Source organism: Phalacrocorax aristotelis, chromosome 2 (genome assembly GCF_949628215.1).
Source record: "Phalacrocorax aristotelis chromosome 2, bGulAri2.1, whole genome shotgun sequence".
Taxonomy (NCBI): domain Eukaryota; kingdom Metazoa; phylum Chordata; class Aves; order Suliformes; family Phalacrocoracidae; genus Phalacrocorax; species Phalacrocorax aristotelis.
In genome coordinates, this window is record NC_134277.1 from 94,048,310 (window position 1) to 94,120,398 (window position 72,089).

A 72,089-nucleotide genomic window follows, 5' to 3' on the forward strand; every position below is an offset into this window, starting at 1 on the left:
TCTCGTGACAGTTCTACAAAAGAAATCCTTTCAGCAATATCTGGAGTGTAAAAAAACATTAGGAAATTGGAAAGGTAATGAACACTGGCGGAGGCAAGGTTTCGGTGTTGTTCTGTCTGTAGTTTAGCACGGTTCAAACATTACTGTTTTCACTTATCAACTTGCCACTACTTCCCTTTCAAATTACCACTTCACCCCAGTAGCGTAACATGAGCACTGGTGCAGTTGTCCCTGACTGCTCCACCAAGTGATCTGACATTGCTGAACATACACACTTAGTAAGGTGATCACTGGACTGACAGGAAAGGATTATGTATCCAGGTATCTTGACATACCAAGGTAGAGAGCGGGCAGTAACCCACCATCTCTCAGCTGCAACTACAACAGGACATCTGACCCCAGCCTTGCAGAAAATAATGCAACTCTCCTCCCAGTAACTCCAGCCTCTGTGATCCGAAGCCTAGTTTCAGTGCAACACAGCTGTGTAATCTCAGTTCAGACTTCCGTGAAAAGCTTCTAAGTTGCAAGCAAGAGTGGTGAGAAGACAAATACAGTAGAGCCACACCAGGTAAGAAAGGTAAAATTGAAGACAGATACAAGAGTGCTGAGACAGAGGTGGTCAGTAGCTCAAGGATTCCAGAGGAAAAATAACACTAATGGTACAAAATGCTAAGGAAAAAAGCAGGAAATTGAAAAACTGTGCCTCAGCAGCAGAATAATGGAAGCCAATCTCCCCGTTTGATGACTGCCAGGCTAACCAGACTAGTCAGGTGGCTATTGGAGGGTGGCAAGCATATTAATAGTTATCCAGTATCTCATAATTACCTATTAGGTAATAATGAACTAATTACTTGTTGTATCAGATTATAATTATTACTCTGTATGCTTAAACTCTGAAGGTCTTTTTTGAACACAGTAAAACATTTTAAAGAAAGAAGGTAGAAAGTGTAATAATAAATTAGTTAGTTTTTATTTGTACCTATCCAGCTGTGATGCTTCCTAATGTAAACTGGGTTAAATATATCTGTATCGAGAACAATGAGGTTGAAAACTCAGTTTCATTACCATCAAAAACTAGCAGCTTTTGTATGTACAGCAGTAGCATTACTTGAGAATTTCTTTTATATTTTGGACTGCTGGAAATACACTCAGTTTTTCAATTACAATATACATGAGCATTCATGATAAGGCAAGAGGCTATATACTTGGAGAATTGTAACAAAAGTCATTAATTCAAAAGGGTCTTTTCACATCTGAAGTTGTCACATCTTTCAGACATACCATAAGAGGGGAAAAAAACAAAATCACCAAAACAACCCACACACACTTGGCCACCTTCTCTGATATTTTTTATATTCCATAAACATATTCTACTGGACAAAAACTTTACCAAATATTACCAATATTTCTTATTCAGGAATTTGGGAGGTGCCGAGAACTGTAATGCTTAGGCCAGAAGCTATTGTCAGTCATTCAAAGCAAGACAAATCCATTTCAGTAAGCAGAAAATCAAGGGAAAATGCAGATTTGTAGAGCTCTTGCTAAATCTATTTAATTAGGATTGCTCAAGACAGAAAGCTGCACCATATACACATTGTGCAATTCAATTACTTGGCTCCGTATCCCCCCCTGCCCCCCCCCCCCCCCCCCCCCTTAAGGCCTTGCTATCTTGTTATTAAAAGCTCTCAGCATCCACAGAAATCAGACTCCATCACTTTTGGGGCGACAGGTCCTCTGGTACCTTCTTTTCATCCTTCCTCCTCCCCTTGCTGCCCCTTGGATGTTTAAATAATTGTGTGTTCTTCTTAACTCTTTGTTGACAGTGAGAGACAGAGAAAACCACAGGCAATGACCTTCATGCCAGGAAAAAGAATCAACTTGCAGTTATGAAAGACTAATAAAATACATACAGTATTTCTCCTTCCTTTTGTTCTACAATACTTCCCCTACTTAGAGACGCAAAACCTGCTTGCTCCAAGTGTAAATCTTAAAAGATACCAACAGGTCATTCTTTTGCATTTCAGATAAAGTATCATTAAGTACACTAAAAATATGAGGCCTGTATTCCTCCCCTCTTTTATTTCAGTGCTTTAAGTGTTTCTCAAGATAAAGCAATAAAGTTTTATTCTTTTTGCAATTTGTTTTTTGTCCACTGAGAGAAAATAAAACGTTTAAATATTTACCCCAAATTAGCTGTAATAACACAGTCTAAATAAAGACTGTTTCAGAGCAGTCTATTACAAATAAATCTATTTACAGTATTTTATGTGCTACACTGTTATTCTCAATTCTTCCCCTTGTCCAGAAACCAAGCTAACAATCTGTATAGATTTTTAACCTATGAAACTCTATTTGAAGGAGCACAGAGCTAACTTTGTTACAGTACCCAACCATAAAGTTCCAAATCAAGCCTAAATGGCTCATTGGATCTACAAAATAGCATGCAACAAACCAATGAGATAAGATCACCTCTAGCACATCTAATCACCTGGTCCAACTCAGATGAAAATGCTTTAAGAGCTGGTCTGATAAAGAAATAGCCTTCAGCAAGCATCTGGTGCACCAGCTCTACTCATATTTCCAAATGATCAAAGCTACTTTGCTTTTGGTAGCGAAAGTGATTTATAGGTTGTTTTCATCCAAGTTGTCAAACCTGAAAACATACTTGCACAACCTCCAAAAGGGTGTGGGACATTAATATAGTTATTAGGGATAGAGAATTAGATAAAAAGATATGTGGAGGAAGAAAGGGATGCCTCCACATCCCTTCCTCTACACAGACTCCAAATGAGTCACAACACATTTACATGTACGTCATGTTAAATATCAGGAATGGTAAATAATATTAAATTGCTGTTCCCACTCCCTTCCCAACAAGTTTTTCCAGCAACATATCTTTCCCTTTTACTTATCCAATTTGTACATACACACCCAATTCCCGAATTGCCATTAAAGACTTTTTATATCAACCTTAAGATGCTCCTCTGAGTCTCTCAAGTGTAAAAGTTCATACTTTCTGTTGCAAGCCTCCCAGGCATTATACAGTTCTTCCTTGCCTGCATGCATGCATCCATCCATCCTAAACCAATCCAAGTTTTTTATTCTTCATTACCTAGCAAGCTTCTTGCACCAAGGCAGAAATGCAACACTGTCCTTGCACACCAAGTGCTCCCCTGGTATGTTTTTTTCACATCTTCCGTGTAGACGGAGACTGTAGAGACTGGGACTTCCCCGGACAAGCTTGTCTTCCAAATCCCAGCTACCCGCAGCTGACTTGCATAACTGGCTCACCTAGACTTCTCTAAGGAAGAGACAAAGCATTGCTCTGCCAAAGATGCTGATGTCACTGCCAAGATGAATGCACAGTTTGGCTCCAACTGAACAGCTGGAAGACACCCTTTCCCAGCCAGACGTCACTCCAGCTGACACCCCCAACAACTCACAGCTTTTGGTGCTCATCTTCTATTCCCCTGGAGTCAGGCTGGCAAGATGAATTTGCTGCAAGCGGCATGTTTTTCCTGAAGAGTATAAGAGCCAAAAGCAACATGAACCAGAATAGAAGAACTAAGAGGCACAAGAAACTGGCTGGACAGTGGAAGAAACAGGAAGGCAAAAAACAGATTTGTCCTGAATGTCTCATGCTTTTTAAGGTTATAGGTCACATTTTCTTCCAACAGGTTACCTACAAATCGTTCTTGTTCTCTCCTACTGTGTTGAGTATTCTCCAAGAGAGCAAGGAGTATGTGCTCATGTGCGCATATACACACAAGGAGTATTTCAGAATAAAAACTGAAACATGAAGTCTCTTTGCAACATGGCAGTTATCCTCACAGACTGATAGATTGCCTAGAAGTGCAGATGTTCTGTGCAAAGCCAATTCATGTAAAAGTTAAAGAGCTATGCAAAACCCAAAGGGACATGTCATAACATCACCCATAATAAACAGTCAGAAGCATAATTCATTAGTTGTAATGTTTTATGGAAGAAGCGACTGGGAAGATACTCAGGGAGCACTATGTATGGTAATGTAAGAATAAGTATTTCAGTGCAATGCTCAGTGTATGAAAAAAAATGTATGGGCTCAAAGTGACATTGCACAGGGCACTCTTGCATCCTTGTCATTTCAGGAAAATTTAGGTTTTTAAACAACATTCTGGGTTGAATCCCAAGTAGGTGAGCCTATGAACCACAACAAAACAGGAATATTTTGCATAAAAGGTTTCAAAATAGACATAGACAGCAATACAGACTTTACATGCTAATCTCAATATATTCATATATTGAGATTCATATATTCAATATATTCATCAAAGTCCAGAAGGGACGGAGTGTAACCTCAGCGAGTTTGCTGATGATACCAAGCTGGGAGGAGGGGCTGATACACCAGAAGGCTGTGCTGCCATCCAGTGAGACCTGGACAGGCTGCAGAGCTGGGCTGAGGGGAACCTCTTGAAATTCAACAAAAGCAAGTGCAAGGTCCTGCACCTGGGGAGGAACAACCCCATGCACCGGTACAGGTTGGGGGCTGAACTACTGGAAAGCAGCTCTGTTGAGAAGGACCTGGCAATGCTGGTGGACAGCAAGCTGACCCTGAGCCAGCACTGTGCCCTTGTGGCCAAGAAGACCAATGGTGTTCTGGGCTGCATTAAAAAGAGTGTGGCCAGCAGGTCGAGGGAGGTTATCCTTCCCCTCTACTCTGCCCTAGTGAGACCATATTTGGAGTACTGTGTCCAGTTCTGAGATCCCTAGTTTAAGAAGGACAGGGAACTGCTCGAGCAAGTCCAACAGAGACCTACCAAGATGATCAGGGGACTGGAGCATCTGCCTTATGTAGAAAGGCTGAGGGACGTGGGTTTGTTCAGCCTGGAGGTTGTGGAGTCTCCTCCCCTGGAGACATTCAAAACCACCCTGGATGCGTTCCTGTGCCCCCTGCTCTGGGTGTGCCTGCTCAAGCAGGGGGGTTGGACAAGATGATCTCCAGAGGCCCCTTCAAACTTCTACCATTCTGTGATTCTGTGATCTCATCATTTGCATTTCCAGGGTTTCTAAGGTCTCTTAATTTGTTTGCTTTTAAACTAAAAAATACCTCACTTTGCGAAACATTAATTTATCTATTCAGTGAATTCTCCTCCTGAATTGAGTGAAATTTCCTCTAGAGTTAGACATATACTTCCTGCAGATGTCTCTGGGAGCCATATGTATGCTTTAGTAAATATCATTGGGGGTTACCTGAAGTCTTGAGAAAAAGCAGTGGAGATCTAAATCTACAAATGCAGATTGTTGCTCTACCACAGAAGCAAAGGCGAAGTTTAACACTAAAAATCCAGTTTGTAGCCACACTGTGTTCTATTCTACAACCCCCTAGCCCTGCTGTCTCTTCTCCCAAGCATGTAAGACCACTCAAAAGCAGAATAGAAATGTCATGCATATCATTTTTGCAACCCGAACTTATGGATGCTGCTGTCATCCTTCTGACTTTTAATTTACTCTCTTGTGAAAACTTAGGAGACATAAATAGTCACTAAACTGCAAATACACATTTATGACATCATATAAAATCATTATGTGATTTGCCAACTTGAAACTTAGATACCAATTTGACCTGACTAGGTTTAAGGGCAATGCCATAAACCCACTAGTTCAGAATTCCCTTGCTGCCAGCATCAGCACAGGTACAAGGCAAAAGATTAAAAAAAAAACAAACCAGCAATAACAACAACAAAAAACCACCAAACCTGCTGAAGTTTCAGATTTTTTTTCCCCTGTAGTTGTTTTCATGAGCATATTACACCACAGATCTTATCAAAGATAAAACGGAACTCGGACCCCATGGATCTCTGAGAAGCTCTTTTGCTAAATCTTGAAATGTAGTGGTAACCCAAAGAAAAGCCTTAGTCATCACCACATGGTAATTTACACCCAGACAGCCTGAAATGTAATTGTGGTCAACACTCTAGTAAGAAACAAATATTCCATGCAATGGCTTATTGTTTAAGGAGCATTTACTATAATTCCTTAGGCACTGTACCGCATGAATCATCTATACATTTTATTTTGTCTCCTATAGAAGGCTGGTTCCTCCTAATAGAGAAGCCTTTTCTTTATTTTTATCCTAATTCATTTATGAACTCTTTATCTTTGTTTCTATTCACCTTCAGATTTTGTACATTTCTTGAAATATGAGCCATCTAATTTTGTTGAAATATTCATAGCTAAGGTAGCCATCCCAGTAATCTGTGACATGGGTGATCTACATGGAAAACAAGAAGAAACACGGAGAATGGAGAGTTCTGTCACCTAAGTCAACAGGGGATTAGCAGTGCCATTGAATCATTTTACAGTGTAGCTTAGATTAAATAGATCTACTTTGGGAATGTTAAATGCTCTTTTATTAAAGAGTACTGAGATATCTTTTGAAAAATATTACTTTCAAAGGGGAGTGGACTGGAAGGCTTACAATGAAAGAAGTTGTGAACATATCAGAAGGAAATTCTTCAGTTTTTAAATCATTCCTTGAAATACAATTAGGTTACTAGAGATTCTTTGGGGAGCTCTTCTGAGGATCTTTTTTTTCAAGTCGTTCCAGCATAAACATGGCATTATAAGTGGATTAGGTGAGTGTTCTTTTGCAGATAAATAAATAAGCATAACAATCTCCAGTTGCCCTTAGACAGAAGAAAAAAACCTGTTCCATATCGAGTTCGTACATACGCAGGAAGTGGTTACGTCCCATGGAGTTTGTGCCATCTACAGTGTCATTTACCCTAAACTCTAACTAAAAGACTATTCTGAAGGTTGTTTATTGTAGAAAGAGGTAGCGCAGCAGGTATGTGATTAACCAGGGCCATAGCATGAGAGATATCATAAACACCCCTTTAAGTAACATGCTGAAAATCTAAAGTTTCAGTGAAAACACAGTATATTGAATAAAGATCTTTGTATTTCATTCCTTTTCAATTAGAAACTACCAAGATTTCCAAGAACCCTTTCACAATGACACCAAAGGCAAATCTCATGTAACAGTCAATGAAAACAAGAACAAATGCAGTTATGCTATTTGTAGCTGGTATGCTAGGCCACACATTGATAACTTTCAACTGTTATCTAGATAAAACTTTGCTTTGTTTTCATGAGATTCAGGCTTCGGAAAACACCTTGTGAAACAGGTCCAATATGCATTAATATAACCAACAAGTAATACTAATCTCTAAACAAGAATGAAAGAGCCTTAAGTTATCAAATTCTATACCTTACGTATTTTATTTGACATTATAATTATTAAAGACTATGAATCAAATCTTATGTGACCACAGTCATAATGTTTACATGACACACAAATGGATGAAGGCCTGTGGAACACCTGGAAATAGGTTTCCTTTTGCAATTGAAGGGCAAACTCTTTAGAATAGATGTTGTGCATATGAATACTGGCAAGTAAAATAAGGTAAAAGTTACCACATGCATCAAAATATTTTGAACAGTTGTGGCATGACACTAATAAATATAACTTAATCTTTCATAGATTGCACTTTATAAATATTTAAGTTATAACTTCTGACAGGTTCAGAATAATGGTTCAGGAACAGGTTAACTGACAAATAACTCCAACTACTTTATAAGCCACTTGTGTTACCTTATGTATCTATCAAAGAAAGCAAACGAGATTTCACACATCTCAAATAAGGGGAGTGGGATGGTAGAATCAGACCATATAAATAGACATCTCCATTAATTCAATCCACTTTAAACAGTATGTAGTATGATAGGTGGTGGCCTTTTTTTTCTTTTCCCCATAACTGCATTAATTACAAGGTTTGAGCAAGACATTTGCTGTTACTGCTGAGGCATAACAATTGCCTTTAGTTTTGTGTTTGTATTTATCAAACATATCTTTTGATGTTCTAACATTATTGATGAATTCAAACCATGGGGTTAAATTTAAATTTAAATGATGTCCCAAAATGGTGTTCTTTGATATTGTCTGTGTCCTTTGTCAGGATTGATGCACATACTTCTACTTCTTTCTCATGTACTCTCTTGCTAGCTTGTAATAATTATTTTCTCCTTAGTGAATCTACTGAGGTAGCCTAATATAGCTAATCTTTTTTTTTCTACCCCTTTAAACTGAACAAGAATTTGAAGGGGGTGGGGAAACAAACCCCAAACTCCTCATCAGAGTTATCACTACAACTTCCCACCTACATCTGGCTTTTGCCTTGCCAGAAACTCTTGAAAGAATTACTTGTAGGCAGCTAAGGATGACCAAGTTAAGCCTTTTTGTAAGCTCCTTTACATAAAAGGCTTAACTTTTATTGGATAACATCCTGAAAACCATTTGGGAATTCTGTAAGCACAAATTCTGAAATCACACAGCTAAGAATATAACTAAAGATATTATAACTTCTCCTCAGGAGGCAAGTCACATTCACCTCACTTTTTTTTGTTTCCTTCTGAATCCTTCAACCCTAGGATAAACAAGTCAGTGCTACTGAAATCTGGAGTTACTTCTGCTTAAAACAAAGTTAAATGAGGCTGTTTCTGGCTGAACAAAAATATGCTCCACATAATAAAGTATTTCGATGCACTGAAAATCCTTGCTATACCTTAATTAAGAAATGCCAGACACCTGGGGCTACTGAGTATATGGGCATATATGCTTTACTGCTAAGTGTTGATTTCACACTCTAATCAATTTAACAGAATAATTTTAGTTGTTCCACAAAATAAGAACATATGACTTAAAACAAAAAGCTGACCTCAAGGCATTATCCTGTTTTAGATGTCTGAATAATTATAAATAACTGTGCCCTTTGCAATATTATCAAGTTTGCCAATAAATACAGTCATAGACAAAGGGGGAGGTACTACAGATTGCTAATGTTCAGGATTAAAGGAGTCCTGCTGTAACAAATGTATACCCATACTCCATGACTAACAAGCACAACAGAGTTAAAACTGCCCTGCATTGATTCTACCCTGAAGGTAAACAAACTACATTGCAATGCTGTAAATTCCTGCCTGGAAACAATTGCTGTCTGGAAGCCAAAGCCACTGTATTCTAGTGGCTAGAATTCAGCTTAGCTTGAAGAGACAAAGACTGAATACAAATTTCACAATATTGAGTATTGTGAAATACTGAGCATGGTCAGCCATGTACACCTTTGCTAATATGTAAAGAGGAGGAAGTGTGAAGGCTCATACAAAAATTTTCCATCCATTTTCAGATATACAATGTATGAAAAAATTCCAAAACCCCCCCAAAATATTTGTCAGTTGGAAATAAAATACCTGGACTTGGCCTGATATTTGTCCAGAAACATGGGTTTCCTGGAAATAGAACTGTGACTTTAGGCACAAATTAAAAAAATGCCTAAATGAGTCTACTTGTGGTTAACATTATATTATTATACGATATCAATGGTTTCTTCAGGGATGCACTAGTATCCAACCTCAGGCTAAATAAGACATCTATGCCCTCTTACACATGACTGATTTGGAAAGATATTTCATCCTGCTCTATGCCCAAAGTAGAGACCATTCCCATCCTCCTATGTTCATTGCTAGGTGTTCAAACCCATTGTTGGTTCCATGACTGCGTAATTTTTTAAAAAGTTTTTGGAGCATTTCTAATTTTTGTCTATCTTAATTATATACAGCATTTATCACTGATATATATGAATTGTAGAAGTGCTTATAGGTCTTTGAGACAATTGGGTACAAATGTACAGGTGAGAAACCACATGAAAATATCATTAAGGGGTTGTAGCAACTAGTCAAATATTTTAAGCGGTGGTACAATACAGGATCAAAACCAAAATCTTAACTTTCAACAGGAGTAAAATAAGAAGAAAAAGAAAAACTGTAAAAGAAATATAGGGAACAGCAAATAAAGAAAAAAGTAGATGGTATTGCATAAGTTCTTCAGAAGACATACAGAAACACTTATTTTTAGCAGGACCATAGTAAGTACTCAATTTAAGAATTTAAGATTTTTTTTTTAATGGGTAACTGGAAATTTTATCATGTTTTATCATGAGATTCTCAGAAGAATTCCCCCTTTCACTCCCCTAGACCTGAAAGACATTGAAATAAAACACTGAATAGAACAATTAAGTGGATTCTTGTTTGGTCATAACAGATCCCTAGTCAGTCTTCAGAATATGTAGAGACCTGCGAGTTATTAATAACTGCAAAAACTGGCTTTTAGAATAGGAACTTATAAGCAAAATCTGTGTGATGTGTTTATCAGACGTGGGTTCTCGCATAAACTGATAATTTTCTTAGAAAAGTGTAATGCTATTGTACTTAATTGATATAGTTGCTTTTATAGGCCATATATTAGTGTAAATCTCCATATCTATATCAACATTCTTATTCTTAAATCAGCAGATCTTAAATTAAGCTAATTTGTCAAGATGCTACAAACTCTTCCAGATCAAATTGCCCATGCAACAGCTTTAAGGCTATAACTGCAGTTGCAGAGTAATACCAGTCTATTTCCAAAGCAGACAAACATTAACATTTGTAAAGCAAAACCAGGTCCATGGAATTACTCAAGATAATATACTTACATCTCAACTCAATCACAATGTCACAATGAATCTGGTCAGGCCTACTGATGAGGTACGTAGGGTTTTCCTTCATTGCTGTAAGACTACTGTGAAGACAGACAAATTTATCTTTTCTTAGTAAATAAAAAACAGAGGATTCAGGATTTTCTGTGTGTGCTTTGCTCCCCATTTAGCTTTCCAAAATATAACTATATCTTTGGCTTACTTTGAAATGGGATTAAAAAAAAAACAAAAAAACAACCCAAAAAAAACAAATGTTTACACTGGAATAGTGTCTTAAAGAAAATTAGATTCGCACTACCAGTGATACCCTAGCAAAGATGTATTTTAATGACAGTAAGTTATGTTACGGTTATGGTACATTAAGTTACAATAATATTTAGATAAAGTTAATATATTTTCATTGGACATAATGCATAGATATTGTTGAATATCTGTATGAAACAGTTCTTCAGCTCAGGAACTATTCAGCAGATCAGAAAGTTTCAGCTAGGTACAGTTTTAGATAATGTACATACATGCTTGCTGAAAGAAACTAAATCACAAATGGTCAGTTCTTCCAAGGTATGTTTTTTCCTGTAAATTTCCTAAATTTTCTAAAAATGCCCATTAGTTTCCATTGTTTTGGTAAACCACTTAGTACAAAACCAAGTATTTTACAACACAAGTCTGAAAATAGAAAGTCAAACTTAGAATTTTAAATAATGCTGTGTCTGCATTACATGTAGATTTAAACAGCGTTAATAGAAGTTTGCAACCAAGCTTTTGTTTGAATATTGAAAGCAATTTGTATCAATAAACATGGAGGAATAAACAGGAAGCAATTAACTAGTTAAGCAGTGGGTTCTGTCAGAAAGAATAATACTGCAACAATAATCCCTTCAACATTTTGTTTAAATATTAAAAACAATAGCCACCCTAATGACTATAACTTTCCTCATTAGAGTAGAATAAATGTGGCTGCTGAATTCCCAAACTAGGAGCTCCACATGGGTTTTGGCAAGTAAAGCTTGACAGAGAGAATGCTAAGAGGCACATATTTGATGCTAATCAATACACATTTGCTTTCAAATTTCACCATTAAAGACAACTTAAAAGCCCAAGAAGTCTGAAATTAACATTACCAAAGGTCTAGAAGATAGAGAGGTTTAATTTACCTGTTACCATAACAATGTGAAAAAAAGACTCTCATTTAATGAGAGCAAAAAGAATTCTGCAATAAAAATTATCAATACAGAAGAAGAAAGTCTTCAAATGTTTAAATAATTCTCAGGTTCTGAGATCCCAAACAGTGGAGAAAATAATATTTTATTGATCAGAAAAATATCTGACACAAAAAAAATACTCTTCAGTCAAAGTGACTGATCCAAAGCCAAGTCACGTCACTGGCAGCTTTCCTCTATGGTTTTGGAGCAGACCAGAATGAGGCCAAACCCTTCATCTAGCAGCATCTATGGAGACCACCACCACACAAAGCTAACTGGACATAGAGGATGAAATGTAAGTACAAATGACGAATACTCTGTAGTTTAAAAAAATAAATGTTTCAACTTAAATAAAAAGTTTGCAACAATGTCCCTAGAACAGCCCTAGGCGGTTTTGCTTTAGGAAAAGAAAATAACAGCATATGCTGTAAAAATAGGAAAGACCAAAGGCTCACATTTCTGTGAATATATCTTGGTGAGGGAGGTGGCACAGCACAGTATGTATTTGTAGATTAGGTTATTAGAAGCATATGAAATATTTAGAAGCAATGAATTTAAATGCTATTTCTATATTAGGGCAAATTAAATGTAGAATTTTTGAGACAGTTTAATGAATTGGTATCTAGTTCTTTGTCATACTCATTTTTCAGAATACTTTTTCCTGATCTCCTCATAGTCTTAGATGTTATGCTGAATGAGCACTGTCCTGACCAAATAAATTAGCTATAAAATTTAGTTATGATTCACAGGTATCAATTATCCCTGGGCTCAAACCCAGCAGCAAGCTGTATTTTATCATACTGCACAAAATCTCTGCAGTGCCAGGAAATCATATGCTTATTATATTAATGATGAACCATTAAGATGCATATTCACACCAACTAACATTTTATGTGAGGTGCCTAACTTGGCCAAGATACCTGTGTAGTATCCTAAGATTCATTCACTCATCATTGTAGAAGTAATCTGACTGAGGTGCCCTGGACAGGCTGATTTCCACTACCAACAGGGAGAGCCAGGACACAGGTTTAGTTGGTTTGTGTTGGGTAGAGCAAATGACTCCCTGTCACTAGTCCAGATCTGATGCTACATTTATATAGTGAAGCACAGAAGTGTGAATGAGGCCTGCATATCAGAAACTGTAAGTGAAATCCACCTCGCTCAGCCAGAACAAAGCCTTCAAGAACTGGATTCTCATTCAGAACAAGTGTTTCATTAGCAAGTAAGTGATCTTGGTGTTGTGCTTGTCTTCTGCATATCAAGCCAACTTCTTCCTGATGTGTCAATAAGTATCTTAAAGTAATTGTAAAAGAGATTTTGCATTTCTGCAAAATCTTTTTCTTATTATTAAGTAGTGCCTTTTTCAGGGTTTCTGGTTAATGTAGTTAACACCCTTTCACTCTAGGGAAAGATGCTAAGTTACTCTTCAGTTAAGAGCTATTACTTATCTCCTTATATCAATGTCAGGTGAGAGCTCAGAAATCCTGTGCCAAAATCTTCCACTCGCTTTGCTTCCCAAATGTGTCCCACTCCTTGTTAGAAATGGCTGTATGAAGAGTTCTTCTCCTATTCTAGTGAGGACTATTGTATGACTCTGTTGACAGCACTAGTGCTCCCTTGCTTATTAAAGGCTTATCCTGAAAATCACAGGGTAGTCTCCACCACACTGGATATCAACAGAAACAGACAGAGATTAATCTTGGAGCAGCACATTATAAAAATGAACATCAAAGAAGGCCCAAGGTTGGTATTGCATTTGAAAGCATGAGTAACTTTAATCGGTGAAGAAAGATCATAAGATTATGCAAGCAGGGTCATGGGATTAAGTACCTGGAACAGCTGATTTAAAGTCAATATGACACTAGTTTGCTAAATCACTCTTTCCTTCATTGTTCAAGTACAGAAAATGACAGGATGACCCACCTATTGGATGACAGAAAGGCTGTGGATATTGTCTACCTGGATATTAGCAAAGCCTTTGAGACTGTCTCCCACAGTATCCTCCTAGAGAAGCTGGCGGCTCATGGCTTGGATGGCTGTACTTTTCAATGGTTAAAAAACTGGCTGGATGGCCAAGCCCAGAGAGTTGTGGTGAACAGAGGTATATCCAGTTGGCGGCCAGTCATGAGCAGTGTTCAGTTTTGGGGCCAGTCTTGTTTAGTATCTTTATCAATGAACTGGATGAGGGGACTGAGTGTACCCTCAGCAAGTTTGCAGATGACACCAAGCTGGGTGGGAGGGTCAATCTGCTTGAGGGTAGGATCGCTCTGCAGAGGGATCTGGACAGGCTGGATCAATGGGCTGAGGCCAACTGTATGAGGTTTAACAAGGCTAAGTGCCAGGTCCTTCACTTGGGTCACAACAACCCCATGCAATGCTGCGGGCTTGGGGAAGAGTGGCTGGAGAGCTGCCCAGCAGAGAAGGACCTGGGGGTGCTGGCTGACAGCAGGCTGAACGTGAGCCAGCAGTGTGCCCATGTGGCCAAGAAGGCCAACAACACCCTGGCTTGTATCAGGAATAGTGTAGCCAGCAGGACTAAGGAAGTGATCTTGCCCCTGTACTCAGTAGTGGTGAGGCCACACACTGAATACTGTGTTCAGTTTTGGGCCCCTCACTACAAGAAAGACATTGAGGTGCCGGAGCATGTCCAAAGAAGGTCAATGAAGTTGGTGAAGGGTCTGGAGAGCAGGTTTTATGAGGAGAGGTTGAGGGAAATGGGATTGTTTAATCTGGAGAAGAGGAGGCTGAGGGAAGACCTTATTGCTCTTTACAGCTACCTGAAAGGAGGTTGTAGTGAGGTGGGTGTTGGTCTCTTCTCCAAGGTCACTAGTGATAGGATGAGAGGAAATGGCTTCAAGCTGCATCAGGGGTGGTTGAGATTGGATATTAGGAAAAATGTCTTTCCTGAAAGAGTGGTCATGCATTGGAACAGGCTGCCCAGAGAGGTGGTGGAGTCACCATCCCTGGAGGTATTCAAAAGACGTATTGACGCTGCACTTCAGGGCATGGTTTAGGAGACATGGTAGTGTTGGGCTGATGGTTGGACATGATGATCCTAGAGGTGTTTTCCAACCTTAATTATTCTATGATTATTAAAATGTTAGCTCCAAATCCAGAGACCTGACACATGGTCCTCATTATTATCTGCAAAATGCATTTCTAGACTTCTAAAGCTATTTGAGAGAAAAACTTACCTTCTGTACTCTTCTATGAAGGTTCTTAAAACAGCTGCCCTTTCTATTAAGAAATCTTTGTCCATAATTGATTCTCCCTTCAAGCGGTGCCCACATTGCCCCAACCCTTCATCCCATCAGCAAGGAAAATATGGGCAAAAGGGACTTTTTCAGTGCTACAGTCCAATAATTCAGCATGAAAATTGTTGTAATCCTGTTGATGATATTTCATGTGAGGGAGCCAGAATGTGAAAGCAGAAGTGCAAGAAAAGAAGCACAACAGTGACTAGGAAGAAAAGCAAATATTTATATTACCACAACAGAAATTTATTTTCCTTCTTTTCCACCAAAGAATAGAAAAAAAATTCTAATTAAAAATCCCAATCCTTCAAGTAATGTCAGTGGAAAAAGTTGTTAAGAAAAATGCAGACCTTATTTGGTTTCATTCACTGCTCCATTTTGAGAGATTGTATTAAACTCTGACCTCAAGGTGGCTCAGGCTCAGCCATGCTGTATCCCCAGTGGCTTGTCCTGGGCACTTCACACCCACACATGAACTCTGACTCATTGTCAGCATCCAGCTGACCCATCTGCTCCAAAGCTCTGAACTCTTGCCTGCCCCAAAGCCCACCCCCACAACAGAGACACCAGTGGCTTCACACAAGTTTCATTGCTTTTCTCTGGGAGCCAGCTATCGAAAATAATATTTGACACTAAGGCATACATGGCATTTACTAGTTACCCAAGTCTTTCAGGCACCGTGTAAAGTCTTCTCAGAATGGACACATTTCTCTGGTCTTAGTATTAAGGTAGTTTTTACTCATTTGACTGTTTAGATACCTAGGTTTCTATCATGTCTTAGATTCCCAAGTACTGACAAATGTACCCTGTAGAAGCCTTCCTTCCCTTCCAGATGCAGGTATTAGTACAGCTCATCGGTAAGAAAGGAAGAAAAATGAGAGACCAGCCTCACAGCTGAGAATTATTCAGCTATACAACTCTGTCTAGGTAAAAGGCCTCAAACACACTGAAGCAAGAAAACTAGAAAAAGTGGCCACATAGGCAATTAGCATGAAAACTGGTAGGAAGTTATTCCATTCTCTATTAGACGGGATCTGTAAGGACTAGCTATTGAAAATAATCCCCCTCTCTGAGCCTCTGTGCTTGAATGCAGGAGCTGCTGGTTAATAGACCCTGGTCCCTCTCTGACCTTAAAATCTATTACTCTAAAGCAGGCACTTCTCTCTCTGGTATCTGAAAATATGATCTAATACCAAATGTTGAATTAAAAGGCACAACACTCAGAAGAAAAAAAGAAATTAATTTCATTACTATATACCCCACAAGATACACAAGTATTTACATTTGAATAATAATGTTAACACTAGGAAAACTATAGCATAATCAGTTGTGCTTCATTACACAATCTTACTGTAGCTGCAGCAGTATTTCATTTTGATACAATTACAGAGACACTTAGCACTTTGAAGCAAAAAACAATTTTTCAGTTTATGCGCAAAGCCATTTTTACTTCCCAGTTGGCTATGCTGTTGGAAATATTATTAAATCTCAAATCAGTCATGTACAATAAGAAATCTCAACATGACAGTTACAAAACCCATTTTAAACATCTTTCAACACAAAAGTATTCAATCATTTTATTTTATTTTTTTAGTAAAGACTCAAGGGTAACAAGTGGGTAATGTTGCAGAGACCAAGCTTCCCTAGAAACACTCTTCAAACTAACATACATTCAAGTTCAGTCATGCCTGTGTAAGTGAATTTACAGTCAGTATCATAACTACTTTCATACTAACTTGGTCTTGGAAAAAATTGATACGACGAGGACTCAAAGATGTTCTGACTTCCCTACAGTTCACACAGAAGGTTGTTTGGGGTTTGTTTTGTTGGGGTTTTTGTTTTGGTTTGGGTTTTTTTTTTTGGTGGGTGTTTGGGTTGGTGTTTGGTTTTTTTTTGTAGTCTAGGTGCAGCTAAAAAAAAAAACACAAAAAAAACCCCCAACACAAATATAATTTTTTCCCTATCACCCTCAACACAGAGATTCCCTTTCTGACTCCTTCTCTATTGAATACACACAAGATTAGTTCATTAAGCTAAAGTTAGCCTCTGTGACTACTTTGCGATTTGTTATATTTGTTTAGATCTTGTGTTTCCCAGGTCTCTATAGGTAAAATAATCTAAATGTTTTCGGTAAGAACTTTTAAAAATAAACTTAAAATGAGCAAATACAAGAAAAACACAGATGTAGTTTTTTACAAGGTACAAATTCCTGATGACTTTTAGTGTTAACTAAGAGAAAATTCCTTTTTTGCTAAGTCTTCCCTGACAAGAATATTTTTCTTCCCCTCCCCTAGTATTTACCAATGTTGTCATAATCAGCAGTTTTACACTGCTGAAAATTACTATATAGGGTGCAAAGAAACATCTGCCCAAGTGTAGTTGCAATGGACTTTTGGGAAACACCAGATTTAAAGAAATAAGATTGACAAAAGTATCATTCAGAGTGCAGTGGAAAATATGGTTTCCCAAATTCAACTTGAACTTGAGAAGCCATTCTGCATGTATCAAATGATTGTGTACAGGTAGAATACAGCACCCACTTATACAGCAGAAAGAGGCCCTTCTGTCTTTAATCTCACTTTAGCAGGAGCTGCTGTGATGCAGTTGCCACTGAGAAAACTCAGTTCAAAAGCAGGGCTGAGGCAGGGGGCTGGAAGAAAGGCACTTCATGAACATCTCTCCTGCCAGGACCAATCATCCATCCTTTATTTTATAGAACATGTCATACAGTGATGAGAATAGTATGTCCTGTGTCAAATCAATGAAGCAAGCACTTTGTCCTGCGCTTCAGCAACCATCATGAAAGATTAAGCTGCACAGCACGTAACCACACTTCAGTCCAATTATATTCACAGGGAGCAGACTCTTGATTGTGTCTCAACTCCAGGCTATGCTGGCAGGGGGCACCTCCAAGCAAGCCGAGGCCAGCTGGGATGCTGTAGCCCCAGACAGAGGTGAAACCAAGGCTTGTGGGCTATCCCACCTTCACAAAGAATGCTACACATCTTCAAGTTTATTCTCCAAGAACTTGTCCCATTAGTTAGGGCTTCAAAACTGAGTTAAAATTGACATTATTTCAAGTATTCCTCATTTTTTTTTTACTACATTTACCTACAAAGTATTCACTAGTGAGTGGCTGAAAGTACAATGCAGGTATTAACATGCAGTTATGTAATCTTCAGCCACTTACTATGGCAGCTGAATGTCTTTTTTTTCTTTAGGAAAAAATAAAATTATTCACTAGCCAATTGCACATTACCCTTTCCAATGAGCATGTCACATGCAAATTCAGAGATTGCTAGCACATGAAACTGCTTTTTGTTTTTTCTGAAGGGGACAGGAGACATAGTTTGATAGTCTGGACATGGAATCACTCTTGAAAAAACAAAAAGGGCCTTTAGACACTTCTATTTACCTTCTGTGTTTCCTTATATATTAGTTTCTAAAGCTCAAATACAACTGTCTTGAAAATGGAATATTACTAGTTGTGCTTCAACAGTGAAATCTAGTAAGTCATTTTCCTCCTGTTGCTGCATTAAGCACTGGACCTAAAGGGCACAAACTTTTAAAAGCTTAATTTAAGTGCAAAAATAGTCTTGGACAGAAAAATGACAATTCAGATAAGCAACTGGAGAGAACACTGCAAAAGCAAACACTATCTTTTAGTCTATTTGCATGCCACTGTTTATAAGATGTGGTCTGGTTGTCTATATACCCATCATCATATCCTCTTTTAATGAGCTGCCCATTACTGGCAGCTAATGACTGCTACCAAAGCAGTAAAGTATCATTGTACAAACCCTGTTCCTGAATTTTGACTACCAGACACTTGCTGATAATGTTAACGTATGGTAGTTTGTAGTTCTCCTCCCATAATCTACCCACCCAGGGTAAATTTGGTCTTCATTAATATGAGTCGTCTGCCTCCTTGATTTCCCCATCTGCTCTGCTACTGTCAACTTTGGATCGCTTTCCTAGCACTGTAGGGAAAGATTATATGCCAATGCTTTATAAAACCGATTTAAAGTATATTAAGAGTAAGAAATCAAAAGTGTGTACAATGGTGTGTTAAAAACTAATTGTCAACTCTGAAAATAATTCATTCTGAGGTGAACATGATACTGCCTCTCTTTATTAAAACTTACAAAGAAATTGACCAGATCTCCATTTTTTTTAACACGTTAGTTAACACATTCAGCTACCTTCTCTCTTTGGTTGAATTATTCCCTCATTCTTCTTGCTATTCCTTTTGGAGCCCCTAAGATTCACTTCCTAGTCACATCATAATCATAGGCGAAGACTCTTTGAACTCTCACTAACATATCTAGTAAAAAGAGACCCTTCAGATAAGCCTCCAGGTTGTCTCTGTTTCTGACACAGGAAGTAGGAACTGCCCATCTGGAGCAGATCACCCATCCTGACTCTCCAGCACACAGGTGAGTTGCCATTTCTGACATCCTGGGAGCGAGGCAGTTGCCATGTACCTCACTGAGTTACCTGATGAAAGTTGGACATGCTATTGCTGCTGCTCCTGCTGCTGCTTTATTGACCTGCCAGAGAGAAAAACTGACAAAATATAGCTGAGAGTAATTGTTTCATGACTTCAAAAACACCAAAACCCATTACTCCAGTAAAATCTGTTGCATCAATTATTGTAGCATGCCAGTGGTAATTCTTCTGAGGTGCCATCTCAGCAGCCATAGGTGCAATGGAAGCAGCCTACTCTTTTTTTCACTGAATGTGCATGAGATGTTGTGCAGAATGGGAGAACCATTTAAAAAAAATAATTGGAGCTGAATCTTTTGCAGATTTGCCACTTTAATTAGAGGTGATACTCAAAAAGATTTTCACTTTAGTGTACAAATTGTCATTAATAAAGGAGGACAACAATGAAATGTAGTGTTCATTTACAGAAACTTCTAGTAATTGACATGAATTTAAAAACATCACTAGCAGTCAGTAAGATAAAAACATGTAATCTATTATACTTGATCTATAAGTTTGAATTTGTTCCTATCCTGTTATGTGTCAGTTTTGTTCAGCATTCATTATATCTCAGAAAAAACAGCAGCAACACCAACAATAAAAAACCCATCTTCACAACTTCCTGAGAGAGAAGGTTGGTTTTGGTGGGAGTCTGAATTAAAATGGAAGCAGTAACAAGGTTATGCATCATTTCTAAGGGAGGAAGAAATTTAAGAGTCAAAAGTAAAGCAGACATTTTCTCAAGATTTTCATATCCACACCAGTTTAACAATCGTCAGCTACAGAAATATAAGTCAATGCATTTCTGTCAGGAATATACTGGAAATGATCCACTGTCTCTGATATGCAATAATTGTATTAAACTGGACACAAATCAGGTTAGAGTATGACTTGAATTAATTATTATTTTCACCAAAAAAGAATGTTGGATACTGTCTGCGTACAAATCCATGTGCACCATTTTCAGTCCTTCCAGGAATAAGGCGCTGTTTGCTGGAGATCTTCCCATAAGTGGGAATCACCAAACCAGCTGCTTTCCAGACAGATAAAATGCTGTCCATGCATGCAACCATTGCTCTATGCCATCAGCATCTATATGCTATATACACATCAGTTCTATTTCCACTTCAAAACCTATGCAATTATTGTTCTCTTGACTGGGGCACATAAAGCAAAAATATTGTTGCTCAGTACCACAAACTCCATATGGTTGTTATTAAAGGGCTTATGCCTAGTTCGTAAGTGATGACAAAAAATAAGGCCACAGCACGCCTTGAATAATTTGCTGTTCTGAAAGTTTCCCAAGGCATGTAACAGCCTCTCTTCTACATAAAATTAAGAACTCCTGCATCTGGAATCTTTTCCTTAAAACATTAGATCTCTGCTGTGGCACTTCCCAACCCACTGCTTTCTCCCTCATCGCCACCCCACCTCCACAGTTACTACCCCATAAAAGCCAGTCAACCCATAACACATGAGCATACAGCCACTATAGTGGCAGCAACCTGCCATCACATAGCCCTGTCAACAATTCCTCCAGGTACTCACACAAGTGCAGCCCTGATCATCTTCTGATCAGTCTCTGGAGATACTCTCTTGTTAAGGACTGTCAGTAAACTCAGGTTGCACAACTGCAGGTATCCCCAAGACACATAAGGGTCACAAAGTCACAACAAACTCGAGCCGTCAACTGAGCACCTACACCATCTCCAAACTCGTTCTAAGGTTGCAGGGGTGACTTAAAGCTAGCTAAGCACGTTGCTGAAAGTTGCATTATTTTCTGACACTGTTCTGCAAGGGGTCACCTGCAAAAGAGGCTCTAAATTCTAACTTTCAAGAGCAACCAAAACCATGTACTTACCTACAAGCTCTGAGTAAAACACGTACAGAAGAGGTCTGAAGATTTGCCCTTTGCTGCAGCCCTTGAATTGAGCAACAGGGAGCCTTTGGCCTACCACTTCCAGGTCCTTTCTGTCACTTCTTCACCTTGCTGAGTGAGCAGTTCCTCCTTTAATTTCTCTTAACCCCTTTATCAAAAGGGGTCCTTTTTTATTTAGTGCTGTTGCATGGCAGCAACCTTAATCTTCCTGGGAAAAGCAGCTATTCTATTCTTGCATTAGCTACTGAATACTTGTTTTTACACCTTCTGGCATTGCTTTCTGGCTGCAATTGCTGGCTTTAGCTATATGGTCTGAGGCCAGAAGTAGGGTTGGAAAAGAGCAAAAATCTAATGTCTCCAATTGTGATGCTAATTAGAAACCAGAAAGAATTGTCTTTCTTTGTAGGCCACGCAATATTTTAGACATGAATGCAGCAAGCTGATGGATGCAAGCAGATCCCCATGTGACTTCCCAGAACTATAGGAAGGGAAGGAAAATGACTGTGCAGAACAGTTTGACTAATTAAGGGCCTTAATTAGAAAGTAGAACTATGCTTCCGGCATCCATATAATTTTGCCTGGTTTCCATTAGGAAATGTGTCTTCTAGTTTTCCTTCATGTTGTCTTCAAACAAAGCTTTCTGCTTTTGAATGTGACTATTAAATTAAATTACTGTGTATTCAAGACTTAAAGCTTAATTCACACATTATTTAAGTATGTGCTAATTCTAATCACATGGCTTGTCTTATTTAATAATGCATTAATGGAATATTTCACCTGATCACAGTTAAATTCTCTTTAAGTGCTTACCTTAAACCCTTAAGTGCTTACCTTAAACCTTTAAGTCAGGTGTAAGATGAGAATCAAATCTCTTCCCCTTGTATTTATAATATTTAATCTTCTTTCTTTACTTCAGAAAAAAATATAGTAGCACTAGTTTGTTGGCTGTCTAGAAATTCCCATTTCCCTTCCTTTTTAGATCCTATTGATTTCTGTTTCCCACTGCTTATCACTTACATGGTTATCTGCATTCCCTTTTTTTTGATTCAGTACATAACGAAGAGTTATAAAGACAGATTTTTAAAGAATTTTCTGGGTAAGTAGGGTATTTTTAAACTCTTGTGACATAAAACATACCACCTTAATTTCAAGATAAGCCATTTACTAAGGGAAATTGGTATGTGCTAAGATATTGCTGTGCATTTGCAAATGTCTGAAAAGCAGAAGAAAATAAAAGAAGCACTCTGAGACAACCTCCTGATATAGTGGATCTGATGTGTAGTGGTTTTGCTATTCCAAATCTGGGAATGTCCAGAGTCAGTTCATTAATTTAAATAACTGTAAAAATATTCTGTTTGCTTCCTTATTGAATTAGGATAATGACATCTGTCATCCAAAAAAGTTTGCTGGTGGTACATCAGGAAGCTATCTGAAACTTAAGCTACTAAATATTTTATACTGTAGCCTTTTTGAGTGCCTTTCAAATTCTCAAACAAGCACAAAATCAAAGTAACAACCTATCCAAATGGGAGTAAAATACGTTTTTAAGCATTACTCATACTTTCAGAAAGAACATTGCTCAAGGCCGTTTCTGAATCTATGTGTGTGTGTACACACAGACACACTCTCTCTCTCTCACTTACTCAATCGCCTACCATGGGTCATGCAAGCACTCCAGCTGTAAAAAGTCAAAACAGCTTAAAGTAATCCAGGTAAGAAAATTTCTGTGAATTACCAGTGACTTTAATGATGTTTTATTTTAGAGTGTAAATATTGCCAATACATCTGTGGGATAAGAAAAAAACCTGCATGAATACTTTCTCCTACTCTAGAAAACCATTAAAAGTTAAATCCTTCACTGGAATCAGAGCGATGATAAGACTTATGTAACTGGTGTTGACTAAAAGGATTGTCACCTAAAGCTACAACTTTAAAAGAACTGGATGAAATTAAAACAGAGTAAGATATGGGTGCCTATAATCTAAAGTGTCCTTTGAAAAATCGAGATTATTTCTTTTTCAAATTGTGTTCAGGCCTAAATCCTGCTATGCTGTCTCTCACGGTGCTGAGAATAAAAGACGGAAAGTAGATAAAAGTATGGGACTTTCAGAAAAGACTCAAGAGTTCCAGCATCTGAAGTGTCCTAGTTTTAACTAATGCTGTTAATGGAAAAGGAAGGAAAAAAAAAAAAAAGAAAAGAAAGGAAAGAACTATCCATGGCAACCACTGTTAATTAAATAGAGTGACTATCATAAAATTTTAAAAGCTTTTCTATTTACAAAAGAATTTGGTAATTTACTGTACACTGGTTGTCAATACCACAACTCAGAAATCTTTTTTTCATCTCTACATGAAAATTGGCCTCTCAAGACAAACTTTTCTCAAAACTGGTAAGTGAAGGAAAAAAAGAGCATAATGAAAGTCAGCCTATAATATATACATATATACTTTATGTATTGCATCAGAGTAGTCATTATCTTTCCTCCTATTGGAACATTTGTGTTCTGAAGTATGCCGACTAAGTTTACAAATATTTTCCCCCTAAGGTATTACTGATGCACCAGTGCTGGTAGTTAATGATAGGCTTTGTGTTGAAAATAAGACAAATAAAAATCCTCTAATGTAGTAACAAACTGGGAAGTGGAGCCTGAGAAATGAAAACTTAATACTACTTTTATTGCTGTGGGAATGGAAGAATGTATTTTGAGACTACAGTGTTTGCTTGCAAGATTTCTCTATCTCCTTCTAGCATGTTTACAAGAAAAAGCAACGTGTTGCATTTTGCAACCATGTCACCACTAAGGCTTAGTGTTTAGACAGCGTGTGACTTTGGCCACCCACAAGTGACAGTCCTTGCACTCTTCCAAGAGTGCAAATTACCCTGGAGCTGCTAGGAAGAGCAACCACTGTGTATTTTTGCACCTTCCTAAGCCAGCAGAGCTCCCCAGCTGCGAAGCAGCAACCTTTACTCTGAAGTCTTCATTCTGCGCTACAGATTTACCCTGCACACTGAAATAGGGGAAAGCCTGAGCCTGAAAAGTAACATCTAATGATACCATTAAGCAATACATCATAATGTATGCAGAGGTGCATAGGAAGCAAAATCTTGGCATTCTCTTTCAAGTGCATGTTAACGAAAAATAATAATTTAACTACAGCTTGAAACTTCCACCAATTAAAAGTTATGATGTCAGCTAAGCCAGAGAGTCTTTTGTTCTTCCACTATGGCAAATGCATGGTAATGTGACTTAGCTCGACTATGTCACAGGCCACATTAAGTGCCGTTACCCTCTATTTCCCTTGAGCTAAGAATGTAGCTACTGTGGCTCAGCTGATGCATAGTAACTGACTGCAAGCAGCAGGTTGAACGTGAACTTGACCTGTCACAACTTTCTTTTAATGCCATTCTTCACAGTTATTGCTGTGGGATTATTTTAATTTTCTGCAGGGGAGAAGAAGAGTTATGCCGTTTTCTAGTTTTCATTTTCACAGGAATACAAACGCACAGCTATTATGTACAGCTGCAGTGACATGTGTGTCATGCTATTTTAACTAGCAGCAGAAGGACTGTTATTTTAGAGAGCAGAATATGTTCACACTGTGCACTGGATTCAGAGGAAAGGCAGCACAGGCCTCTTGGGTCTGCAGGCTTAGAGGAGGTATGGCCAGACACAAGAGTAGGCAGCACTGGTGAAGTGCCACACGCAGGGCTGTGGTGAGGGAGGCTCTTCTTTCTCCTACCTCCTTTCTCCAACCTCTTCCCATTGTGATTCTTCACTATTAAGAAGAGATGGGTCAGCTTGAAGACCTGAGGTACCAATTCTGCATGCCCTGTGAATGCAGCAAAATTTGTCAGCTGTGAAAGCTGAGCTAGAAATGTTGTGGCTGTCTGACATGGAGCTTGACCATTCAGCACATCTGTGCCTGCTGTTTGCATAATTATTTTTTTTCAGTAATACACGTGACAGAGGGGATAGCTACATTGCTTGGATGGAAAGTAATTTCATGTGACAAAGTTAAACCACCCCAAAGGCTGTGTCCATCACTGGAAAAGCTAGAGTAACTCAGAAATCAAAACAAGAATCTGTTATAATGGAAAATGTCGCACAACTTCAATGCATGGTCACCATCCATTATTTCTACCATTTATGCAACAATTTTCAGTCCGTCTCAGGTATTTCAGCTTCAAAAGTGCACATATCACATTACAAACCGGATATTACATGTCGTTTCCTCCAATGACACAATGATTTTTTTGTCTTCAGTGTTGTTCTTCAGGCATTGTTGTCTTTCCTTACCATATTCAATTTTCATTTAAAAAAAAAAAGTAATGTTGGATGGCTGATATGGCTAGAAGTTATTCTTTTCTGAAAATGAAAGGTAATTTCATTTTAAAACTCATTGTGGCATTTACCCCAAAGCTATTGAAATGTGTGGAAGGAGGAGGGGGTAAAATTATCTTTGTAGCTTCATAGTTTCATTACTATAAGTTTAAAGAAAAATAAATAAACTTTAACAGCTTTTTACTATGGAAACAGGACATTTAGTCTCAGTGGGTATCCTGAGTGCTGCATTTTAAATTTGATTTTTTTAATTTATTTTTTTTTTTCCAAAAGCGCCTGTGGGGGAAAATGATTAGGATGAAAGGATACATCTGGAACTTCAGAATAATTTTAACAGCAGTTGCCAAACTTTTGAAGCCTCCATGAAACACAGCCTGTTGGGGATTACTCTAGGATTGCTGGCTAATATGAAAAGAATTATAGATAAACAGCTAAGATAACTGTAACCCTGAAGAAAATGTGATAATATTGTTAATCTAATATACAGAGCAAGGAGGAAAAAAAAGCCCAAGTCTTATGAAAGACTTGGGGAACAGTTTACACTTTTCTGAAATCTAGAATTCAAGAAAGGGCTTTAGATAAAGCTTCTTTGTGCTTGAAAGAAAAACACTAGGTGTATCCTAAGGCTTTTGAGGTAAGAGAAGGGTAGAAGATGCTATAGGGAAGAAGATGCAATGGGAAAACTTTTGTGCAATGTAACTGCAAGCCCATGATGTAGGAGCTGGTTAATGAAGTCAGCCCTCTAGCAAGGAAAGGGCCATCCAGAGCATAATTTACAGTCTTCCCTTTCTCCTGGTAAACTTTAGTCTGCTTGGCAAAAACCACAAGGATAGAGCTTTATCTGTCACAGTTTTCAAGTGAAAGTGGAGTTTATTCTGCAATCCAGAGTATCTGGCAGCCAGGGCTTTGAGAAAAAAAATCTCAAAAGCTGCAAACATGCACCCAAAAAAGATAAACATAGGAAGCATCAGAAGCACATTAAAGGTGCATTAAAACTGAGCAGCTCCTACTGTTCTTCTACCATAGCAAATAATCCAGTTGAAAATACATTGTTTGAACTCTGCCTATAAGAAGTCTCACCATACCTGCTGAAACATGTATAAGTATTTGTTTGTTTCCTCACTTTTGCTTTTCTCTACTTAAAAATATTAAGAAACCAAAATAATCAGGCAATCATAGAATGATAGAACAGCCCAGGTTGGAAGGGACCTCCAAAGATCATCTGGTCCAACCTTTCATGGGAAAGGGAGTTTACATGAGGTTATCTGGCACCCTGTCCAATTGCATCTTGAAAACCTCCGGTGATACGGACTCCACCACATCCTTGGGGAGGTTGTTCCAGTGAATGATTGTTCTCGCTGTAAAAAAATTTTCTTATGTCAAGATGAAACTTCTCCCAGGACAACTGGTACCCTTTGACACTTGTCTTCTCCAGTTGGCTCCCTGTGGAGCGAGAGCCTCCATCCTTTTTGTAGCAGCCCTATAAGTACAGCAATACTGTGATGAGGCCTTCCCCAAGCCTTCTGTTCTCCAGGGAGAAAAGATTGTAATGGACAGTATGCACATGTTACTTTAACACGTGGTATGCACATACTACGTTAAGGAACAGTATTTAATAAAACTAAAAAGAAAAAAAGATTTTCATGGGCAGTTGTCTCCACCTAGAGACTAAATAGTAAATACTGATGAAATTCCAGTCTAACTACTGGTTGCCAGGGCCCTGCTCCCCACTTTGCAGCACTGACCCATCCTGTCCTTTGCACCAGCTCTGCCATTTATTTTTGTCACCCTGAAAAACAGTGTAGCACCGTGGGGAGGGAGGCCCACAGAGTCAAAGTAAAGCAGCAACCATTGCGACCAGCAGCCAGGTGGGTTTGTGCTGTTGTTGAATTCGAATCTAATGTTAGATACTGAAGTGCTTTTGCTGCCTCCAACCCCAAAATAATTATTGGTAAAAGGACAGAATCCCTAAGCTCTATAATTTATGCCATTGTGAAATCATTCTAAGTTTGCATATTTGTTTCCTTACATTCTTATTCCTTTGTCCTCTATGTTCAAGTATGGAGGCTAATTTGGTAACACAAGCCATGCTGAAGAATCAGTGCAAAAGTCTAACAGGCAACTGCTGTATCCTCAAATATGTTGATGATAACAAATTTTAATTGCTTCAGAGTGTCAACTGTGTATCAGCAGTTTCCCTAGGCCATTATTTATGCATTCAGTGTTTCAAATTATGATTTTACAGGTAAGGAGAAAGAGCACTCATATTATGATTTCTGAAATGACAAATGGAAGTATCCTTTTGAGAACAAATATTCTGGGAGTGCTGAATAGTATTATAGTGTTTTGAATTCAACAGGGACAGCACTAGTGCTTTGTATCTGACACTTCATTGAAAAAATAGACTGCCTGAGTAGAACAAGACAGAAGGCGGGTGTGCTTAAAAGTGTAAGTAATGATTCATACACTTCTTTCAATTTCTTTTCATCGACTACAATATTAGTACCTAGTCAAGATACATATTTTTTTTCCCATTGTGATTATTTGTCTGAAACACAAGAAGTTTTAAAGTGACATAAAGGATCCAGTTGACCCTTTCTATTCAATATTTAGAAGACCCACTTTAAAATAACAGCCTATAGCATGCAATAGAGGTACCTGAGCTAGGTCAGCTACCAAAGAAAAGGTTACACGCATCAATACAGAGCTCAGGGTAAGCTACACTGCCTTGTTTCTGGGCTTAAATTCAATGATTGTCACATGCCTCAGCAAAGGAGTCCTGTCTTTAAGCAGTTTGCCTAGTCACAAAGGACTGAGGCAGCTACTACGGGAACTGAACTGATGCTTTACTCGCAGTGCTTAGTTGGTCTAACAGTGATTTCACTGTCCCTTGCTCAGCAACTTAAGAATGGACTTATGGACCTGAGCTTTCCATGTCTGGTGCAAATGTCATTGGCTTCAACAGTGCTCGCAGTCAATGGCCACTCTATGAAACTGGCATACTAAAATAATAATAGCTTCACTCAAAGTCAATGTCATCTTAATCGTTTATATGAGCTGTTCATTATTTTTCATGATTCCTTTTGTACCAGTGTTGCTCCATCTCAAGTATTTTCTTCATAACTAATGAAGGGTTGCTGGATTATGTCACAATTTTTTTAACAAAAACTTTTGTCTGGGAACAATAGCTAGACCAGGTATGTGCATTTTTTGTTCCATATCAAGGACAAGGTATCTTTTTCTCCTCTTGGTCACCCCTTCCTTTACTTCCTAGTTTCAGGGAAGAAAACATACAGCATTTTAATAATGAAATAAAGTTCTCAAGGGAGGAAAAATAAAGCAGAACACAGTTCACAGACTGAAGAATAAGTATTGATTGACACAGTGAGAAAGATTGTTACTCCAGATATGGAACCCTAATTGAGAAAGGATTGAATAAGACCTTATTTCCACTACAACTTCTTCAAGGCACAACACTTGCCACTGGGTAAGAAAAAGTTTTTTTCTGTTTTTCCACAGAAAGCATTACTATCCTTGTCCACCCTTCCTATCCATCTAAGGGCCAAATAGAGGTCATTTCTACAGGGCACTTTGTTCTAACAACTCTGTAGCAAATTGTGTTAAAAGATTGACATTTGGGCTTCACTGGGAAACTTGCTGGTTCAGTAACTGATAAACTTTCACAATAATATTTTTGCTTCTGACTCCAACTAAAATCAGAACATTGAGGATGAAGAATAATGAAAAATGTTTTTCTCTTAGTTATCTAAAGTGGTTTATTTCAAGCCTGTTTTGAATATTAAAGTTCAGCTCAGTTCATGTTTTAGCAGCACTGGTTCTTCTAGCTGTAATCCCTTTGATTCCTATGTGTCCAGGATGCACAGACAAATCCTAGAAAGTTCACTAAGAGACAAACTGGCCAAAGGGAAGTTGTTTAGCATCCTTTCCTCATAAAAAGGATTTCGTTTTTCTTCTCCTTGCATCTTACAATTTTTTTAATACAATATTCACAAGCTGTCCTCCTGTGCTCTTGTCATCCGGTATTCATACACTGCATAATATCTTCCCACTGTGTGCATTCTACAATGAAAATTGCATTACAATAAATCAATACCGTATTTTAGGCAAGCTTCAACTCCCTGGATGAGACAGAACATCCCACTTATTGTAAGAGCTGATTGACTGCTAACAATGGATTAGGAATTATGAGTGAAATCAGTTTTAATATTACATGAATTAGCAAAACTAATATACTCCCAATGCACAAGTCTCTCATAGCTCTAGTTTATAAAGCCGTTAATACAAACACAAAATATATTTGATACATCAGGCATTTAGGAACACAAATATACTGGAAAACATCAGGTAAGTTATTAGATCTATTTTTCTCCTAAAAAACGCAACAGGATTATTTCTGCATTCCTACGATACAAACATTGCTTGTTTCTCCTCTTACTTTTTATCCAGAGAAAACATCAGAAATGTAGGTGATGAGGCCCAGAGGCAAAATTAGTCTTAACAATAAAGCATTTTAAAAAACAGTAATTAGCGAATTAAAAAAGGAACTTTACATAAAGGTTTCTTTAATGGATTAGAAATATTCTTGTGTAGTTTTATATGTAGATGGCATAAATGCTACAGGAAACTGATAAATCAGTTGCCTGCATATTTTACTAATGCACCCCTGTTTATGCAAGTATTGGTTTAGTATGTCTGTGACAGTTCAACAGAGTCACAGCTGCAATGATGTTTTATATGAACAAAACCAAACTTATCCAATATTTAAATCTTGTGCAAATCAATTTTAAATTTGGTCAGATGAGAGAAAATTTCTCTTTGCTCGTGTTGTTAAAAAACACCTGTAGTAAATTTAACCGAAACAGCTTGAAAGTAGCAAACAAGACACTAAGTCATTTCATAGTGGGTTTTATTGTAATATGTAGTATTTCAATTTCTGTAAAATTTTCTATGTAGAACTGTAGCATATATTTCTGTAGGGAAAAGATAATAATTTTTGTGATAGTCTATATACATTTGTCCATTTGTCTACTGCTGATCCAGGAAGAAATCCATATTTTTGTGAATGTCAGTAGTGAAGGTCTTCCCTTTGTTCCTCCAACAGTTGCTGACCCATTCTCACATGGGTGAGAACGTACACAACTTTTCTTTCATCTCCTTTGGAAAAAACACATGCCTTCAGCTTTATGTGGGACTGCTGAAAGAGGAACAAACACTGAAATAGGGAATGGTCACCCCCACAGAAAACCAGCCTGATTTTGTTCCTCTCTTCTTTTGCCATACACAACTTACTTGTGATTTACTATGGCATACCAACTGAAAATAGATTTCTTGCTTAGGGGTGTCAGGCTAGAAAATGATTTCTAGGACACAAGGTACACATGGTGGAGAAGTGCATACAAGATTAGACAGGTGAGCTTTGCTCAGTCTGGACACTTCTATCTCAACGTGATGGGAAAAATTTGCTGGGAAGATGACATATCCTGTGTGGAAAACCCCAGGTGCAGAAGCAGCCTGACGAGCCATAGCAATGCAAGTGTTTAGCCCTGTGGTGATCTAGGCCTTTGTGCCACAGTTTCAGAATATAGGTATTGGTACCCCAGTTTGAAAATATTGCTCTGTATATACTGGAGTAGAAAAGAGCAATGGTTATTGCATGCAATTATGGGAAGTAACTGTGATAAGCCTTAGCACTTATTTCCACAAATATGAAAAGCCATGCTATAGTTACAGCGTTAGTGATATTTCTGTTGCAGATGGAGTAGAGCCAGCATATCAAACACTACCAGTAAGTCTTTGCTGATCAAATTGCTGTACATATGTTGTTCCAAAACCTTGATAAACAAAAGAAAAGCAAGTTTGCACAAAACTGCAGGCGCTGCCTGTCCAGTGAATTTTTACAATGTTCTGCTGTTCTCCAGCTCCTGAATTTTGTGGTGAAAGTCCCCGGGCTGCTCATCACTTCTAATTACAAAACAGTGCCTTGATGAAAATATATGCCAGCCTCAAAAGAATCTGTACATAGAAGAATGAACCATATCTCTAAAAATCTGTTGGATATTGTAGTTTCTTGTAAGGTTAATCACCCACTCCCTTTTCTTTTTTCCTTTTTATCTTAGGAGCTAGCCAGTACCTTTAGCAATATAGTAATATATCAACAGTTATATTACAGTATTATCTTGCAAAATCAAGGAACAATTAATAACTGCTTATAAACAGGTACATTACATTTGGATGGAATGATTCAAGGAAAGTAAGCTTTTATTTTCTTTGTGTTGTATAACAAGTAATATACCATACCTGAACTTCCATTTTTGTTTTTTTTTTACCTGTCTAGGTATGATCAGTCCTCTTATGTAACATTGGAAACTACTAAGTGAAGGATTTTAAAAGTCTCATTAAAAATATTTGCACAGCAAATTGTGTTTGCCTGATCCCAGGCATAATCAGAAAGAGAAAGGAAGCCTACCTGGTGTACTCATTGTCTGTGTAGCATAGCAAATTACCAACAGGACCCTGATGCTAGAAAGCAATTGTGTCTTTTTTGACTATGGTTATAATACTACCTTTCACTTCTGTTACTCATCAGTAAGTCTGTCCCAGAAAGTATTTTGGGTTATAATCCATCCCTTACCTGTGCCTACTTGATGCTTCTATCAGAATGGATAGTAATTTACAAAATTATCTGCCTAAATTTCCCTCTAGATCCCTCTTTTCCTGTTCCTTCTGCCTGTGAAGTAGATTTCACTCTGTGCTCCAAATTTATTTTCTTCTTCACAAAGGTGCTTTCTCCTATGGCATTTTAATCTGTTTCAAGACATCTTACCCCTAGTTTGCTGCCTCTGTTCACAAATACCTTTTTTTTTTCTCCTCTTGAAGAGCATTCAGATGGCATTCAGAGGCTCTGTTGCACTCTGCCTCACCCACGCATCTTTACATGTTACAAAAAAGCAGAAACATGCAGGTTTCTTTTCTTTTCACAGCTTTTAGTGTCACTCTTTAAATGGTCAACATGGAAGCCTGAGCCCACACAATCTGCAAAGAGCCAAAGACCTCCTCTTCACAACTGAAGCCTTACTATTTCCTGACAACATACCTATGATGCTTGATGCCTGTAGTCATACAGCAAGACGTAAAATATGCTTCATGTCTTCTATCGTTAAAAATAGCAGAGATTACCAAGGAGCTACCATTGGTTTTTTTAAAGCCTCACTCTTGGAACAGACATCTTTTGCTGACAGAACAGTCATGGATAAGAATGACTTTTTTGTTGTTGTTTTAAATACTCCCTTTAACCACTGTATGTTATCTTGCAGAGGACTTTTCCCTGAATTCAGATAAATATAAAAAAAAAAAAGTGTTGCAGTTCAGCTGCTCGTTCAGACAGACGGATTCCTCCCACTACCTGGCTGAATATGCTGGTTGGAAAGCAATAGTCACTAGATATGTTATGCCAAGTGATCAGAGTTTCATACCAACTCTTTTTGCTATGATACACTTTTTTTTACCAAGGACCACACTGACTGTGTTTGGGAGGTGCTGAAGGCTATATCAAGTGGGACAGATTGAGGGAATCCAAAGTTATAACCATGAAAATCTCTGATCAGCTGCTTTCTAAATTCAACAGGTGCTTTATTTTTTGAGTTTAAAATTCAGGTGACTATCTAGTGTCTTTGCACATGCCCATTCTTGATGGGGCAAAACACAGTTTATTTTTGAAACTCAGTTTTATTCCAGAAATACAGCCTTCATTATATGCCTCCTTAAGGACACCTACTGCTAGGGCACACTCGACCCTTGGGGGATGCTAAGGCTTTTCACATACTACAGCTGCAGCCACCACTTCCATGTAAAGCAAGGCTGGAGGTGATGGAGCTTCACTAATGGAGGTTAGTGTTCAAACAGTCAGCTGGAGCAGGGAGATCCCCAGAGCCACAGGTATACCTTTGTCATCACCTGACACCCTAAGACCACACAAGGCAGCTCCTGCCTGGGGACATGCTGGCCAGTTTAGACCTTCACCATCAGGTAAGTTCATGTGGCAAGGCAAACTTAGGCCAGAGCTAGGGTTTCAGCCCTAACTCAACTCACAGGTTTTCAGTATTCTGATTTGGAATCCCTCAGAGGCCTCAGGAGCCTGAACTCTACAAGGCAGGATTAGTCACCTCTTTTTGGCAGTCTGAATAAGGGTGTAGAGCCAACAGGGCCACTCCACGAGGGAAGCTTGTCCAGGAGCTCAGGTGGTCTGGGCGTGGGCCATGTCCTTGCCCACAGAATGCCACTCCCCGCAGCCTGAGCTAGTGTGCAGATTTCGGGTGGGTGATGGTCCCTTCAGGAAGCAGGGCTGTGCCCCAGGCAATGACAACATAGCTCAGAGCAGGAGAGTCTGCCCTGTCCTGAGCTGAAGTGAGTACCATGGGACCCAAGATGGTCATATTAGTGCTTTCAGGACCAAGAAGAGACAAATTTTGCCAGTTAGAAGCTGTTTGGCATACACATGAGGATAGCATCACATGCAGGTGTGAAAGGGAGCAGGAGGAGGAGGTAGAAGGGGCAGCTTGCTCCCTTTCTCCATCTTTCCCTCCATTTCTGAGCTCTGACATTACGCCAACAGCTTCTGTGCCACCAGCAGGGAGCTCAGCTGGCTAAGATTGGTCCAGGACCCATGGCTCAGGCTCAGGCCAGGCACAGCTCAGGAGACTCCCCAGGCCAGGTTTCACTAACATTTGGATAACTTGTATGCAGACTTTGACATTGTGCTCTGAGGACAGAGAGCCAAGAATTAAGCTCTGCAACACTTTGGTCCTGTGCACCTGAGTCCTTTTTGGAGCTTGTCTACAGCTGTTTCCAGAAATGTAAATGGTGGGCAGAATAGTCAAGACATTCAGTCATCAGTGACATATAGAAGTGATTACAGTGTCTTTCCTTTTCCCAAATGAAAATAAGAAACTTTCGTTTTTGTTTATTTTCATATACCTTGACTTTCACTTTTTAAAACTATTAATTGTGCATTTTCTGTGCACTAATCACTGCTATTCATGTAGATGAACTCAGGATGGATAATCAAGCTAATGCAAACTGAATCCATATTTAAGAATTAGAAATATTGTTTCCATACACATTACTGTACAAAGTTTACATTTTCACAAATAAAAGGCAATTTTATCAAGGTCATTAAATAAGTAAAATTGTTTTTCTTTTTTCCGCAAAAAAATTAAACATCTACAAACAGTTAATTGACTACCTCTGAATATAATTTTAGCTTTTATCTCTAACTGAAATTCAGTCTAACAAACTCCATCTAGCAAGAAAATTAGTCACTTATAAATATATTGGACTGTTATTCTCTTTTAGGAAACAGTGCATTTTGGTTGTGTGCCATGGACTCTTACTTCATTACTGGGAGCCATTTTCTGGAATTTATTCTGCCACTAGTGCAGAAAGAAACCCCATCAGCAAAGAAAAGCACCCTTCATCCTTATACAAAACACAACATGAAAGTCTTCCTCTCCTCCAATATTCTTTGTTAGACCATATCTGAAGTCAGAGTTATTTTTAAAGTTACACAGGACCCTCGTTCTGAGGTCTACTCTCACAAAATTATTAAACAGAATTTATCACTGCTGTATGTATCTAATCTAAACAGCTTGGGTTTTAAATTGTAAATATAAAATACTTAAAGCAATACTCTTAGCAAAGAGTTTCTCGGTAATGTATAGGTTGAAATATATTCACATAAAATATCTGTGGAATAATTCCAAGGAATCAATATATTCTGCAAAGAAGTAATCATTTGCCTACAGTTAATGAACAGTAGAAAGCTCTGTATTTATTAATAGATTTGTTTGCTGCAAATAATTCTCCTAGATCTAATCAAAAGATACTTAGCTGTTTTCAGAGTATTTCAGGTGACACTATACAAAGACAGGCCACTCTGTTTCCAGACCCTTTTAAGAAAAATGATAGATGGTTTTCAATTCAAAATAATAACAGATTACACTAATTTCAGTGTTATAACAATTCAAGTGATAGGAATTATGACAGGAAGCTCCTTCTTTCTTATGCATCATGGAGGAAGTAATAACCTCTGTTTCTTTAGAGAAAAAGCAGCAAATCCAGCAATCATGATTCAGCAGCAAGCTTCTTGGTACAGTGTCCTTTTGCTCTTATAAATCACTCAGTGTATCTTTTAAATCCATGGGCTTCTAAGGGAAACAATAAAGTGCCATCATTCCTTTTTCCTGGCCTGCTTTATTTCCTCTGAGGACTGTTTAGGGTCCTATGATCTTGATTCTCTTACATGGTGGGATTCAAGTTTACCAATAACAATCTGTATCTGTCATTCAGTTTTATGGTCCAAATCTAGCCTCTCAAATGCTAGTCCCAATGTTCGCTGACTTATTTTCTTTCATTTGCTGGGTCTTTCATATTCAAAGATCAGGCAGAAAGTAATGCCTTTGATGTTTTCAAAGGTTGGGAAGATATTTCTCCCCCCAGCATTCTGAGCTTCATTTGAACACACGGAAAGAAATCTGAATTTTATAGGAGAGTTATCTACACAGTGATCCACTTGAACCAAATACGTCCTAACATTTTTAACAAATATAACTTTTCCTGGTTTCCTACATGCTTGTTTGTTGTGAAATTTTTAACCCTTTCGTATTGTGAACCGAGTTTAGAAATAAAAACCCTACGACCATCATAAAGGTAACCCACCAGTGAATGCACTCTGATCTCTGTTCCCAAAGCACAGAGCACGTGTATCTATTACCTCCCCAGCAAAGTAGCTCAGGGAAAGGTGGGAATTCTGTGGGCTTCTTGCCAGGTTGCAGTGCCTGAAAGATCATTTACAAGAACAGGACACATCATTATAGTCTCTGTTTGCATGAGCGTCCTAGGGCTGTGTAGGCTCCTCTTCAATGTATCTGTCATGTACCTAATATTCCTTTGATCTTACTGGGATTCAGCACTGCCACACATTTTCTGTGCATTAAAAGACACTTCCTGTATATTATGATGGCATAGATTACTAAAAGTGATGTCCTTATACATTCTACTATGCCTCCCTTTCCAAGACCAGCAACAACAGCTTTTGCAGACATTTCACCCAGTTTAACATGGGCACGTACAGCTATAGCCCCTGCACAGAATTCACACATTTCTAAGACAGATTACCCTTTCCCCACTACAAAATGTACTAGTCTCAGCAAAATAATAACTTCAGCCTAAATTCCTATTTAACTTTTCCACTTCTGTGTTCATGCAGCTTCCCATTTGCCCTCCTAACCATGGGGTCACTGTGTGATCAAAGTTAACCTAACCTTGGTTCATCTGGTTGAAAGGACAACCTTTGCTCCAAAATACTATCAGCTTCCACAGTGGGCCAAAGTCCCATACTCACCAATACCAGATCTGTTCAGTAAAAGAGCTGAACAAACATGATCTGAAGCCGAAGTGAGCACAATGGTCTCATTTTTATCAAATAAGCCAATTAACACAATGCAGAGGTGTACCTTGATACAGCATTAAGACATGTGGACGGTTGACCCTGGTCAGCAGGCAACCACCAGCTGCAGAAGAGATCCTAGATGATTTTAAATCAGATTTGCTCTCTTTGCTCAAACCACAGTCTTGGGGTCTTGCTTATGTCTCCAGGAAATTATTATCATTGCCCTAACCTATGATACCCCAAAGTATGTACAATTTACCTCACCTTACTTTACCTTACCTTACCTGGTGATCATTAAGGCTGTGTGACTGATGTTGTCCCTGGTCTGTCAGGGTAAAACTGGAAAAACTGATAGCACTGTGTGGATTCTCCATAGTAAAAGATCTCCCTTGACATACTAACAAACTGCGGGTCATAAGCTGTAGATAAGGCAGGCCCTTGAAGATGCAAAAATAGCTTGAAATGTAATTAATAAAGCAATGATAAAGCATATTGTCTAGGATGGCTGTTATGGACCTATATGTCCTTTGAGTGCTATTTTCCTATCTAAATTCCAAATGGATAAGTTTCTTTGGAGGCATATTAGCATGGATTTATGTTGATCTCTTCTGAACTTTCACATTATTTCATGAGCTTTGGAGTCTCAGAGCAGACCTGGGGTCAGAAGTCCTCAGTGAAAGTTTGTATCATGAGACTTGAGCAAAGCCTATGCTAAAGTTACATGCTCAGGCAAACTCTCTGCCTTTCATATGCCTTCAGTCTAATTCATGGACTCTTCTATCAATTTATCATAAAAACTGAACGTATGCATAGAAATTCCTAACAGTGATGCTACTTCTATTTTTGGGTGAAAAGAAAAGGTGCATTCACATGTTATAATAGTAAGTTTGACGAAAGGTGTCACTACTAGTAGGAAACTCAGCAAGGATTAATATGCAAATTTATATTACCAAAATTGCTTATGTTAGGCAGAGTGTAGATAGGTTTGAAAAATTAACTGTAGTATAAGAAATACTACTCAAGGTTTAAAGAAGCTGAAGTCTGTGAACATGTTTTGTGACAGGTCAGTAGAATTAATTACAACTGACTTAATATCTAGCTATAAAGTAATTCCCAGCTTTCTACTAGGACTCTAGTTCCTGCTACTGTAGTGCAGAAATGTCAATATGTGGGCTTCTGGCTAAGGACCCAGGTCAGTATCCTGGTTTTGATCTATGCTGGTGGTATTTTGGGGCTACACCTCAGGAGCAAAACTTGGGCAATTAGTTGCCACAGAGTAGTGTTGAGCACCTTCTGGTACTTGACTGTCCAGCCTAGGATAGCTTCTGTTCCTGGCTTCTTGTTAAATCTCATTCACCCCACTAACTATTGCTATTCAAACTACCCATGACCTTTGGTCCTGATACCACAATGCCGATCCCAGCCCTTATCAGACTGAACCTCTGTGCCAGTCTCCTCTTACTTCCATTCTAACACCGTAGCACTAAGTCTTCCCTGTGTTTTCCATGGCAAAGTCAAACGGGTTTTCTTTCAAGCTGTCCAAGCCTAGCATCTCTTAGAAAACCAGCTGAATTTCTTTCTTTTTTCTTCAGTTTCTTTGCATATGACCTGAGCAGATCACAACAAATCTAAGTAGCAATTTACTTGGGAAATTCTGCCTAGCTCTTTCTGTCTTGGACTAGTTCATACCCAATTGCTTCATGGATATAATCCCTGTTCAGAACAGTTATGTGTCGGAGCCATATAAGACAGGATGATGCTCAGTGCAGATGGATTATTTTTTTATTTGACCAAAATTTAACAGGCATACAAAATTTATTGAAGATTCAATGTTTGGACAGGAGCAACAAAATTCAGAATGCTAATGCATTGCCAAATTTTCAGTGCCTCTTTCAAGGAAAAGGACATTAGAGTATTTAGTGAAAGCTTGTATAAGTTGTTCTTACCACAGTCAAAGTAATATTATTTTTCCCTCATTCCATTCTCAAAACTATATGAATAATTAGATGATACTTGTCCAACGATCATCATGTGCCAGACACCCAGCACAGAATACTTCAACCCAAATATCTCAAGTTTGGCGGTCGTAAGAAACCAAGAACTCAGTCTTACAAGCAGAAGTGTCAACCAATGTAAAGACTGGAAAACAGCATCAATTCAGTTTGTAAGAATTACTATAGCAATGCTTTTCACACTCCCCATTCACAGTTAGTTGTGTGATACTGAGATTCAAGTCATTTTAAAATAATGTATCTTTAAAGAGCTGCATTCTACTGTTTAAGTCTTGAAAGCAACAGTTTATTTAGCTGGGAAAAGCTATTGGATTCATTTACAGTTCAACAACATTTAAATCAAATTATGTCAAATGTTTGGATTCAATCACTTGGATTCAATAACGTGATTTAAAATAAAAACCAAAGAGCATGCTTGGAGTGAAATGAATAATCCAAAATCAATCTAAAAGCAATTTGATTAAGCTAAAACTATTTAAGGGTTAGTGATTGGTATTTACATAGGAACATTAGATATAGGAATTACTTTTACCACATTTATATTTAAATTCTATTAGTGGATTTTTTAATCAACTAGCTGTTACTGAAAAGACTAAATTAGAAAATGAATACATACAATTAACTTTATCACCTGCAGACTGTTTGTTGCTCTGGATGCCATATTATAGGTTCAAATGTTCTAAGAAATATTAACCTCTGGAAAACACAACGATAATTTAATACTTCAGCATATATCAAATGCAACACTGAAAATATAATATTGTTTATGTTTTAGTTCCCATTCCACACATATACAAATATGCAAATATAGAAACTATATATATGTGCACAAATATATAAATTTTATATACAAATATATAAAAGTGAGTTACATTAGATTGTGGCTGAAACACTAAGCTCTAGATTCTTGTTATATAAGTATGCAAGTCTGATTAGAACTCAGGTCATCTGGGGGGAAAAGACTCACTGGCAGCAAAAAATTTAAACATGGAAGCTGAACTAAATGAAGTATTTTAAATCCACTGAGTCACCAGTAGTGGTTCTTTAAATGTAGTATAAGTAGCACTGATCCAAAATAAGATAATTTTTCACAGGTGGCCAAAATACACTGCAGTATAGCATCATTAATGATGTAAGCTCAGAATAAATGCTACTGTAAGCTAGGGTGAAGTTTCAAGCTAGAAACTGATATAAGGTACAAGAGGGCAAAACTGCCAGCCTTGTTTCAAGGTTGGAAGACTCTTGCCTTATGAAGGCAAGAAATCTGAAAATCAGTTGAGAGAAGAGAGATAGAGAGACAGGGGGAAAAGAGATAGAGAGAGGGAGTGAAACAATATAATCCTACAAATCACAAAGCTTTCTTCTTCTTTTAACTGTCTTATGGCCTATGTATTTACTAAGTCCAGGTTATAAAATTACATTTTATAAGTAATGATCCAGACCAATGAAAGCATGAAAATGCATGGCAAACCTGAAAAAAAAAACCCCAAGATTAATAAAATTATAACTGTCAAACACTTTTGACAGTAATCCTCAGACTCTCAAGGACAGCAGGTAGAACTCTGGGTGTGGATTGAGTGTAGGCAGCAAGGTTTTGGTAGCAGGGGGAAGGCTGGGGGGTTCTGCAGGGGTGGCATCCATGGGAGAAGGTCAAGGTCTCCCTGTGCCACACACAGTCTGTTCCAACCTGTGGCAATAATAAAAAGGGAGGAGAGGTACTCAGAGTGAGACTGAGCCTCTGTAAGGAAATAGGGTGTTTTAAGTGTTTTGAGGTTTGGGCTTTTTCCCCCCAATAGCCTAATCAGTAATTAAATGTTTATGCTAATTGGGAATAAATTAAATTAGATTTCCCAGGATGAGTCTGTCCTGTCTATGGTAATAATTGCCAAGTGATTTCCCTGCCTTTATTTCAACCCACAAGTTTTCTCACTCTTGTTCTTCTTATTTTCTCCTCCATCCTGCTGGATGGTGGGGGGTCATGAGCACCTGATTGGATGTTTGGCTGCCAGCAGACACCACCTCAGCAGAGGATGCTATTACAAATATCAGTTCACAGAGAGGACAAACAACACACAGCCATCATCTCCCAATAAAGAACACCAACAGCAGGGAAAAAGGGCTCCAGAAGGCATATTTCTTCACTATCATTCCTCCAAAAACTTCAGACCTGAATTTCCTCACTCTTTTAGTTACATTTATTACTGTTATCGATAATGATTACTTTTACTTTATGCCAAGGCCACTTCTCTCTGCAACTCTGAGGACTAGAATAGGCTTGGGTTTTTTTGAAATATGATTTTATTCATGATGAATCTGGGAAAAAACCCAACTGATTTTACATGTCTACTGTATATGATGCCACATGGGATAAAATAAACACAGATGAAGTTCCAATGCTTTTGTAAAACACAAAGTTGTAAGTATTTATGAATAAAATTGATTTTGAGTTTAACTATTTATATGGCATTAAAAAGGATATATTTCCATAGAAAAAAAAAGGTTTATTTTGCTATTTGAAAGCCTTTTTCTATATTGTTTATTACCTTCCATGTGTAATGATATATATAGATATATATACATCAGGCAGTTTATTTACTAATATATAGAGCACTCATCACATTAGCTGTATTATAATAAAATAAGGGGCAATATTTGGGCACTTTTACACCATGCAACAGAGAGCAGTGCAGAAACTTTAAAGAAAGTTGAGGCCATTCCTGCTCCAGAACCAGAAGCATTACAGCTATTTCAGCACAGCTTTGCACCTCAGCAGATAGCTTACGTTGAAGCAGAGATCTAGGCGGAGAGACTGCTATGGGGACCAAAATACAGCTCTCTGCACTGTTGCATGGACTTTTTAGCTCCAGTGGTTATTTGCCGAGTTATTTCTACATAGTCCTCAATTTTACAGTGTAAGCAGGGCTGAGAATGTCGCTGGTGAGCAACGGACCAGTGGAGCACCCCAACTTCTTCATCAGTACAAAGTGTATCCTCTCTGCTATCGACAGGAGATGGAAGTTTTCTCAGGTGCTGTTCTCAGCAAAATGCAGAGATGAACTACATAGTAAATCACCTTGTAGAGAAGAATTGTCTTGATGTATGTTTTAGAGAGCAGTAAAGAAGCCTAAAAATCACACAAACTCATTTCTACCCAGCAGTGAATCAAATGTCTCACCTAAGCATATTTGAGTGCTGGGCTGTAAGGAAATATCAAATCCATACAGTTCAAATGCAGTGTGATTAATTTACCTGCTTTTTCTTTTTCAAGACGGTAAACAGAGTGGCATACCTAGATAATATATGCAGCCACAAGCTGGGTTATAGCCAAAAGACATTAAACACAGATATATTTTGTATTTTGCTTTAATTAAAAATAGCCCTAGTGTCTTGCTGGAGATATGACATTTTATACAGAACAAATAGCTATGATTAAGGAACAAATGGTTTCTGTTTAATTTAGTTTTAAGGCTGATCACTCTTTTTTTCTTATTACATGAATTTTTCTCATCTGAAATTTGCAAGAATAATCAACGGGTACCATACAAAAAAGATGTTCTGCCTTCTGTGGGGTTGTATTACTATTTAGAATTATGCATATAAAAGACAAACAAGATTTTAACATCAGAAACATTAGAGAGCCTCCATCCCCCTCCCTTTTGAGAAGGCTGCCTACTCTTTGAACAGTTCATATATGGTAATATGAAATATAGGCAAAAGTGCTGAAACATCCCTGAATCCCAAAGGACAATTTGTAAGCTTATTCAACATGTTTATTCAACAGTTCCACTTAGACTGAAGTCTTCTAGACTTGGACTTTGCGTTGGACAGACATCAGCTGCAGCCACCAAGTCTGTGGTGTCTTCCCAATAGTGGAGATACTTAGTGTTAACATTTTTTTGTGAGTGTCCATCCCCTATTCCCCCCCACCCCGCCCCCAGCCTTTCCTATTATCATAGTATTTTGCTATAAGATTTTTGCACCAGACTGAAGTCAAGTCACATTCCTAGAAATATTAGATCAGTTCCTGTCAGTTCCTAGCTACTCCAACAGCTTATATTTCTTTTTCGTGGCTTCCAGGCTATGAAACAGACTGTGCTAGTATGACAAAGCTGCTTTTATAGTGAAGATGGAAAGCCATTTTTTTCTGATACTACCTGGAAATTTCTAGGGGTGAACATTCAAGATGGAGTCACATGATGTTGACTGATATGTAGTCCAGTGACCTTCAGTTATGTAATCCATGTAATCCACTTAAACCTTTCAGTAATGTAGAGCGGAAGAAAACAGATAACACCACGATTTTCTTCTCTTGTTTTGCAAGCTCTTTTAAAAGGACCAGTAATGAATATAGCTGGAATCTAAAGTTTAGTGTAGTTAAAAGCTTTGATTGAGCAAATTTGTTTGTTTATAAGTTAATAAAAAAGATCATTCAAATGGTAACTCTGATACTATAAACTGATGAATAGCGACAAAGTAAAGAAAAGGAATAAACCTTGAGAGTACTACAACAACCAATTTGAAGGAGCAAGCTACAGTACCCAGGCAAAAACCAACCATATTTAAGTTATGAATTTTAGTTGCTATCGAACTGAAAGAATGCATCTCCAGAAAGGCATCTTGGGGGAAAAAAAAATATATGAAAAGTAGACTTATATCCAGATAGCAGGACTCACATTCAAAAAAAAATTGTATCCTATTTTTTTCCTATTTATCAATCTCATTTACTCATTATAAATCACAATAAATGGCTACAAAATATTGTTCTACGTCTGTTCCATAGAGAGTTGCTAAAGCTTCAGAAAAAATTCTAGCTAAATTCTTACCTCTTTTGTGATATTACTGCTCATTTTCTCTGCACTGTCTGATCAGGCACATCAAGTCTTTATGAAGATAAATTCCACATAGAAGACTTCAGGTGTGTCACAGAAACACACGTAGCACACTTCTTTAGAGAATTATCTATTATTAGAGATAGAAGAAAACCTGAGTTCAAAGTAAATTCAAAGTGACGGGTCCTTCTGCTTTAAAGTCTCCCTGTAAGATTCTACAAAGCTTTGCTAGTCCTCTCTTCTTCTAGGAAGAAGAGTCTAATCATCAGTCCCGTAAATCAGCATAGCATTAATGGAGACATTAATGGAGACAATGGGACTCTGCTGATTTATACTGAGGCAGGGTCAGGCCCAAAGCTTCTGTCATGGTCTGCTCTGGATCGATAGCCAGAAAACTGTAAAGGAGCAGAAAAACCCTTTGTAATGCAGTTTAGCATAAAGGACAGGAAAAAAGAAATTGAAAACTGTTGTGTTTACTCATTTACTCTGTTAGCTTTCTTAATACTGGAAACAGATTTTAAGTTTGATACTTGTCTGGAGAAAAAACAGAATTTAAAATATCAAGCTCCCCGCTAGAACATAATTTAGAAACCTGAGTCACAGTTGTATTTTCTGTTGGTCATAGTACATAAGTCTGAGACATTTGAGTTACCTAAGTCATGCTAGTGTTACAGGACTCAGCTGAATTCCCATCCCAGCTATAGCTCCTCATCATCGGTTGTCATTGCTCACCCATCATCAAAACTGCTGTCAGAACTGACACTGCAATCTGCAGTAACAGACGTGAGAGTCTGAGACAGCGCTATCTGCAGTGTAAAGGTCTGCCTATTCACCTTTAAAAATGTCAAAACTGGCATAATCTTAGTATTTAGCTTTGCTTGACAGTTCCTGCAACATCAGAGATGGTTTAAACAATTCTGAAAAAAGATTGATCGTTGACACCTATTCTTTGAACTAAAAATTGAGCTATGTTTGATTGGGCGTCTTTAAAATGTCTTAACTGGAATGCATATTCCTGCATTTTCTATAATCTGTTATCATCCAAATTATCTTCTACTAGGGAAGATGCTCAGAAGACTCCCATTTTGGACTGACAGTTCTATTTCCAAATTTTGTCACCCAAATTCCTCACCTGAGGAAAGAGAAGAAAAGAAACAAAAGGATAGCCCATCATTGTGAGAATTCATTTTAAGAAACTATATTCTCAATTCTTTCGTCCTCAAAAATCAAAAACACTCTAAATTCACTAATGTTAGTGGAAATATCTAGTAAAAAATGTGTGAGGGAAGAAGCAGCCACTGCCAATAGTTCTATGTTTTTTACCTGGTTATTAGAATATATAGTCAGTCCAGTACAGAAAAACCAGGCAGTCTTATGTGCAAACAATCCCTCAATACAGATTGAAAAGCAGTTAGAGTGATATGTTGTGCTAATTATGGAAAGAAGGTTAACTAACATCGGGAGACATATTCTAGATAACTTCCCAAATGTGTTAAATTGTGGCCCTGTTAATGCACTTACTTTCTGTTTTGTCAGGGATGCTATTGTTTCTTTCACAAGAGAGGGAAAACTGCGTTTCTTTTTCGATGGACCAAATGCTGATCTCATTTACATCAGCATAAATCCAGATAAATTCAGTGATGTCAGAACACATTCAAACTGGAATCTGTCTCATCTTCCTTTCTTTCATAACTTGGGATGGGAACAGCTTGTTCAGAGCTCTCTCTTGCTATGCCTTTGTTATCCTCTCTCATTTTTAGAAGATTCTCATCTTTTTTTCTTTTTTTTCTTTCTTCACACTAGTTCTCCCTGCGAGTAATAGTTCCTTCTTTCTGTACAAGTGCAATCATCTTTCATTTTCTGATATTCCCTCACTTGCTGGTTTTCCACCATCAGCTTCATGTATTAATTTTGCTAGCAAAATTTTTCATTAGCTGTTGGTGAACTTTTGAGAAGAATTGTCAGTCTGTACTGAAGCGTCTTTGTTGGTAACTGTCTCTTAAAGAATCGCAGTTCAGGGACTTAATAGCCTTAGAATATTTTTTTAATTTTGGCTATTGCTATTTTGAAGACCTACTTAAGGGCTATTCCTGTCATCTGTTTCTATCTCCAGCTCTGCTTAAAAATAACAGAACCCATGAGGCTTTATCACAATTTGTTATCACAATTTTTTTTTTTATGTAAAGCCAAGATGTTAGTAATCAATACTATGTAGAACAATATTCTTCCATTCATTAACAATAACTTTTTAGTTTTCTCTATTAACGTGTAGATAACAGTATGGTACATGTGTATTCATCTTGAGAGGAAGGTAATTGAAGTATCTGCATTATATTCTATTGAGATTTCAGTAAAATGTGTCTATAACACTGTCAGTCTAGCACATCACTGTAATGTGGTATAGTTTAGTCATCAGCCACCTTTTGATAACTCTTTATCCATGTGACCATTTTCAAACATATGAATAGAGCTTGTGCTGTAGTGGAAGTGCTTATGTTCACAGTGTATTTAGAATGGGAACTTTTCCCAGGTTTTAGTACTAGATAGACTTATATGTGTAAGATATTACCATAGTTATAATGCTTTTTCTTTATATATGCTTCTCTTACTTGTGTTGAATTAATCACTTGAACAGTTATTATTTTAAATGACTAAATGGTAAAGCCATATACTTTGGTGAACCTCAAATTCCCCTTTATTCTCCCACACAACTAGACTAAGCATCAGAGGTATATTTGCATGTTTCCTGTGATTAATTGAAATATTCAATTACTCCAGTTTGGCTGCCTAATTTGTGTGATTTAATTACTTGGTGTTTTTTCTTCTTTCCTTTTATGTTATTAAATGCAGTGACAGAGCTGACTGTGTGTCAAGGCGAAGAACATTACCACTCCTGAGGTATTCATATAGTTACAGTGAAACATATAATTAGATGGTGTCAGCAAAAATAATTAGGTAGGCCAAAATATCTTTCTCTCATCTCTGTATAACTCCATCACACTAAATAATAGCAACTAATCATTATTGGGGTAATTTTTTTCAAAAATTACACTTTGTCAAAATTAGACTTCTACTTCTTTGGTAAGGAGTGCAATCATGTGTCCTCGTTTTCAAGAAATCTCTCCCTTTCATAACAATGAGAGCAGTTTTGGGCTTCAGTTCTGTTGAAAATCCCTGTTTCCATTAGCAATCATTGTTTCTAAACAGCATAAGAAGGAAGAGTTTCTCCCTTTAGGTCCCATATTGGTTTATTCAAAACTATGTATTACTGGAAGTTTATTGGTTGTCCTCTAGACAGAGAAAACCAAGCCTCACTGGTAGGACAAAAGAACTTATTACTTCCTTCTTTTTGACATTTAGGGGATCTGAACAGGGCAGGTTTATTAAAATGAATCCATTTTTGTGCATGTCATGCACTTCAGCTTTTTAGATAATCATTTCTAAAGAGAAAGCGTTTTGAGATAAGGGGAATTACAACGAAAATGTCATGTACTGAACACATTCTTTCCTTCCTCTCAGTCTTTTACCCCACCTCCAATGAAAAAACGTTGAAAAGAAAGAACAAAAGGATGATCAAATGTTATTTTTATTTAAATAGGTTGCATTATTTATAATTATATATATATTTCATTAGTCTTGATATTTGTTTTGCAGACAATTGAAATTATTTCAAACAAATACCATTTACATCCCAAATAAGATATACTATCTATTGCTTTTCTTAAGAGCAACCTAAATGATCAGTGATCAGGTGAGTGTCTTGCACTCTCCCGCCAGATTTGAGTTCTTTCTGGGTCTGGTATTTGGTCCACGGATTTTGACATAATCTTGTTTCAACTGGTCTCCAGGGGTTTTATGGTATTCATGTTGCTGAAGATATTCTAGAAGGCCATGATCAAATCTGAATGCAGCTCTACATATTTCATGCTGTCCTATTTCTTCATGCCTCAGAATATGGATGACAGATCAAGATTATAAATGCACATTGTGGAACAGATCGTATCTTTTTTTTAAGGTAGGTTTATATCCATAATCTTTAGGAGAAAAATATGTATGGAATAAATATGAACTCTTTTTCCATTTGACTAATGCAGAATGTTTCAGCTCATGTAAAATTCACAGCTTATGGTTTGTTTGTTACTTTTCAATGGAAAATTCAATAAAAACTTAATTAAAAATAAAAGATGTAGGTCCATAAAGCTGAAACACAAGTGTAATTTCAGAGACTCTCATATTTTGTAAACTTATGTCTGTGTGATTTATAATTAAGGCAAGTACTAGAAATATTAAAACTGTAATTTTTTTTTCTAATGAAAGGTTAAATTACCTGAAGAAAAGATACTTCATTAGCTTGACAAGTGGCAATGGTGAATATGAGGAGAAATAAGATAATATAAAAGATTTTGAAAAATTAAAAGTGGGTCGGTCTACGTGGGAAAGAGAAAAAAAAGAATTTTTAGTTAAAAAGAGCAATTGGATGAATTATTCCAATAACGTTTCTATAAAAGCCATCAGAGTAGTATCAGTAATATGCACATTTTATGAAGCAGGTGCTACTGAAATGATACTATAAATTGAACAGTAAGAGTCAAATCATTTGCCAAGTGATTAAAGTATTGCAATTTATTATACTTTTAATGTAATATTTTTGTGGCACATGAATAAGTTTTACAACATGTAATATAGCAATTTCACTCCTTGCAATCAATACCAACTTAACTGTAATAGACTATTCTAAGATTTATTGTCATATTTTGCATCTCATACATAGATAAAGGTAGTTATAAGAAGAAAAACTGAAGCGACTTGTTTTAAAAAATTTTAAGAGATTCTACAGAAGAAGGAATGCTGTTCCAATATGCTTTACATTTCTGCATAGGGTCTATCGTTAGTGGTTCCTCTCTTGTTCCACCAAAGTTAATAGCAAAATTAAAACAAGCTTCAAGGGAATACTTTTTGAATTTATACCCTAGGGTCTGATTTGTAACATTTTGTGCCCTTAATATTACAAATATGGGTGAGGGGGGTGGGGGGAGGGAGAGATTTTAGGTGGCCCTGTTACATTAACTTTCATCCTAGATCCAAAATTTTTCTGGTATTACACATTTTGATTCAACCTTGTCTCTTACAATCATCGTAAACACTGAAAACACACCACTTGAAACAGAAGTACAGCCTTGAAAAGAACTAAACACATCTGTCAAAGGTATAACGTGCTTTATTATCATTAGTGTCAGTATAATTTGAAGATGTTGAATATCTCACACAATCAAGCTGTAATGCAGGATTGGATTGCTACCTTTACTTCTTGTGATTAATATCATACTCTATAGAGAGTTTTGTTGATTGATATGAGCCAATTTAATTAGAAAATGAGGGTGACATCTCATAATAATCAATTCCTGAAAAGAAACTTCCAGAAGGATGGCTGATAGAGCAAGATCATAGTGCAATGCTTTTTTCCATCTTTTTTTTTTTTGTAATATCACATTTTAAAATCTAATTTTGTTTTTATTAACACGGTTTATTTTTTATTAAAGAACTCAGCTGCCATATATGTTATGCTAAGTTAAAGTTCATACTACCCAAGAAGCCTTTTTGCTTCACAGAAAAAATAATCCTGAGCACTGACGCTGACTTTTACATGATGACAGTTTTTCAGTGAAGCTCAAAAAGGAGCTTTTTTCAGCATGATCAACCAGATGATTGTTTACATCTATTGTAAAAAACCTTTCTTTTCCCTCTGTAATGAACACACTGTATCTATGCAAATATATAAGCCACAGAACAAATTATCTCTATCAAATTTCTTCAGGTGGACCACCTGTTCTCCAAGACAACTAATAAAGCTGCTATTAAGGGTTTTTTTCTTAGGTATCAGCAAATATCTTCAAAAAGCTAAAGATGTGACTGAAAGTCCCAACGTCTAAGAATAGGCTAAGGTTATCTCAGTTTACGTATATATATCTCCCCTGCTAGTCAAAAACATACTCAGAAGTGAATTTGTCTCAAGACTATGAAAGGTGTTAACAGCATCAACACATCCATATATAATTTAGGAGGCTAGTCTGTCCCTCCTCCTGGTATAGCCAGTGGAGACAGATACAGTCTTCAGGGGTTATTCAAAGTACACATTCAAAGAAGTGTTCACTGTATTCAAACCTGGTATCTACATCAGCCATCTAATTACCTATATTCCCTCTGCAGTCAGTGAAAAGGAATAATCACATCAACAGGGTGTATCAAGCATCATTACATCAAGTTGCTGCTTCCAATCACTCTCTCTGTCTCTTTCACTGGCATGTTATGAAGAATGTCCTCCTATAATTGAGGCGTAAACTCCAGCAGAAGAATAATCTTTCCCCACTTTGTTAAATTCTTAGATAATTTTTCTCAGCAGCCTGGACCCATCTATCACAAAGTTGCCAAACTATCCTTTTATAATGAAAATATATCTATTTTGGAAAAGTTGTTTAGTTTTTGAAAATAAACAGAGCTTTCAGATTCTATAGAGCTTAAGTATACATTTGAATACGTCCCTGACTATGAACTTTGGAACTGAGCATACAAAGTCAGAGTTTTGCAATAAGAGAATGAGTAGTGAATAATACAGTGGTCTTCCAGTATGCTGTCTTCCTGCATGTGATATTTTAAGGATTTTTAAGGCTTTTTCCTCAAGAAAAGATGGAAAAAGTTCTGATTAGCTTTACATTACCAAACATATAAATAGATTTTTATTTTAAAGAAATCATTGCTATCCTAGCAAATGGAACTCAGAAAATGCACTAGGCATAATATACAGAAGATATCACTTGGGTGTTATCTTGAAGTTTTCAAAAGAGAATTCAAAGTGCTCTGTAGGAAAGGGAAGTCTCAAGTCTCATTACTCATACAGAGTGCAGAAATTGAGGTATACAGACATAAGCTGACAACCTCCAAAAAGTAAACATAAATGATGCTGCGAACGCTATCTCAATTCCCTATACAATGAATTAATGTCTGCCTCTTTCATTGATTTGTATTGCCATCTTGGTAACAAACGTATATATAAAGCACGCATATAAACCTTACACTGTTTCCCCCTTTGCCAGTGCTTGTCTTCTCTGACTTTATTACTTCTTTGTTTCTGTTAGCAAGACACAGTTAGTATAGCTGACAGGATAAATCACCAGAACAGCTCAAGACCTCCCTGAAGTTTTGTAGAACCTAAGTCAAAGTCATAGCATCTGAAAAGAAAGAAAGCAAGAAAGAAGGAGGAAGAAAAAGGGGGGGTGGGGGAGAGAGAAGGCAAGCTGACAGATCCTGAATTTGATGATGTTTTGTTCCATTTCCAATTTCCACACCTTGAATCAATCTCTAGTCAAATATAACCTGATGTTGCTGCTTATCGTTACCAGCTATACTTAATGAAATCTTTACATTTTGTTGCTACTTAGGGATTTTAAGTGCCTCAGTCCTTGAGATAATAATTTGAAAATCTGTTAAGGAAAATGGACTTAAAAGAGCATTACATTGGTTGAATTTCAGACTACTTCTGTTTATTGCTTATACTTTTTCTCATTAGAGTTAAGATCAGTTAGATAGTGGTATCTTTCAAAGCTACTAACACAGTGGCATGTCACTAACATATATATAGATAACTTGCATTTTTATTCTGTATTTAAGCTATATTAATCATTTTATATGGCATAGGTGCCTGAGAAGTACACAGAGCAAATGTTCAGAATAATATATTTGCAATATATTCAATATAAGCACTTGCATTAAGGCAATTTCGAATATCATAATATTTAGCAACCTTAGTGGTTTCCTTGCATTGCCAATCTGAGAGTGGTATCACCTAATTAACACAAACGTTTACAAAAGATGTAATACTGAACAGACGTATATACACATATTCCAGCTAAAAGTACTATTCTGAATTGTACATTTTCTTGTAAAATCTGCCATTTGACATTTACAAGTTATACAGTGTCTATCTGTTTAAGTCCTGAGGTATTATTCCTGTTTGATTAGACGATTCTCATAGTTAAATTGCTCATCAGAAGTAGTTAGTCACATTACACTCACTTTACTTCTCAACACCTCTTATGAGAACTAAAAAGTATAACGCCATGACCAAACCACCTCAGCTTCATGGGAGGGGTGAGAAACATTAAGTGAATTCAAAGCTTACGGAACTGTGAAAAGGCTCCTCACTCTATATCCCTGCTAGTTTTCTTGGGAGGAAGCACTGTCATGTCAGGGAAAAACACTATTCTGTAGAGTTTGTAGCTGTTGCCACTCCAGTCAAAAAGCACAGAAGAACCTCAAGTTTTTTAATATAATAATGACAGAGGAAGATTCTTTCAGTCTTGGTATTTACACTGAAGAAAGGCTGAAAGCTTAATGAGCATATATATTACGATGTTCTTGTAATACCTCTTGAAAGAAAACTGGCCTTTGATTTGTGGATTCACAGATCCAGTGAGGCCAATCATAAAAATGGAAACTTCTCCCATGGGAATAATTACAAAAAGAAAGCTCATGTGGTACACTGCCACTGTGAAAGTTTGGTAGGTTTGTTTGGGTTTTCTTTTGAGTGAGGAAATGTGAAATACTAGGAAAGACAGGGTGAAGAATACTGGGTTTCTCCCTTAGTAAGTCTTGGAATATAATTTTTTTTCTACTTGCCTAACTGCAAAAATATTGCAAAAGTTGTTTTCTGTATTTTATTACAAGCCTTAATCTACAATCAAACAATTATTTGTTATTGTCTTTAACTCCAGAGGACAACAAATTAAGAACAGAAACAAACTACTGTTTCCAGATGACCTATTCCATTATCTTTCTACAGATTAAAGAATTTTGTCAGAAAAAACTCCACACTTTCACTGCACACTTTCAATCTATTTAAAAGTTTGCTTAAAAACTCCTGAAACCCAGAAAAAGTGATCTACTTTGCAAGAGAAGCTTTCATTTTACATAGGGATGAAAACACCTAATTGAAGACATCTAGATTTTACAGGATAACTTTGGTTTCTTATTGGCATAGCAGGATGACAATAATCTGTGGGTTTACTTTAGTCAGTGCTGTTATATGACTGTCTCAACTTTCCGTTTAGGAGGATGGGCACATGGGTGTAGAAGGCTATGAATTGTGAACACTGTTCTACCAGCCTTATTCTAGATATTGCGAAAAAAAGCTTTTTTCTCAAAATGAATACCTTCAATAGCCTGCATTTAAATGGTCACAAAAGCAGCACATTCATGATCTATGGATCTTACTGTCCAGACGGGATTATTACAGTTCTGTACTTATGGGTCTCTCCCAGAATGCTGGCCATAAATTGTAACTCATTTGGAATGCAACACCTTAGGTACTTGCTCAGGTAAAAAAAAGACCTGCATTTTTTCAACCTAGCTGCATTGCACTGGCTTCCTCTTTGACAGCATATTGATTTTTATTTCTTATTAACTGTGTATTATTGCTTATTAGGTGATGTTCCATCATACCCATCTTGGCCGATAAATACTGGCTCTTCTTCCTGTTCATTATGATCCACTTTAGGCTCTCAGCTGTTGGCAATAAAACATTAACATTTTATGGATTAAAATGGTAAAATTATTGATGGCAATAACAACTCCCAGTTGTACCAGTTTCAAAAAGCACAGAGAAAAGCCCATGGCCCACTTTGTGATTATGCATTAAGACAGTCTATTCTAGGCAGTATTTAGACCATATATTTCTTAAACATTCAGTATTTTGTGTAGTCCTATTCCACTAAATACAGAAAACTCAGCAAAATATCCTTCTTGTCAAGCATGTCTATTTCCTTTAAAATATTACTTACTGAGGTTACTGGAGGCCTGTATTGTCCCTTTTTCACAGTACTACAACATACAAGAGTAAAAATCACGGTGTGACAACCCAACCATAAGAGTACAAATGATCTTTCTGTTAATAATTAGAGTTACAGTGCTATTCATCTGGCATTATACTTCTAGTTATAATATGACCTGGCATTAACCTTTGATTTAACAAACTGTTTGGCCAGTGACGTTTTATTGGATGTCTAATATAGTTTACAATAAAAATACTTAACTTAGGCACTTTGTTGGAAGGTGTTAGATCTTTAGCCTTACGCTTATGTATTAAATGATAACACATTATAAAACACAGTTTACTAGTGCATGAGTACCTACACATAACTATGCTAGAATTGCTCCCAGTGTCATTAAAGATTTGTGTGCCTGTCACAACAAGAAATGTTTCTAGTCTCTTACTGCATATTCTGAAACTGTATGCAATATATTTAAAGGGAATCAGAATTTGTCAATGAAAATGTTGACCATGCTGCTGAAGTTGGACAGTTATCTTTCAATTTTTTTGTGGACAGCTATCCTCATTGTTTAAATCTTTGTTAGGTCTTTTAAGAAGTTTGTCTTGTAGCAATGAAATTCGTTATAATTATTCTACCTACATCTTTTTTCTGGAGAATAAGAGCCTATTTCCAGAACAAAACTAAGGGAATGCTTCATGCCAAGTTTTTAGATAGAGTGATATCAGAAAATTCAATTTTGTAAGGCTATAAACTGTCTATCATAGACTGTCAGGATACTGTCTATCAATGTCTTTCATGTAAAATTCTCAGAAACTTTAAGAAAGATATGTATTAATTACCCTCCACTACACAATGAGAACATGAAGGGGCTAGTGAGGAGAAAGATCCATACACTGTGTCTAAACCAGCGTAGCTTTTCTGAATCCCTCAATGATTCACGTTAGCTGAGAAAATAGACTATAGAAATGCAGTGAATTGTTCATTGGATGGTAAGGACAGAAACAAAAGATGGATTTTATTCTGTTATAGAGTATGTAACCACAAAGGTTTCATTTTCCTACACCAATTTATTTTTGCTGCAGCTATGCCAACTCCAACTCAAGCATGACCCAAAGTCGTACGTCACTGACCAGCCTATAAAGGCTGTATGCTAAAATGGCAGCTACATCATTTTCCAGCTGCTACTGTGACTACTGAATAGGAGAAACACCAGCTAGTACCATCCATGTGCTGATAGCCCTCCAAATTCTTCCCTTATTTTAATCCATTTTAATCAGAATCCATTTTAATCAGAATCCATTTTAATCAGAAAAGGCAAATGCAGCTTTTTCCATTATTCACAGAGGCAAAGCTTTGTAGACTGGCCTATTTCAGCCTAAAGAAGTCCTAATGTTCACACAAGAATTACAGACCTAAGGTGGCCATGCTGCTTGTTTTGCACTCCAGGAATGGCCTCTGGGCATGCTGTTCTGGTGCCAGCTGCACTGAGGCAAGAGACTCTCCAGCTACTCTTCAGCACTACAGGATACCAGCCCTGCTTATCTGCTGGCAGAGCAGTTTGCTCACATGCTAATTTTGTTGGAGAGAAAGCCATTCCAGTCCAATTAAACACAAACAGCAGAACATAGCACTGTGTGTGAGGTGAATTAGGTCATGTTCTCACAGCCTCTCTGCCAGCTATGGAGACCTTTCAGCAGGAACAGGCCTAGGAAGGACCAGGGGGCATCAGCTGCTGTCACAGCTCAGAAAAGCCATTTGTCTTCAGTCTAATTTAAGAGCAGCATCTCTAGTGCAGACAGTTGGAATTGCAGTGGAAAGGCATTTTAGACTTTGGTAGGCTCTGCTTTACCTCTGTTTTCATGAGACAAAGCAACTTTCTCCTTTTTATTATCCCTAGAAATATTAATTAATATATCTTATATATTATTTGGGGATTTAAGCTATACCAACACACTATGCCTTTCTTTCAAAACCAGTGCTAGCATACAGATTTGAACTGCAAAAAGCCACACAGCCCAGACAACTGATTCAGTTATTTCACTTCCCTTTGCTACATTGACATGGTCATAACCATTTTTTCTGATTCTTTAAGTGGTTTTTTCCCCAAAATATTTGATATTTAAACATAAACAGATTAATATCTTTTTGGATTATTATTCATTACAGGATGGGAATGACACTCCATATATTTGAGCTATTTAATTCCTTCATTTTGACTGGTTCAAATGAAGTTTTATATATACTTTTTTAAAACTAGTATATGGTTTCCATGAGAACATGGATACCAACAAAACTCCACTGCTGAAAAATTGTCCTAAACAAAATACAAAGGAAGATATGTGCATATTCACAATAAATTTATTACAAATGAGACCAAATACATGCAGAAAGTACTTTGCATTATTTGTCTTATTCTACATGTGTCTCACTGGTGGAAAAGCAGCAAACCCTACTTCTTCTGTATCATCTGATTTACATTGGGTTTGTACATACTGTCTTACACCTTGGGAGAGACACAGCTGGACTTGAAAAATAAGGAGACACACTTTTAAAATCTGGACAGTTGTAGCGTGTAAATGCCTGATGACATTATGTGTTAGGAAAAAAAAACGGAAACGGCAATAACGACACTGAAGATATGTGATATAACATAGCACAACTGAAACTCAGCAGAAAGACAGGTTTCTCATAAAATGACAGTGGAGTCTTTCTAGAGATTAAACACTCCCCTTTGTAGAACATAAGACTAAGAACTATGTAAGAAAAAAAAAAGAAGAAAATTGAAATATTTCAAAGTAGCGTCAGTTATAATAATCTAATTTCTTGGTATCTCTTAAAGTGCAAATATACTGATACATAATATGCTTTATAACTTGCACACAACACAGTATGGCTCGTTACCTCTTTACCTTGGCATTCTATCATCTGCTTGGAAACTGCTGCTTTGCACTTCAATGCAATGAGAAACCAAGGCCTTTAGAATATGCACACTATCCATTAGATATTCCTGGAAAAATGAAAGAACATTTTAGACTATATAAGTGTTATTAATATGTTTTCTGCAACAAGGTGATGGCTCTCCTTCTTCCTCTTTTATAAAAAGAAATAAAAAACCTCTAGAAAGCTTTACATTAATTGCAGATCTAAACTAAAATCCGGATGCAAACACAGTTTGTTCTTATGGGAAAGTCTTTCAGAATTTGTTAGAAAGCTGGTATACTGGAATTAGTTTCTGTAGGAAAGTGACTTCAGGTCCCACTTTTACTGTATTCTAAGTACAGTGCACAGCACCTTGGTCAGGGAAAATGGATAATATCCCCTCTTAAAGTGCTCATCAGTAGACTTGTATCTAATTACCCTTACCCTAACACTTGAAAGGGCACAGACTGTTGTATTTTTTCCTACAGAGTGTAACTACTCACGTGTTGCAGAATTACAGTAACTTAGCCTCACTGGGATGGTAAGTAAATCTAAATATTCATGAAATTGTAATAATAAATTCTCCATAAATGCATGCACTCACACACACACATATATAGAAAAAAACGTTAAAGGGCAATGCCATCCTGTAAATTATTTTCTTTGTTTATCCCTTTCATTTCCAAAAGACTCAGTGTAGCAAAAGCATTTTATAGGCAGTCCCTGATTTCTCCAGTAATAGTTTTGAGAAATTGAAAAATACAATAATTCACTTTAAATTTTACTCCATTTAACTGAAAGAACACCTCAATATGTTAAATATTACTTCATTATTTTCATAATAAATCATCCTGGATAGTTGATAATTCCAGTCAATTTGGCAGGTATCACAACATTTCTGAAGAACTTAGCAATTTTGCAAATTAATTTTAAATGCACCTGGGCTAGAGGTGATAACTGGGGCCTCTAAACCCATAAAACCAGGCACAAAGCTGAAACCATTTTACCTTTTTTCATGACGGAGATTTCACCAAATCCAGCTACTTTCAATACCTGAAAAAAAATTATTCTATCAAATCAGAAGCAGGATTTGGGGTTTTTTATATTAAAGTAAAACATCACTTTCTCTTTGATATAAGTGACTCTTACTGACATTTCAAAGACTTACAAGCCAGAAAATACCATGGAGAAATCTGCAGCATCTCTGCCTTTGAAGTACATATCAGACCTGTTTTAAGCAATGAGAAACTGGTTCAGGGAGGAAGAAGTTTCTAATACAGCAGTCTATTAGATTTTTAATACTCTTCTGAACAACTCCTCTGAACCTTTAAGGTATGCCCATCTCTACAAATTATTTTCATTCTTTAATCTTATGTAGCGAATTTTTCAGTTGTAATTTGTTTCAACTAAAGTATTAATTTTAGTTTCCTTGAAAGTTAAGAACAGATTAATTTTGTTACCTAAGAATGGATATGAATGTGAAAGTAGGACAATAAAAGGATTCATATCGTGTAAAGGTGCTATAGAGAATCACAGAATCACAGAATCACAGAATGGTAGGGGTCAGAAGGGACCTCTGGAGATCATCTTGTCCAACCCCTCTGCCTGAGCAGGCACACCCAGAGCAGGGGGCACAGGAACGTGTCCGGGCAGGTTATGAATGTCTCCAGGGAAGGAAACTCCACAACCTCCCTGGGCAGCCTGTGCCCCTGCTCTGGCACCCTCACAGGAAAGAAGGTTTTTCTGATGTTTAACTGGGACTTCCTGTGCTCCAGTTTGTGCCCATTGCCCCTTGTCCTGTCATTGGGCACCAATGAAAAGAGTCTAGACCCATTGTTCTGACACCTCCCCTTCATATATTTATAAGTATTTGTGCTGGTTTTGGCTGAGAAGGGGTTAATTCTCCTCACTGTGGGGGTCGGCTACCTTTCCAGTTTCGTGCGCTCTGCCGCGTGGCGGGGGGGGGGGGGGGCTGGGAGGGGCAGGGCCATGGCGGGGGCGGCTGACCCCGACTGGCCAATGGCAGGTTCATTCCATACCATGTGACACCATGACCAGTATATTGGGGGGGGGCAGTGGCAGCGCGGGGGCGGTGCGGCATCGGGTCGGCGGGCGGTGAGCGGCTGCGGCACGTGCGGTTTGTTTCGGCGGTTCGTTCCCCCTCTCCCCTCCCTTCCCCCTCCCCCGGGGCTTTGTGCCTCTCGTTGTTCTCCTTTACATTGCATTTCTACTGTTGTTTCTTTTAATTTTAGTTATTAAACTGTTCTTATCCCAACCCACGAGCGTTACCCTTCTGATTCTCTCCCCCATCTACCGGTGGGGGAGGGACCGAACGACTGTGTGGGGCTGAGCTGCCGCTAAACCACAACAGTATTGATAAAATCCCCCCTCACCCTTCTCTTCTCCAGGCTGAACAAACCCAAGTCTCTCAGCATTTCCTCATAAGGGAGATGCTCCAGTCCCCTGATCATCTTGGTAGATGTCTGCTGGACTTGCTCAGGCAGTTCCCTCTCCTTCTTAAACTGGGGGGCCCAAAACTGGACACAGTACTCCAAATGTGGTCTCACTAGGGCAGAGTAGAGGGGAAGGATAACCTCCCTCGACCTGCTGGCCACACTCTTTTTAATGCAGCCCAGAACACCATTGGTCTTCTTGGCCACAAGGGCACAGTGCTGGCTCAGGGTCAGCTTGCTGTCCACCAGCACTGCCAGGTCCTTCTCAACAGAGCTGCTTTCCAGTAGTTCAGCCCCCAACCTGTACCGGTGCTTGGGTTTGTTCCTCCCCAAGTGCAGGACCTTGCACTTGCTTTTGTTGAATTTCAAGAGGTTCACCTCGCCCAGCTCTGCAGCCTGTCCAGGTCTCGCTGGATGGCAGCACAGCCTTCTGGTGTATCAGCCCCTCCTCCCAGCTTGGTATCATCAGCAAACTCGCTGAGGTTACACTCTGTCCCTCCCTTCATCCAGGTCATTGATGAACATGTTGAACAGGACTGCACCCAGCACAGACCCTTGGGGAGCACCACTAGTGACAGGCCTCCATCCAGACTCTGCCCTGGTGATCACGACCCTCTGAGATCTGTTGTTGAGCCACTTCTCAGTCCACATCACTGTCCACTCATCCAACCCACACTTCCTGAGCTTGCCTGTGAGGATGCTATGGGAGACAGTGTTGAAGGCCTTACTGAAGTCAAGATAGACAACATCCACTGCTCTCCCTTCATCAACCCAGCCAGTCACGCCATCATAGCATGCTATCATTTATACATACATATGTATATTATAACATTTTGTGAGAAATAGTGTATATTGCTTTTCATGCATAAAACAAATTATTATCTATTGAGAAGCAGTAACACTTTGTCCTTTATTTTATGTCTTTGGTATTCTTCCTGACTGAATGGCAACACAATAGTCATATGTTTATGTCATACTGATGTTACAACCGTTTTCAGCTTTGTGATTTTGGGAAAAAAGCCCCACATTTTATAACCATAAACATTCTCCATGGATTTTCTGGGCCTATTGAGGATTTCCGATATTCCCCTTGTCAGATGCTTTATTACCTTATGTCTCCTTTTCACTGTATCTCCTGTCCTCAGGAGATAAACACACTTAAAACTGGTGGCATGAATGTGCTGAACATTTTGTGAAATAATAGTCAGGAAATGTGAAACTCTGAAACATCTTTTTTAATACAGTAGTGACACTAATGTTAATTATGACAAGAGGATCAAGACATACTTTCCAAAGGAATGGACAATTCCAAACTACTTTGAATATCCTACTAAGGACATTGACATCTGTTATTTAGCCAGCTATATCCTGAACAGAAATGCTGATCATAAATGGTTCAATTATGCATAGTAACAGAGGTAAGAAACCTATTGTGTCTGCTAATGCTGATTCATCACATGTACAAGTGACTGTTAAGTAAGTACATTAAAAATTTGAAACATTTGTGAAAGTGAAGGCACATATCATGATCACCTTCATAGACCAGACCCATGCATTAATTTAAGCTGTACCAAATAACTCTGGCTACTTTTGATCATTTACTGTGACCTAATGCTGTTTTAGATTCAGTTGCAAAGCTGGGAAACTAAAAGTAAACTTTCCAAGACAAAACATAGCTATGTAAGAATTTTTTTTTTTAACTTCAAGGCTAAAGATTAACACCTTTAAATTAACATAAAGGTTAGTGTTTATTGAAATTTTGTGTTCTCTCATTAGAGAAATCTATAAAGAACTTGTTGCCACATTTCATTGTAATGACTACTTTTCCAGTTCTCAAAAATGCCTGCTTTTCCACCTGTCTCCTTACACTTGCCCTTTTCCTCCTGTGATCATTTCAGCCTGGTCCTCTTATATTTCTGCAAAAACTGAAAGTCAGAGAGGGAGAAGAAATGAAAAGGTTAGAGAAAAGAACCAAACTATTATTGAACTATTCACTAGGTGAAACTATTCACCTGGAGCCATTCAAGACAAACTGCTTTGAATCCCCTTGAAATGCCATTCAAACTTTTAGTTGCACTCACCTCAGTAAATAATGCTCTTTGAAGCCAGGCTCAGGGCACAGATGAACAATGACAGAAGATGGTAACAGGAAAAAAGAAATATAATGTCAGAAGCAGAGAAAGACAGGGCTTGAAGGGACCATCCAGGCCATAGCTTAAAATTTCTTTCCACTGCATGCAGACAACTCTTATAATTCTTTTTATACACGTTTGGAAATTTGATTTTAAAATCTATTTAGTTTCTTGTCCCTATCGTTTATATCAGAAAATTACTCTAGAGATTAATTTGTTGGAAAAAAGTAACTTCCATTATAATTTTTATTTATCCCTACAGGAAAAACAGGCATATGACTACATCACATTTGGCTCCCTCTGTCCCACTAAGTCTTCCATACCCTCAAATGCCTGCACACAGTGCCCATACCATGCACATGAAATGAAACATGCACTTCATACTATAAATATCACTCTGGAGGGTTGAAACAAAGCCCTCATTATTTTGATGCTTAGAGCTGGAAAAAGAAACCCACAAGAGTAATAATTACGTTTAAGCAGTACAGAAGTACAACATACAGCGTGGACAGGGCCAGTGTAGTGCAGTGACCTCGCTCTTGGAGGTGCCTCCCTCTATCCCTTTGCCTGGGGATTTAGAGGTGGCTAAGTGTGGCACTGCCCTTGCCAGGGTAGATACAGTCAGAATGGCATCCAGCTACTAGAATAACTGCTTCTAACCTAATATACAGACTTCTGTGCCTCCCTGTAATTGTTTTAGGAGTTTATGCACATTTCCTATTTTCTTAGTACAAACTTCTGCCAAAGGCCATTGTCATTTTAATATGCCATGAAATTTTGCCTGTATAAAAACAACAAAAAAGGGTTAGTTTTAGCTAATACAGAATAATATGCAAGTGGTTTTGATAACCTTTAGTCGTTTTCCTCTTGCCTACAGCCATATTTTAAAAAATTATGTTTTGAGACCTACACTGATGTCAAAGGAATTGGCTACAAAGATAAGGGAAATTGTGTCAATATTTGGCTTATTTCAGGTGATCCAAATATCATTTAGATGGGATTGTCACTCTCTTCACTATGACTGAGCCAGGTCTTGACACTGTTACTGAGACTTCAGTCTTAAGAAGTGAGTAAATGCTGAATAAAAACTTCCGAACGTCTCTGTGAGTGAAGACATACAATGAATTGACTCAGCAATAACTTGTGAATTGAAACAGTTTAACATTACTTGGCGGGTAAAAAATTAGGAAGGATAAACAGAGAAATTTTTTTTGTTTTGTTTTTAAAAATAAGCTTGGTAAATTTGATATTGTGTTATTTGTACCTCTTGAAAAAAAGAATATCTTTCCTTAGACAGATGGTAATCCATTAATCTGATTGCCACAGGTTTTTTGCTTCTATCAATTAATTATTTTTTCAAGCAGTAATCATCTGTGTTTGAACTGAACACACCGTCAATCAGTCAGTCAATCATGAAGCTGAATGGCATTTTAGGGGAACAGCTTATCTCTGCAGTTGGTAAGAAAGCAACTTAAAGGGTAGGTGAGAAATACAAGTGGAAAAATATATTCTGCATTTGGCAAGTCATTAAATCATACATAATTTTAATTACAATTGATATAGAAAACAGTAATTGTAATAATTTACAATTGCAGTTGTAATAAATTATGAAAACATCCCAGTGATCAAGTTCCTAAATATATCAATTGCTAGTGCCTAACATATCTGTTCATTATTTATGCAAACATGTTTCTATGGCACTTGTCATTTGTCTGTCTCCAGAACACCAGTGTTACATGAAGTAGTGGAAGGTGACTGCAAGACAATCAGTAGATCCTTCAGTACAGCGGGCGTGGGGCAGATGTTGCCAAGCCACCTAACTAACCTCAATGTTGCTGTATTTAGTGGCACTTTACATCTGTCTGTGTCAAACCTCATTTTAGTTATGGCTGGTGGGATCCGGTGATTTTTGTTTAGAATTAAGCAGTGTAAAACAACTTGGATCATGATCAGATCATGACTGCATTTCAACCAGGCATAATGTGAGCTGCTAATAGTTCTTCTATTGTCACTGCGGTGTCTTTAGATTCTTTTTTCATTCATATTAATGTAATTAGGAAGATGGGCTGGATGGCCAGAACATCATCTTTGCTTTCATAATCCATAGATTGAGAAGAAAGAAAACTGGCCACTTTGGGTTTTGCTCCCCCAAAATTCAAAATGACACAGTAGGCCCTAGAGTTCTTCAAGGCCGTATCTACACAGCAGCCCTGTAAAGGCAGACATGTAAAGTGAAATACCAAAAGTAGACACCTCTAGAGGATATACTTTGAACTGCGCTTTAGTCTGATGTTGCAGACCAATGTCTGTTAATGGCTGGACCCCATTAGTTGTGCTCCTGGAGAGAACCTCCAGGTTTAGTTTCACCTGAAATAAATCTAGTATACGCACTGAAATATCAAATTAAGTGTGGCAAATGGAGACATTTGGGAGATTCACATAAAAAGTGTACTTCTGATCTGAACTGAAACATAGCATAAATGTACATGTAGTTAGATAGTCAATAGTGAAGTTTCTTGTAAATGCAGTGTTTCCAGAAAGGGAGTCAGAGGATTATGAGTGTCATTAATGAATTCTGCAGTTTAAGACAGAATCTGTATGTGGCAAAGCTGGAAAAACTTAGGCAGCCTGAACAAACCACCTGAACAAATTAAACAAACCACCCTCAAAAGATGTATTTCCAGGTCCTTGTCAGCACTAGCTATTTGACTTATTTTGAAATAAAGTTTTGCAGTTTAATATTTTACTTATAAGAACAACTGTCTTTTTCATTTGTCAATCTGTGCTTAAAAGAAGAAACTTCAGATACAGCTCCAGATTTAACTTAAGCTTTTAATATTTCAGTACAATGTATAGATAAGTTAAACCAAAAGTGTATCACCTCTAATTTAAATAAGGGTGAGATTGATACACATAGAGAATTCTGAACTATTATGCAGAGAGTTGGTCCTGTTCATGGCTGTTCCCTTACTGCTGAAGCTAATGTAGCTGCAGGTGCAATGGTATTTGCAGCTGTAAATATAACCCATGACCAGATGAAAATAGAGAATGTTCAGTAGAAAATTCAGCAGAGGAATGGCATAGTTTACATAGAGGTGGTTTTGCTATTTAAACTTTCTTTATTGCCAGAGTGGGTGTGGTTCCACAAGAGGTTGTTCAAGGTCTTTCAAAGAAGTCATATACCAGAGTTTAAAATAAAATAAAAATTGAACATTTTGTTTATTGTGACAAAAATTCTGGTCTCTCAAAGAACTCGTCTTTCTTGAAATAATTTCTAAGCATCTTAAAAAGGAATACCCTCTGTATTCTGGCTTTGTTTAAGTCTGATTTATGACTGGTTAATTTGTTGACTTAATTTCCAGTTTCATTCTCCACTTGTTTGTTGTCATGAGCTCAGTGTAGTCTATGGTACAACAATATTTGAAGGCTTTTGTGAAAAGCCAGTATGAGCTACATGGTTGTGATGGGTAACTTAAAGAGCGCAAGCCTCTGAAAATATAAGATCATCATACCTGTAGCAGCCAGCCATCAAAAGATACAGGATTCTTTTTAAATCAGAAAAAACCTCAAGTTTTATACCCCAGAACTTTGTTAGATAAACAGTGTTCTTTTGTGCAATTTGGAATTTCCTTTTTATTCCTTTTAAATTTCTGCAGAAAATACTGTATGCTTTTGCAGAAGTGCAGTGTAAAGTTAAGTCTCACTGTTCATAGTGAACATCAGCCATATTGATAACTACAGAATATAAAATTCCTGTTGATTCTGATATGTTTCTTGTGAGCATATTTTATTATACAGATCAGTTTACAAATTTTGCTTTGGTTTTTATTCCTTTTTTTTGCATAGACATGATTCCATATCTATTCATTTTTTTTAACTTCATCCATGGAAGCTAGATTACTACAGCTGGTAAAAAAATGAGGAAAACCAGTGATATTAAGCCTGTTCTACCTTTCAAATTTGTCAGATTTTTTAGCAAAATTAGAGTTATGCATTTGTACAGGTATGTAAGAGTGAAATGTTCACTACTAAATGTACATAAATATAATGAGTCTGATTATTTAATGGATGAGCTGTCTAAACTGATTTTTATAACACACTTTAATGATGAGGAGGGATCTTATTTGATATGGCAGAATGTCAGTGTGGGAAGAATGAGCATTCACATATTCTACAAAGTACAATTATATACAAGAATGTTATATTATATCCCAGTTTATTTCAAATACATTAAAACAAAAAAAAAACACAAACAAGCACAAGCATTGTTATCCAAAGTTTACTAAAATAACAAAAATCAGTCCTCCTATCCAACGTTATAACACAGAAGGAAATGATTACTCTGAGAAGGTATATGTATACACAGATGGAGGAGCTCTGCCTGCCTCCACTATTAGTGAGAAAATAAATGTTTTTCACAAAGGAGAGTTTCTTTTTCTTAAGTCAGTAGTGGATTACTTCCCTTGAATGCTACTGATGTATGAAACTGTAGAGGGATAATACCTTTATTTTTCCATTAACCTAGCATATTGCTAAAGCACAGCTCTTCTGAAATGTTAATAGTTGATGTGATAGGATTGAAATAATAAGCATCTGCCAAGCTGGGGAAGATATCAGCAAGGAACCCCCACTCTACAGATGTTGCTAATGTAATATTCACAGCCAGTATCAGTCTACTAGGTGAAATGCATGGAATGGGTTGAAAACTTGTCTCCTCATATTTTAGCAGCAAAAAAAATTGTTAAAATAATTGCTTACAGAATTAGCTTATACTTTGTTGCTGCACAGACATATTAATGAAGAGGGGTTCACTGTAATTTAAGAAAATTGTTGAAGCATCTGCAGGTCACACCTGTTTCAGCAGAAGTATATTTTTTCTTTCTCAGGGATCTGTTCTTTAGTTTATAAACTGGTAGGTCCTTAGAATAGATGTTTCATGTGTTCTGATTCTGTATTTAATAAGATGAGCTCTAATCAAGGCCTGGAGTGAAGTTTCCTACTGTTGCTACCATCAAAGGAAGAAATATTTTTGATGTTGTATCTATAAATGAATCTGAATTGCTCTGTTCCTTATTTCCCATTATAATGAAGAAAACTAGAGACAATTTGCATATTTTGTGTTTATGCATATATTACAAATCTCCCCTCTTTAATTAGTGGTTGATAAAACTGAGTTGGAGTAGTTAAAGATTTACATGTCATTAACAACTGTCCTTTAAAAATGGCTGGGAACAAGAGTAAAATGCTCTACTTGTTTACAATACCAAATGTGTTTGAAAAAGGAAGATCTGTGATGTTGGTGTTTTTGCATCCTGTGCCACCATCAATCCTAGAGCACTCATGTCCTAGCACATGTGGCCATCAGCTGGTGGCTGGATTAACCATAGCTATATTTCTGTGGTTGTTTTTGACAATCTATCATCTGTTTGTGAATGACAGAGGCAGCAAGCTCCATGCCATCATAATTCTTTTGATGACAGTTATTCACAAGTCTTAGATAGTGGAGCAAATGGGGGATGCACTTTCCTATCCTTGGAACTCACACCACCCTAAGTACAGCCAAAGGATACAAAGGCTCCACAGGCCCTCAGTAAAAAATGGTCCCTGAGAGCTAATCCATCATCTTGGTTTCATATCCTACTTCTCTCCTGCATTTATTTGTCTTAAAAGTCCTTTTACTCCTGCTGTTTGTCAAAGAAATTTTGTTACAGTAGTCTTTTTAACTGCTTCACTTATGCAACTTCTTCAGATTTGTAGAAAAATATACTTAATGATCAAAGTATGAACATTTACTATCTTTCTTTAACACATAGTATGTTAATCCCTTCATCAGTTCTGTAAAGCACCTTTGGCAAAAGATAGGTCACAGTGTGTGAGATCTTGGCAGTTTAGCTTGTTCTTCCTCTTGTTGGTGGATGCATCCTTGAACTCATCTTGTCTTGCAGGCTGCCTGGTTCACTTACACAGGTGCAATACTTGCACCAGAATGGGAGTGTAAGGTTTAGCACATTTTCAAAATGCTCCTTTTATGCATCCATGTTGGCATTGCAATTTGTCGTCTATTCGCTTTTTCCAATGTTTGCATCACTGCCTAGATTGTGTTTCCATGTAATTTGACACTGTGTTAATACTTTGGTTCTCGGTGCTTTGTTTATCTGAACACCTCTCTGTGTATGTTGGTTGTCCAATCTTTCTACATTTTGTATGATGAGTTATATGATGGTTTTATCATTCTGTTTATCTGGCAGACCTGGATTATTTAATTTTACCTCTAAGATTCTTATTTTATTTAATGTCCAAAAATTTCCCATTTTTTCAACAAGTTTTTTCATTTGCTCCGTTATTTTTTGTATTATTTATTTTTTGTTTATTCCCCATTTTATATATAATATATTTGTGAATTAAAAAGTGGATCCTGTCTTTGAAGTCCAGGCAATTATATCAATCAGTATGAAATGCTGTGTTGGTTGATTTCACCTAGATAAACAGCTTGACAAATTGTTCAAGGTATTTCACAGACAATGCTATGTACTGACTAATATATCTCATGAGGTACGTACTTTTGCTTGCTGGCAGTTGTTCCAAATTTCTAAAAAAACTGTTGTAAGCTATGTCAAAGAGTCAGCTGCAGGACATATTTTCTTGAAATTAATGGTTAGGACATAGAAACAATCAGTGACTTACAAACACTTGCAGGTATGTTATCTTTGCAGTAGGTAGGTGGGAAGGAGTTTATAAAATAATCTCTTCAGGAATAAATATGAGAAACTATGAAAATGGGAGGGAAGTGATAAGGAAAGTGAACAACATCAAGGAATAGACAAATATTTATCTTCTTGTTGCTCTAATAGTTTTTGGAAGGGCCGGGAATTTAGACTGTGAGGTTTTCTCTCACACCCTGCGTTGTCCCAGGATGCCCTGAAGGCCTTCTAGCTCTCATAGAAGACAATAGAAGAAAAAAGTCTCCAGAGCAGTTCCCAGCATTTTCAGAAAACTCAGAATAAAAATAATGAACAAAATTACCTTACCCTTCGCAAATTGTTGTAAAATATATCACAGAAAATGCCTTTGGTGTTCCAACACATATGCAGTTCCTATTAATAAACCAGTGCACCTCAATTCACTGGATATGCATCAAGACCTCTGTAAACCAGTGAAAGCAGAATCAGGTAGGCCAGATTAGTAACAGTAATAGTAATGTAATGGTAACATAATAGCAGACCACACTGAAGTTAAACATGAGTTTATTTAATTTATCAGAAAAGTATTTTTGTCTTCATTTTAAAGCCAGAAAAAGAGAATTAAATGAACTAAGAGGGTCTCATTGGACCCCTTACTGTTCATGTTACTGGCTTTACCCCTTCTTACCTGCTGGTGCAGTTACTCTCTGATAAAAACATGAATATAAGACAGAGATGCCTGAACAGATTACATCAGTGATGTACATCACTTTTTCAGGATTGTATTCACAACTTTAGGAGGAATAAAATTTTTTATTAAAAGAAAGCTGAGGGTCAGAGACTTTTCAAAGTGAATCCTATAACAGGTATCTATTATGCCTCCAAATAAACAGTCAAATAAGATTACTGAAAGCAGAACTTAGATATTCTAATAAGATTTGTACTTCTTTCTTGGGAAGTTCCAGCACTCAAAGTACTCTCCTTATATGTGAAAATACACCTCCCATTTTGATTACTGCTTTAATCCAGTTGTGTTTCTCAATCTTCCTCATGCATATTGGACTCAGTTGCAATAACTCTTGACTTCACTCAGTTGCACTGACCTAAACCTACTGTGTCATGCTGATATCTTAGGCAGGTAGAGACTGGGACAGTATTTTTTTTTTCTTCTGCATTTAAATTGCAGACACTTCACTGTTTGCTGGGTCTGGATGAAGGGAAGAAGAGCTTCCTGGGATCCAGCTCAGCTCCTATTAGTGTCAGTAGGAGTCTTTTCACTGCTTCAGTGGGAATATGATAGTTCTTTATTAGAATATAATCTTTTCCTTGTTGGAATCATATCCCGAGTTTGTTTGCCATGTTCAGAATGTAAATGGATCAGCTGTGTGTGACAGAGAGATATGGGGAGACTGACAGCAGCAGGGCATAGTTTATGTTTCCCAACTGTGAAATAAACCTTGAAGTCTTTTCTTCCAGTGAACATTTTCCTCCAAAAAAAGCATGATAAACCACCACAACTTTAAAAAGAATTTCCTAAACAAATGCATCATTCATCAAAGAGCAGAGGTGCACTGGGTGTGAAGGCCTGTAGTCCAAACACATCTGCTGATAATACAAGTAAAATGTGCAGCAAACACTAGAAAATTTAACTAGCATCATCATGTGTTAATTACTGATAAAAGTTTCTTGGTATTTAACAATGGGTTTAGCATCCATTAAAAAAAAAATTGAAATATTCTGAATATGTAGCAACATGTTACACTGGAGGGTTTCCAATGATAAAGCATTGGCCATAAGTCAAAAGTCATGACTGCAAAGTGTCTTGGTACAATGTGACAACGCATTTGGTGTTGGATTTTTTTTTTAGCTTTTTATTTGATTTGATGCCAAACATGTCAGCTGTTAATTTAGATAGGCACTACCCCACCTCTTTAGAATTTATTAAAAAAAAAAAAAAAGGGTAATGAGAACAAAACTATTTTCTCAAATTTATAGGGAACTGAATGTTCCAAGGTCATTTTTCTGCCATTTTGCCTCTCATTTCTCTTGTTCTTTTGTTAAATGTAACAAGTAAAGTGCTTATCCTTTTCTAGCTGTTCCCAGGATGCCTTGGTGCTCCATGAAGATGTGACAGCATTTGTGCCTTGAGCTTCATTACCAGAAGAAATAATAAAGAAGTAGCACTCAAACAAATGAAGGCATGTTCCATAAAGCCACAGTACTTTACAGTGGTACTTTGAAGGAATTGTTGTTAATGGTTAATCTTAATGCTGAAAGGAAATAATTATGAGCTCTTTATTTTGATCTTTTTTTTGCTTCCTGTTATACAAAACATTGGCCATAACTAACTGCTTGAACACCTACTTCTTTCAACAATATTAATATGAGACTAATAGATCTGACCCACTTAGATGAATGACTGGTTTAATCCATTATAGCAGTTCCTAAGTTCTAGGCAATAATTTCAAGACTTTGAGGCAGCTGTTTGCCAGAAACAGTCATATGCAGAGGACATAAGGCCCTTGAAACAAAAGCCAACCAATAATGCAGGAATAAAATATAGACAGATATCAAAAGGTCAAAATAAGCTTCCCTCTAATCAGGTCATAAAAATGGAGAGGAAGATCGCACAGGCAAACTTCCACCAAAGCCCCTTTGTAAAAGGACAAGAGCTTAATGGCTCCCACTAGTAGCATCAGGGAATGGCACTTCAGTAAATACTTTCTCGAAGGGAGGGTGGGAAATAGCAACTTGAAACAAGAACCGACTAAATGATGGAAGATGTTATCTCTAAATACTGGCTTGAATTTTTAAGTATTTTTGTTCAGAGAACATTTAATCAGCTATCATGTTTACTCTCAGGAATTATTGCATTGATACATTTTAACTGTATGCATGTATATGTGCAAAATGAAAAAAGGATTTCAAGGCAAATTTCTGGATTTAATTCATCAGTAGGTAAAAAAAAAGTATCATGTGTGACATATCTCACAATGTAATAATCTGCTTTTAATTCACATCCTTCTAATAAACCCGAAAAAAAAATCCCTCTGAAAGTTACTTCCAGAATGCATTCACAGAATCAAGAGCTATCAAGAGGTTTTTATAGGTAGATGAAGTGTTAGAATTAGTCAAATAAATGCTTTCTTGTTAATTATCCACTAGGTATTTGATTAAAAATAGTCCTTAGACAATGAAGGTGGTATCCCTAGGAGGAAGAAGTCAAGCAAAGGAGCCAGAAGACCTGCATGGATGAGCAAAGGGCTTTTAGAGAAGCTCAAATGGAAGAGGGAACTTCACAGTATGTGGAAAAAGGGACTGGCCACTTGGGAGGAATATAGGAATATTGTCAGGGTGTGCAGAGATGCAACGAGGAAGGCAAAGGCCCACTTGGAAATAGATCTGTCAAGGGATGTCAAGGATAACAAGAAGGGCTTCTTTAATACATCAGCAGTAAAAGGAAGACTAGGCCCACTGCTAAACAAGAAATTGGCCAGGGTGAAACAGGATGAAGAGAAGGTAGAGTTACTGAATGGTCTTTACTGCTAAGGCTGGCCCTCAGGCATCTCAGCCCCTAGAAGACAGAGCAAAAATCTGGAGAAAGGAAGACCTTCTCTTGGTTGAGAAGGATTGGGTCAGAGATCACCTATGCAAACTGTATCCTTGCAAATCCATGGGCCCCGATGGGATGCACCCACAAGTGCTGAGCGAGCAGGTGGATGCTGTTGCTAAGCCACACTCCATCATCTTTGAAAGGTCGTGGAGGACAAGAGAGGTGCCCGGGGACTGGGCAAGAAGGAGGACTTTGGAAACTATAGGCCAGTCAGTCTCACCTCCGTCCCCAGAAAGGTGATGGAGCAGTTCACCCTGGAGGTCATTTCCAGGCATGTAGAGGACAAGAAAGTTATGAGAAGTAGTCAACATGGATTCACCAAGAGAAGATTATACTTGACCAACCTGATAGCATTCAATGATGGCGTGACTGGCTGGGTTGATGAAGGGAGAGCAGTGGATGTTGTCTATCTTGACTTCAGTA

At 37.5% G+C, this 72,089-nt stretch overlaps 1 long non-coding RNA gene across 1 annotated transcript; it reads left to right on the forward strand.

Moving 5' to 3' along the window:
- The first annotated feature begins 23,002 nt into the window (after positions 1-23,002).
- On the forward strand, positions 23,003-33,125 carry LOC142053163 (uncharacterized). Its single transcript, XR_012659105.1, has 4 exons — positions 23,003-23,106; positions 28,097-28,185; positions 29,012-29,224; positions 32,739-33,125. It is a non-coding gene; the product is annotated as an uncharacterized LOC142053163 (long non-coding RNA).
- Positions 33,126-72,089: the final 38,964 nt, after the last annotated feature.